This window comes from Elgaria multicarinata, chromosome 11 (assembly GCF_023053635.1).
Source record: "Elgaria multicarinata webbii isolate HBS135686 ecotype San Diego chromosome 11, rElgMul1.1.pri, whole genome shotgun sequence".
In the NCBI taxonomy this organism is placed as follows: domain Eukaryota; kingdom Metazoa; phylum Chordata; class Lepidosauria; order Squamata; family Anguidae; genus Elgaria; species Elgaria multicarinata.
The window spans coordinates 32,487,278-32,557,774 of NC_086181.1; the positions used below are offsets into that span (position 1 = coordinate 32,487,278).

Genomic DNA, 70,497 nt, shown 5'->3' on the forward strand with positions numbered 1-70,497 from the left:
GCAGGTGATGTCCACAGATGCCTTCTAGGACAACCATGAAGTAAGAGATTCAGTGGGATCACGGAACATGGGACCACCCTTACAAGTTGTGTTTGTGTGTGTTTTAGGAAGTTTTAACAATGTATACTATGTTTTTAATCAATATTTTATGTAATTTGTACTTATTGTTATTCTCCGCCTCGATCAGGATGGAGAGGCAGGTAAGTATTTTTTATTATTATTATTACCACCCGTTCTGCAACTTCATCTCTCTGCCCACTTCTAGTCTTGTCCCACTTCAGGTGAGAAAGGAGGGCAGGACAGGCCTGCCACAAATAACTGGAATGCCTGGGGTGGATGGGTAAAAAATAATAATTGTAGGCTAGTAACTTATTTGCAAGGCTGCAGTTACCATCTCCGGGCATTGACCAGGCAATCTTAACAGGGTCATCCGGAATCTGCAGCCACTCTCAAGCAACCTATCCATCATAGCACCTTCAGTCTGGACGGGGCATGCCCTATCCCATGAACACTCTTCCTTGCCCCCGATAGTGCAGCTAGGTCATTTTAGACCTGGAACTTAATGTTCTTACGGGATGGGTGCACTTAGACGACGGTGTGTATCGCTACAGGTGTGAAGCACTCAACTAACATTTCTCTTTTCATCCCCGCACCGCCATTCCATGCTTTAAAATGCATCCATGTTCCTGGTATGTTAGATCAAACCAACCAATCATGTACAGGTTCACCTCCACCCAACTAACATTTTTTAAAAATAATAATAAAGGAAGCTGCAGCAGCCAACATCAGTCCCAGTGGGCTTCTATATGCCCATGCCAGTCCAGGAGCTGTTGCCAGGCCTGTTTGCTGCTGCTCTCTGGGTGCTTGTTGGTGGGGGGGCCTGAGTTGGGGCCCTTGGGGGTCAGCTCCACAGTCCTGCCCCACTGCCTGCCCTTGCTTCTCCTCTGGCCATGCGTTCTGCCAGTTCCCAGATGGAAGCGGGCGAAACTCATCCAGGAGCCGCTTGGCAGCCTTTACCTGCTGAGGCACAGATGTGAGCGTCTGATGAAATGCTGTCCCCAAAAGGGCCGGCACTCCAGGGCAAAGCATCCCATGTGCCTTACGGGTGAGCCGGCGCCGCCTGTGAAGTAGGGTCTTCAGTCAGCATTCGAAACCTTGGGAGAGGGTAAGGGGATGGCTGACAGGGAGGGAGGACGGAAAGGCCCCAGGGGAACACAGCAAGAGCTGGGCGAATGCCAGACAGGTGGACCGGGCCGGCAAACTGGGCTTCGCCAAAGGAGGGAGGGGGGAAATTACCGCTTGTAGCAATCCGCAATGGGCAGAAGCGGCTTGGGCGGTGTGGCAGGGGAGGGCAAAGGGGTGCCGGCAGCCGGGCCAGGAGAGTCCGTTTTCCGCTTGAAGCGATAAGTGATGGGCAGAAGAAGTTTGCTCTTCTTGAGGGCCTGGACCTTCTTGAGCGTCTCATCGTCCAGCGCCATGAAGCATCGGCGGGAGTACTCCAGCAGCCGCTCCTTGGATGGGTCGAACTCGCCCACCTCGGCCAGCTTTTCGGGAGCCACAATCAGGAGCTCGGCGATGGGCGTGGTCAGGGCCACGGTGTTCCGGTCCACCCGGTGGTGCTCAAAGGCCCGGCTCATGCTCTGCAGCTTCTGAAACGTGTACAGGATCTTCTTGTAGCGGCACAGCACCCCGTCCACATCTTTGACTAGGGAGCAGAGCCCGCAAACACAGGGAGCATGGGGAGAACAAGCCAAAGAATGGTTTGAGGAGGAAGAGGAGGAAGGGGGGCAACCCATGAATGCCCAGGGGTCGTGAAAGGCAGGATCAGGCACAGGAGAGAGAGAGACAAGCCATATACATATCCGGACCATGGGAGAAGTGATGAAGATAAAATAAGACATCAACAGACATGAAATGCACAGAGGGGAAGGATAAAAAATGAGCATGAAGAGGTGGAGAAGAGTCAAGTGGGAGATACACCATAATGAGCATGGCCAGACAGAAGGAACGAACGATGAGGTGAGGGTTTAGAATAGGGAAATAGGATGGCAGAGAGAAATTTGGGGATGGAACAAGGAAAAAAAAGAGGGGACAGAAAGAGAATATATTTAGTTACTATTATATTTCTATACCGCCCAATAGTTGAAGACCTCTGGACAGCTCACAACAATGAAAACCATGATAAAACATACTATAAAACTTTTCAAAGTTTAAAACTACAGTATAAAGCCAGCAGCAATGTCAAGATTTAAAAATACAGTAACAGATTATTTATTTGTTATTAATATGTATTATTATTGAAGTGATTTTAACGATTTGATGTTTTTGTGAAGGACGACCTCGAGGAATGGACAGGTGTGTGTGTGTGTGTGTGTGTGTTTTCAGCATTTATATTTCTCCGTTTCCTCCCCTGCCTTTTCCCAGGCAAAATAAATGAAAGCTCCTTTTTTTCAAGAATGTGAACAGAATTTCCATCCCCAGGTTCCCCCCTCAGTCATAGAGTAGTTGAGCTGGAAGGGCCCTGTATGGTCATCATGCGATTTTAGAATCATAGGATCATAGAATAGCAGAGTTGGAAGAAGCCTACAAGGCCATTGAGTCCAACCCCCTGCTCAATGCAGGAATCAAGCCTAAAGCACACCTGACAGGCGGTTGTCCAGCTGCCTCTTGAATGCCTCTACTGTGGGAGAGCCCACAACCTCCCTAGGTAACTGATTCCATTGTCGTACTGCTCTAACAGTCCCTCTTTCTCTCCTCTATCATAGTTCTTGAGAAAAAAAATCCCAAGTCTTAGAACTCCCACTGACTTTGAAGCCAAAATCAATTAGTGTATGGAGATTGATTTTATGCAAGCCACCATGGGAGCCTTTTAGGTTGAAGAGCAGGGTAAAAATTAAAAAAAATGCTTTAGGCTGGCTGGGGGATGCTGGGAGTTGTAGGGCTCCCCCCACCCCCATGCATAGGATTAAAAAAAATAGAAAATAAATGATGTAACGAAGATGATTATGGGATTACTGAGCTAATTAAAAATAGTGCTTTATTTTTAAATATATGTTTCCAATGAAGGAGATGACTTCGTTCACCCTGACAAAAAGAGAAGAATATTGCTAGGGAGCTCAGAAAGGAAAATTTTGATTTGCTATTTTTGCAAATGTATTTATTTAGCCAAAATGGACAAAATTAACCATGAAATGAAAATTGTAATGGATTATTGTGGAGTTGGATACTGCCTTATTATATATTATAGGGTGATCCTATGAAAAGGACAGGGCTCTTGTATCTTTAACAGTTGTATAGAAAACAGAATTTCAGCAGGTAGCATTTGTATGCACAAAAGGAACACAAAAGAAGGATCTCCACCCTGTGGTCAGAATATGATAGGAGAGTCAAAGGAAGGTTCTATTGTGGTGTAAATGCAACTCTAAGACTTTTACCTCTAGCAGTTTACCAATCCACATTGATGATATACAGGTGTTTAAGAGTGAATAACCTGAATACTGATACTTGGATTACCTTGTGGATTTGGCTCAGAGGCGCTTATATCGATTAACATACAATATATCATTTTATTGTCTGGGTTTACATGCATTATTCTGTCGTATTATGTTATGTGTGGTATTCATGCATTAGATCAGTACATGTAATGTGTGATTTTTGTTATATTGACGTATTCAACTTTATTACTATATATGCATGTTACAACTTGGATGTGTATTTGGGTATTAATTATAGAGTTATACTTAGTTACACCTTTGTTATGCTCACCTTGATTATTCCTTTAAAATAGATGTTTTGCAACAATACAGATGTGATTGCAGTGGCATTTACACCACAATAGAACTTTCGTTTGACTCGTCTTTCATATTCTGACCACAGGGTGGAGATCCTTCTTTTGTGTTCCTTTTGTGCTCTCACAGTAGGGTTTTCTCTCCTTTCTTTTTTATCATTTGTGTGCATGCAGCACCTGGTGAAATTCCCTCTTCATCACAACAGTTAAAGCTGCAGGAGCCATGCCTAGCATGACCAGATTTAAAAGAGGGCAGGGCACCTGCAGCTTTAACTGTTGTAATGAAGAGGGAATTTCACCAGATTCTGCATATACACAAATGACACCTGCTGAAATTCCGTCTTCTATACAACTGTTAAAGATACAGGAGCCCTGTCCTCCTTTCCATGGGGTCACCCTAATAGAATAACCACTTTACTGGTTGTCAGTAGATAGAACATCTTTTTTCTGTGTGGCAATCTATTAAGCATTAAAGAAAAGATCAAATTTACACTTGCCAATCTCTGCCCGGAAGACGGAGTTGAACGTCTTGCCATTTCTGCCCCTGAAGGGACAGCCGCCCATTGCTCTCTGCAGGCTCCAGAGGTGGAAACCGGAGGCCCTTGCCCTGAATCCTTCCTACTCACCCCTCTGCCTCTCACGGACTTTAGGTTTGACGAAGCGCCGCCGGTTTGCCCCGCCTTTCTGTTTCTTATGCTCCGCAGAGCCCCCTTCCTCAGGGCTGCCACTGAGCCAGGAGCCCATGCTGTCGTCGTCTGTCACATCCCCATTCCGGCTCTCAGACATCTCGGACCGCCGCGGGGGCTGCTTGCTGCGGCAGTGATCGTCTAGGGTGGAGGGGGGGAAGGGCAAGGCGATCACATAGAGAAGAAGACGGAGCCCCACCCGGCACAGTCTGCTTGGCTAGTAGGATCCATTTCACCAGAGAACTCCAGAGGCTTGGCCCTTTGCTCTAAACACGGGGCGGCAACCCGCGTCCCTCCAGATGTTCTCAGACTCCAACTCTCATCATGGCTATGGCCAATGGTCAAGGATGATGGGAGCTGTAGTCCCACAGCAATCTACAGCTTGCCTACTCCTGCTTGAGATTTGCTTTCTTCCCCCTGATGCACCACCCTCTTCTGGATTTAAACCCGTTTAAACCTGGCACTCTCCTCTCTGTAGCACCCAGGCCTCCTCATGCCCACTTTCTCCCTCAAGAACCAAGGTGTCTGGACGGCCCTTCGCATCTCCTCTTCTCTAGAACAGGGGTGGGCAGAAGGGAACTCTCCAGATGTTTTGGACTTCAACCCCCAGAAGCCCTTGCTAGCATGGGCAATGTTCAAGGATGCTGGGGGTTGAAGGCCAAAAAACACCTGGAGGTGGACTTTCTGCCCAGCCCTGCTCTAGAACATTCTGACTTCCAGGTGCATCCAGAAGACCTTGCTCTAACCCAGCACAACCACCCCCTTCAGCTTCCAGAGAGCTCACGAGGCCTCCTGTTACCAGCATCCAGGCGGGCGGAGGAGATGAATTTGTCCAGCTGGCAGCGCAGGAAATCCCGCTCCTCTTCCAGGTCTTCGATTCGCTTCTGCAACCAGGAATTCCTCTCCACAGCCATGTGCAGCTGTGTCCTCATACTGGTTACCAGGGTCAATGAAGGAGGTGGCATCTCTGGAGCTTCTGAGACAGGAGGGAAACCACACAGCTTTGTTTTATTTATGTATTTAATATGCTTATACCCTGCACCTTCCTCCAAAATGAGAAGAGCAGCCGACACTACTGATAAAACAAGCTCTAGTGAAAACAACAACAAAAATCCTACCATCAAAATACAGCAATTTAAAATGCTACAACAATAGAGCCAGAGTCGGCGTGGTGTAGTGGTTGGAGTGTTGGACTGGAACTTGGGAGATGGGGGTTCTAGTCCCCAATCGGCCATGAAGCTCTCTGGGTGATTTTGAGTCAGTCAAGACTCTCAGCCTAACCTACCTCACAGGGTTGTTGTTAAGATAAAATGGAGAGGAGGAGGGCCATGGGTTCTTGCAAGAGAAAAAATGGTGAGGTATAAATGTAAGAATGAATTAAATAATAATCTGAACTAAAAAAGAACTAGTCAGGAGCCAAATGGTTTTGTAAATGAAAAGGTTGTTAAATAATAAATAGAAGTGATTTGTGTATGTATGTATGCCCTATACTGCCCAATGGCCAGAGCTCTCTGGGCAGTGCACAAAAATTACAAAATATAATATAAAAACTTTAACATACAAAATTGAAAAACAATTTAAACAGCTAAAACAGTTACAATGAGATACTGGGACCTGATAAAATGGGTGACCTGATAAAAGACCCATCCTATGTCGTGAAATTATTATTATTATTATTATTATTATTATTATTATTATTATTATTATTAATCACATTTTGTATACAGCCCCATAGCCGAGGCTCTCTGGGCGGTTTACATAGGATCAAAACACTTAAAAAACGATATACAACAATTTAAAATCACAAAAACATACAATTTAAAACCACAAAAACATACAAAAACAAACCCAGGCTAATTACATATTGCTAAATGCCTGGAACTAGAGGACAGTCTTAACCTGGTGTCAAAAAGATGACAGTGTTTGCACCAGGTGGCCCCTCAATGGGGAGAGTATTCCACCAGTCAGGGAGCCGCCACCAAGAAGGCCTCTCTCTCCTGTTGCCACCCTCCAAGCCTCCCTCATTGACAGTAACTTACGTTTAAACGTATTCACAGGTTGCGGGTCAATGGAAGTTGGCTCCCACAGAGTCACAACATTTCTACTTCTCATCGAACCTCTTCAAGTCTGACTTTCACCTTGCCTCCTAAATCTCCTTGACAAGCCCGTGAGAGAGGCAAGGAGACCATCCTGCCCAAACAGTCATAGAAACATAGAATAGCAGAGTTGGAAGGGGCCTACAAGGCCATCGAGTCCAACCCCCTGCTCAATGCAGGAATGACTCAATGCAGTCATTTCCCCCTCACCTAACGCCTGCCCCACGGCCATTCTCCCACTGTTCTTGCTAAAGCACCTCTGTGTGGTTTCATTTAAGCTCCATCTCATTAAGTAATTCAAAACCTTTGACTACAGAAAACTCAACCACTGACACTTGCAATTGGGGTAAAAAAAATCAGTAGGGAAAACACCAATTTTTGCAAGCTTGTCTGTTTTGCTTCTTTAAAAATAAATAAAATCCTTTCTTTTCCCAGCTGCCCAAACACCCCCCTTCCGTATTCTAGGGAAATATATAAATTCCTAGAGGACATTCACACAACAAGCCCACATGCAATTATCTCCTGGCCATTTCCAGATACAAGCAACATAGAAAGCTTTCTCAAACCAGGGTCAGGCTATCAGTCCTTGCAGCTCAGTGGGTTGCATTCAATGTTAGCCTAATTTAACTTCCATTAATTTCAGTGAGCCTACTTTAAGCAGGACTGCCATTTGATACAACTCAGTCTGTTTATTCTGAGTGGCATTGCCTGTCCAAGGTCTCAGGAAGAGGACTTTCACATAAGAAGGGCTGTGCTATAAGGGAAAGGTTATACTTTTCTTTTTACCCCTTCCTCAGGTATTTAAGTGGTGGTGCTTAGCCTGAGGGAGGTGTGCACGTCAAAGCCTTGTGTGTGAGGTGGTGGCGTTGCACCAAGGTTCAAACTTGGGGCATTTTGCATACAAAGCCTGTGCTCTACCATTGAGCTGTGGTCCTTCTCTCTCCAGGGATTGCAAAGAAGAAGATGCTACTGCTGTGATTTCTGCAGAGAAGGAGTCACCGCCCCAGTCACGGAAAAAACAGCACTGGCATACTCATCCCCTGGATGGCCGCAAAAGATTGCTCTGATGCCATTCACCTAAGGCAGGGACGGGGAACTTGCGATCCTCCAGATGATGCTGAACAACAACTCCCATCATCCCCAAACATTGGCCATGCTGGGTGGGGCTGATGAGAGTTGGGGTCCACAGGTTCCCTAGTCCAGACCGACAGGATCCAGTTTGTAGTTAGAGGATGTTCAAATATTACCGACGGAAGATGCAGGTGGGATGTTGTTTCTCACCATCAAAATTCTGTGGGGGGCTCAGGCCATAATATAACTGTTGATGAGTTTGCGTCTGAGACTCCATCTGGTGTGGCTCGTCTAAAGGTATGGGTATTTCATATGCTTCATTGTTTTCCTTCACTGAAAACATAAACAGCAAGAAATGGGAAGGGAAAGTGATAAAAGAGCCTAAGGATTTTTAAAAAAAAAAATGGTAAAAGAACAGCAGCAGTGTCAATGTACATAAATTTGGGGAGTGTCCAGAAAACAACAACACCGCCATGCCCTTCCTCAACTCTCAGTCCAACCCTGATAGAAAACCTGAGGGCCACTAACCACGACCTTAGAAAACATGGCTGCGTAAGTGTGAGGGAAGCATGCACACCGCATGTAGAGCGATGGCTCACTCGCACATCTATTTTAACCTGTATGACGTTTAAAAGAAATTAAAAACACACACCAAAGCAGCACTCCGAATCTGAAGCTTGTAACTTTGCTAGCAGGTAACAACTACAATTAAGAGCGAGATTTCGTGTGACACACATTCATGGCATTATCAAATGGGATTTCAAAGTTGGAGGACAATGTGAGTGTGAGCAAGTGAGAGGGAGAAAGACCGAAAGAAATCGAGAGACTATTTCAAGATGTCCTTAGAATATTTTTTATCAGGAACTACTTTATCAAGACTACAAAACCGTAGTCTTCCTCTGCTTGCCCACATTCCCTCAGTACCATTTATATTTTCTATATATAAAAGAAGGGGATGTATTTACATCTCTAGAGCCCTCTAAAGGCATTCTGTTGAGGAGTTTTTCAGATGATGCATTTTTAGGTCCTCGATTCGTCTTGAGGTTGAGTGTTTAAAACCATTTTAAACAGATCTTGTCTGTGTATGCGTTGCCTGTTCATATGATTTCATGTAAATGGTTTTTACACTCTGTATAATGTAATTTAATGGTTTTTAATTTTTGTAAACAGTCCAGAGGGCTTTGGCTATGGGCAGTGTAGAAATGTAATTAATAATAAGAACAATATCATCAAGAACAATAATTCTCTTAGTGGAGACAGCAAACATGCAAGGAGACGGAGCGCTCCAGCACCATTTCCCTCTGTTGTCACTTCCATTGCTTTTGGAAAGTGACTATATCAAGACGGGAGTCTCCTGTATCCGTCTGCAAGCCAGGGCGCAGTTTCCCCAGCTCATGTGAAGAACCTCCATAGATCCAGGAGGATCTCCTCTTCAGCCATCCTCCATGAGTATAGGGCGACAAATGCGTCGATGAGGGAGATGGGGCTGGAACACTCCCTCTCTTTCCTTGTGTCCTGTTTCTCAAAACCTTCTACCTTCTTGGGAGACAATAAGGAGGCCTACTAAGTAATCCACAAAGCTTTATTTAAACAATAAACATCTCTTCCCACCTGAAGAGAGTCTAATCTCTTGGAACTTTCCCCTAGGCAAAACTATGCAAACTAAGCGAGACAACTGTCCTTTCAAGAAGAATGGAAATCCTTTTAACTTCAGAGAGACTAGTTCTGAGGCAGCCAGGACGCCAGCTGGGCTGACTTTCTCTCGCCTTCCTTTAGCTCCGCCCATTTTAGTCTGCGAGTACCCTAGGATCAGCTAACCTGTCCGTGCTCTCTCCTTCGGAAGAATGTTGGCTTCCCACTGACTGTGTATGATTTGCCCTTGACAAGATAAACACTGGAGAGAGTTCACCACAAGCTGGTGGAAAGCCAGTGAGAGCTTTCTCCCCCACTGGTACAGGCTGGCCTGTTTCTGGCACCGACTCCTCTACTTCAGAGTCTGATTCTGATTGTTCACCTGAAACACCTTCTTCCAACCCAGGGGGATCAGGACTAGACATGTCACCTCGCGTGTTTGCTGTACCAGCAAAAGAACCCCTGAATAGGATTCTAGAGATACAAATGCATGCCCTTGTTTTACTTTTGGAAAATATAAATGGTAAATAGAGAGTGGCTGAGTAGGGCTTAGGTGGAATGGTGCTCTTGAGATTCTACCACATTGGCAAAGGGTTAGCAGTCCACTGCAGCCATTTCAAGGATCTATAGGCTGAAGGATCCTCCTCCATAGACACGTTTTGGAGCTCTTGCCAAGAGGCAAGGGTGGGACGCAGAACAAGTTAGCTACAATTAAATTCTGTCCTTACTCACTTCGTTCCCACTATAAGCTCTTCACACTGACTTCAGTTACTCCAAATAATTTATGTCTGGATGCAGCCCATCATTAGGAGGACGGCGGTGGTCACCCAGGCAGTCTGTAACCAACCCTTTTCCCAACCGATACCCACTAACCTTGCTTTGCTCCACGGCGTCCTCTGCCCATACTTGCCCGTTGTGGTTGCTGATGGTGGTTACTTTCATTCATCGTCCTCCCACCCCGGGTGGGGCGGATACTACCGACCTGAAGAACAGGAGAGGTGTTAAAACTGGGCAGGGGGATTGTAAGCCTGCCTTTTATTCTGTCCCTAGAAACCCCTCGCTGAGATCTTCAAAGCTGCCTCCCTTAAGATGCTGTGGTTCTTTCAGAGGACGCCAGGTAACATCCGCTGCTCCCTTTCTAAATGTATAAGACGAGTTCTGCACATTTTCTTGTGGGTGGGTGGGTGGAATCACATGGTGCAGCCCTTCATGGGAAAGGCAGGAAACTGTTTGAAATGACTGAAAACAAAGAAGGTTCCTGCTTTCTTCTGTGTGAAGGAATCCTATTCTTCTGTGTGGAGGTAAAAGGAAGTACTTCTTCACACACTGCATATCTAAACTAGGGAATTTGTTACCACAATCCTCACAGCAACCCTGTGAAGCAGGATTGGACTACAAAGAGACAGTGAACTTCATAGCGGCGTGGGGATTTGAACCCAGGAGCTCATGTACACCAAGCAGGATATTCCACTATGAAAGCGGTATATAAAAGGCACGATCCACACTACTGCTTTATAGTGGTACTGAAGTGCACTGACAACTGTTGGGGGCCATCAACACATTCCATATACCACTTTCATAGTGTTATATCCTGCTTGGTGTAGATGTGTCATGGGCCCCAACAGTTGTCAGTGCACTTCAGTACCACTATAAAGGAGTAGTGTAGATCCTGCAGTGCACTTCAATACTGCTATAAAGCAGTAGTGTGGCTCCTGCCTTTTATATACCACTTACATACCACTTTCATAGTGGAATATCCTGTTTGGTGTAGACGAGCCCCAGGTCTCTTCCCCCCCACCCCACCCCAATCCATCATAACACTGTACCATAATCCTAACTCTGTACCACTTTTCTTCAACTGGTCCAGTCCTGAGACCCACCTCAGACTCCCAACCTGCAACACGGGACCCACTTTCACAATTTTCTCCATCCGCAACATGGAGGCAAAAGCTTTGCCATGACCCATCTGGACTGATCTTGCGACCCACTTTTGGGTCGTGACCCACCAGTCGAAGACCTAGGAGATCCTAGTTTCCTAAGTACCCCCTTCTTCACCTGCATGCAAGAGGATATCTACCTGAGCCAGGATGACACTCAGGGGTCCAGCGTCCTCCACAAAAAAACCCGGTCCCCTTGGAAATAGCGCCAAGCCCCTCAACAAAGTCAAGAAGAAGAAACTAGTCGGTCACAGAATCCTAAAGAAACGAACACAGACAAGATAATCAAAGAGGAGGAAAACAATTATATCACAAATTCCCCCTCACATCTCACATGCAGTGGGCAGGTCTCCAGATTCTCTCTGTCTAAGGGGCATCTCTCTTGTAAATGGGAGATGTGTCAGGCTAGCTTTCTCCCTCAGGGAAGTTTATTTTCTTCAACCCGACCCAGGGTAAGAGATTCCAGTTCACACACGTACACACATCACCTCCCTCGATTCCGTGAACACCAAATCACTCGCCATTCTGGGGGCGAACAGACTGCTTAGAAGTTGCAGCATCAGAGGTGGCACGAAAGTCCCATCTCTGGTGACACCTGACCTGCGACAGCTCATTCACATATGCAAGGTACCACTTGAGGTTTCCAGGCCGCGAGTGAGATGCGTGCATGTATGAACCGACACTCACGAGGCCCCAAATTCTCTGGAAACAGAGTAGAATGAACAGACACAGCTGAGGGACACAGTTGCTTCCCCTTTCTGAGTTCTAAGATTGCTGGAGGGAACCCCAGCATATGCCTCTATTTTAGGTCTAAAGCAGGGCCAGGCAGCATGGTACCAAGGTGCCCTATCCCTCCCACTTTAAAAAAAATTAATACATCTTCTTACTGGCAGCTTTGAAATAGGTTTCTGTTGGTGCTGAAAACTGGCTTCAAATGAGTTGTTTAGTGGACCGGGGCTCAGACCCCACCTCTGCCTTGTACCCATTGTTTTGGGGCAGGTTACTTGTCCTTTGCCACACCTCCTACGGCAACCATTTTGTAGTGGTGCCCACGACAATTTCTCAAATTGACCAGACTGCCCTTGGCCCATTAAGGTGGCCTTCCCCTGGTCTAAAGGAAGAGACTCATGTCACAATCCTTAAAAGGGGGATATGGTGGAGAGAGAGAGAGAGAATGCATCTTAAAGAGGGAAGAACATGTGTACACACTAATTTGAGCTTGGAAACAAAAAAAGGTAAAATTATTACCAGATTTTCCTGCAGAACAGCTATGTCTACAAAGATAATGACTTTTGCAGAGGTGGGGAAGGGGAAACTCAGAGCCCTTTGACAGTGGAGGCTGGTGACTCGGATGTCAGTAGGGGCATTGAATCCACTCTGGGTTTTAGTCAGAACTCTGGTGGCATCACAGGTCAGATGCCACCAGAGACAGAACCTTCACACCACCTCAGACATGCAACGTTTAAGCAGTCCATTCATGTCTGAAGAGCTCCTTTAGAGTTCTGACTGAAACCCGGAGCGGATTCACTTCCCCACTGACATCGGACCCACCAGCCTCCGCTGCCCCTTGCTTCACTTTGAGGAGCTATGAGCTACTTGTCCTCAATCTGGTGTCCTCCAACTGTGCTGGACCAGTTAAGGGATGCTAGGAGTTGTAGCCCAACACCAAGTTGGGGAAGACTGCTATAAGCCTATTCAGTCCAATACCCATCCCATTATTCATGGGATGGGTATTACGCAGATGCAGACACACAGACGCACACACACACACCTTGTCCTGGCTCCATCGACAGAGGCCAGTTTGACACTATTCACAACAAACCAATTTCTTTTTCTATCTACCCATTACATTCCAGACCGAGTGTCAACTTTGAAACGAACAAATAAAGGACTCCCACCCCCTCTCCCCAATGGAAGCAACTCCTTATTCATGCCTCTCCCCTGCCTATAAATCAGGGGCGCTGAGCTATTTCAGCTCAAGGGCTGAATCCTACTTCCTGGAAGCTCTCATGAGAAGCTCTCTCCAGGGCCCAGACACCAATAAATGTCAGCACATTTTAACTCAAAAGCTCTTACTGCCGGTAACTAAGCCTTAGGGGAGGAATGTGAACCTTTTAGAATTGGAGTGTGAGGGAGGGAAATTATCCCCAAAGTAAAAAAAAAACCAGCAATCAGTTTTGGGGAGCAAGAGTGAGAGACCTGGGGAAGGGCCCTTCAGGAAAGCCCAGAGGGCTGTATTGGGGCTGAAGGTGGTCCAGAATAGGCCCACAGGCCTTAGGTTTTGCTTTAACTAATGGTCCACGTATTGCTCTCTCCCATCTCTAATTTCCTTACAAGTGGGAAGAAGAGGGCAGAAAGAAGCCATTCATTACCACAACCTCAAGATCCCACACCTTTCTCACTCACTCCCCTCAAAGGTATTTCATACCAGAAAACCCAGGGAGGGCAAGGTCGGTTGTTATTTTTAATAATTGCAGTGTGCTGCAGACGTGGGACCCCGCTGTTCCTGTCCTGCCGTTCCAGGGTTCTGTCACCAAACATCTCAAGAAAGCCGGTCCAGCAGCCTATACCTGCTGCCTACTAAATATCCCAACATGCCCCCGCGTAATTTCGCTGGATTAAAAAATGTTAAAAATATTGTTTTAGAAAAAACACATACAATAGATATCAATAGATAATGGATTATCAAGGTTTTTCCCACAGGGTGTTGATGGTAGAAGGCCCTGTGGCTGCAGGGGACAGAGTCCAGGTGGAGCACTTGTGGACTTCTTCTTCATCACTAGCTTCCCTCTCTGTCCTTATGGAGAAGTCAAATTCTACCACCACCCACTCCCACACCTCACATAGACTGGGTTCGCGCAATACACTAATTTACACTCGGTGGTTGAGTGTGGGTTGTTTTGGAACCATGGGTGGTTTGTTGAAACATAAGTTAGCGTATTGTTTGAATCAAGGATGTCTGGTTAACCATGCAGTGTAGCTTATGTCCCAAGCCACCTTGAGAACCCATGGTTTGTTGTTGTTGGGTTGGGTGGTTCAGACAACGCGCTAACCCACAGTTTAACAAACAACACACAGTTCACAAACAACACACACTCAACCACTGAGTGTGGCTTAGTGTGTTGTGCGAACAGCCCTATAGTTTTATTCAACCCATTCACCAATTCTCCCAGGTCTTGCTCTGAGCTCCAGAAGGCTTGGGTTGGGGGTGAGGAATTCCAATCGCCTGAGTGCTCAAGCATCTAAAAATCTGACACTGGTGCAAAACAATTTGAATCCCACACCCCCAGTTCTGTCTCTGGGTTTTAGCTGCTCCACAATCCCATCATCTTTCTTTGCACAATGCTCAGCTGGACGGCACTGCCATCCCTATATCCCACTCCTGCCTATCCTCATCTTCAAGCGATATCGGTCCTCTTTGGTCCCTCTGCTGCTGCATCCCATCTCCATCATCCTGATATCATCCATACACCATACTGAACTTACCTGCGGCCCATTTATTCCTATATCCTCTCCCACAACAGCCATCCAAGGCAAGTCACTATCCTCTGGGTCAATCCCCCACCTGTAACACATATGACATTAATACTAGGCTCTTGTACCAGGTTGTTGCGAGGAGGGAATTGCAAAACAGTGTGCATGAAGGGTTTTTTTTTTTTTTTTTTTAATAATTTTTATTCATTTTCAACACTATATAAACATAAATGAACATTTCCAAAATATAATTGAAACAAACACAATAAGAAAAAGAAATACATCAAATATCTGCTTCATACATATTGAATAATTGTTGAGTACAAATATCAAAAACTATTACATATGCCTTATCACACTACAACATTTTCATTCTTAACATAAAAGTGCACCCCCCACCTCGGGATCATTCTTGAGTCCAAAATCTAATCGTTTCTTCTGATGGTGGTTTCCCATTTCCCTTAGTAAACACGAACACTAGGAACTGTTTCCAAATTCCTTCGAACTCATTTATTTTAGTTACGCCTTTTCTCCACTTAATATTACATGTCAGTTTATCATTAATGGCTATATCCCATACTACTTTATACCACTCCTCAATAGAATATTCCCCTTGGATCTTCCAGTTCCTAGCTATCATCAATCGTGCTGCAACCAACAAACTCGATATCAGCTCTATAGTTCCTTTTCCACACTTTATATCTTCAAATAGTGACAGCAATGCTATTTTTGGTGTTTGTTCTATTTTCATTCCCACTATTTCTTCAATTTCTGAGAACACCATCTTCCATAATCTTTGTACATATTTGCATTGCCACCACATATGTAAATACGTTCCTTTTTCCCCACATCCTCTCCAACAATTTGCTGAATGTTGATCACTTATCTTGTTCAATCTAACCGGGGTTAGGTACCACCTCCATAAAATTTTAAAATAATTCTCCTTTATTCTTACTGATAAACTTCTCAACACTCTTTGTTTCCATAGTCCCTCCCAGCTCTGTCGCCCTATTTGTATCTTCAAATCTGATTCCCAAATCACTTTCTCTGTATTCTCTCTAAACTCCTTCTCTAACAATATTTTATATATTTCACTCATTAATCCTTTTGAAACTATACTACCTCCTTTTCCTTTCTCCTTACTTACTACTAATTCTTCAAACCTCGTCATCTTTCTGCACATTCTATTATCTTTAATCCACTTTTTATTCCATTGTTCTAATTGACCATATTCTAGCCAAGATAGCTTCTTCTCCTTTAACAAATTTTCCATATCTTCTCTTGTTTTAATATCTCTTACCCAATCCTTTAATTTTATTTTATTTTTCTCTTTTAATATTTTACATAATCTACCCTTTAGATCCTCTGGGAAATTCTTTAACATTATTATCGGTGCTAAGGGAGAGTTGCTCGGAAGCAGCTTCCCTTTAAATTTGCTCCAAATTTCCCATTGAGTCCTCAGGAGTGGATTATCTATACTTCCAACCCATTTTCTTCCTCCATCTTTAAAAAAAACATTCTCCAGATTCATCTCTACCTTACTTATGATTTTTTCTTCCATCCAGTATAAATCTCCTACTCCCATAATTGCTTCTACTACATGTCTTAATCTATTTGCTACGTAGTATAATTTTATGTTTGGGAGACCCATTCCCCCTTTTTTTTGGCTTAGGTACCAATTATTTTTATTCACTCTTGCTCTCTTTTCTCCATTACAATATTTATTAATAATATTTTGCCAACTTTTTATCTCGGTTTCTGATATTTTTATAGGTAGCATCCTAAATACGAAATTAATTTTAGCTAGTATCTTCATTTTTATCAAAGCTATTCTCCCAAACCAAGATAAATTTAATCTTTTATATTTCTCCAATTTCTCTAATACCTCCTTCTTTAACCTCGTTAAATTTTCCCTTTCTAAATTCTCTAGATTTTTTGTAATTTTAATTCCCAAGTATTTAATCTCATTCTTAACTTTCAATTCCATCCCCTTAAATTCCCAATCCTTTTCTTCCTTCTTAGTATAGTTAAACAACATCATCTCTGATTTAGACCAATTTATTTTTAACCCTGTAATTTCCTCAAATTCCCTCAACTGATATTTAATTCTTTCTAATTTTCTTAATGGATTCTTAATGGTCAATAAAGTATCATCCGCAAACATGTTTAGCTTTATCTCCCTTACCTCTCCAATTCCTTCTAATTCTTTATCCTCCCTTAGTGCCTTCGCCAAAACTTCCATAACCATTACAAAAAGGACCGGCGAGAGCGGACATCCTTGTCTTGTTCCTCTGGCTAGTCGTATCTTTTCAGTAAGTCCGTCATTTACCACCACTACCGCCGTATTTTGGGAATATAACTGTTCTATTACATTTTTAAATTTATTTCCAAATCCCAATTTATCTATAATACTCTTTAGTGCCTGCCAGCTCACACAATCAAAAGCTTTAAAAATATCTAATGCCATAATACCTGCCTTAATATTTGCTTTTTTTATTACATTTATTACATTTAAAACTCTACCCACTAAATTATGCATATGTCTTCCTACCACAAACCCACATTGATCTGCTCCTATATATTCTGCCAAAAATTTATTTAATCGTTTGGCCATAATAGATGTAAAAATTTTAGCATCCTGATTTATTAAAGAAATAGGTCTATAAGAATCAGGATTAGTCAAATCTTTATCTGGTTTTGGGATCAGAATTATCACTGAATGTTCCCATGATTCAGGTATCTTCTCTCCTGATAATATCCTATTATAAAGTTCCATTAATTTTGGAACTAAACAATCTTTGAAGACCTTATAATATTCTGGACCCAAACCATCTGCTCCTGGTGATTTACCCACTTTTAACTTATCAATAACTTCTTCAACTTCTCTTTGAGTTATTACTGACTCCATTAACTCCTTATATTCTGATTTTATTTCCTTCTTTATAAACCTTCCAATATACTCCTCCACCTTTTCTTGTTGAATTTCTTTACCCTTGTACAATTCCTGATAAAATTCCTGAAAAATTTTTATTTTAGCTTTCATTGCATGACAATAATTCCCTCGACTATCTTTCAACGTTTCTATCCCATTCCTCCCTTTTTCTTTTTGTGTGAGCTTGGCAAGCAACCTCGAGTTCTTATCACTGTTTTCAAAATATTCCCTTTTCATATACATTAAATTCTTTTGAATCTCTTCTATATTTAAGTTTTCTAATTGTTTCTTCTTAGCTTGTATTTCCACTAATTTATATTTATCTTTACTTCGCCAATATCTTTCCTCCAAGTTTTTAATTTCTATCTCTAACTTTTCCTGTTCTGCACGTTGTTGTCTTTTTAAACTACATGTTTCTCTAATACAGATTCCTCTTGCTACAGCCTTCATGGTGTCCCAAATGACTGACCCAGCTGTTCCTCCTTTTTCATTAATTTCCCATGCCTCCGACAGTTCCTTCCGAATTTTATCTACTATTTTATTGTATTTCAATATCTTTGTGTTCAACTTCCATCTATATGCCTCTTTATAATCTTTCTTAACTGTAAATTCTAAACTTAACAAGGCATGATCGGTTACTTTTATTACCCCCATTTCCATTTTACAAATCCTCGTTGCAAAGTCTTTTGAAACAAATATATAATCTATCCTGGAGTATGTATGATGAACTGGGGAAAAGTATGAAAATCCAGGCCTATTCCCGTAAAGTAAGCGCCACGAATCTAAATAATCATTTTCTTTTACTAATTTATTCAATATAGTCATATTGTTCCTCTTTTCAGCATTAGTGGGATTTGACCTGTCCCTTTTATTATCCATAACCATATTAAAATCCCCAGCTAATAATGCATACCCCTCCTTAAATTCTTCTATTTCTTTGAACAGCTTTATAAAAAATTCTCTATGCCTCTCATTTGGGGCATAAACATTAATCAAAGTATAAACCTTTCCCTCAATTTTACCTTTTAACATAAGATATCTACCCTTATCATCCTTTTTTACCTCTTCTAATATAAACCCACTTTTTTTTGAAATCAAAGTGGCCACTCCATTTTTTTTTGATGTCCCTAATGATTTTTCATAATAGGCTAACCACTTTAATTTTATCATATTCGAATTCTCGGAGCCTTGGTGTGTCTCTTGGATCATTATAATATCTGATCCCTCTTTATTTAGCATTTGTTCTATTCTCTTCCTTTTCACGACTGCCCCTAAACCTTTAACATTGAGTGTTGATACCTTTATCTTTTTATCCATAATCACCCTTTTGGAATCTCTTCCGATCCCTTGTGCTCAGCAATTCAAACTTGCTTACATAAAAACACAAACTCCATACATAAAACCCACACCCTCCTACCCCGATCCCTCCTCCCCTACCTTCCCCCCCTCCCCACCCCCCCACTCTAATCCCCCCCCCATATCCCCGTGAGTCTAATACTCCAGCCATCTACTTTAAAGGGGGAGGGGGGAGGCAGTGCTGTGCCTGGCCGGCAGGTCTCTATATTAGCATTTTTATTTGCAATTATCTCCAACATAATTAACAATTCTCTTACTCTCCAGATGTCCCAGCCTCATTCCCTCCCCCACCCACTCCAGCCCCATCTGCTTCCCCATCCAGACCCAGCCTCTTCAGCAAATCTTTACCTTGATCCAATGAGGTTACTCTGTATTCCCTCCTCCCATATGTAAATCTTAAGAAAACCGGGTAACCCCATGCATAAGGAATTTTATTCTTCATTAATGTTTCCGTTATTGGTTTAAGACTACGTCTCCAATTTAATGTGCGTTGAGAGAGATCATTGTAAATTTGCACTGGTTTGCCTTTACACTGTATCTGAACCTTAGATCTCAATTCTTTCATAATTTGCTCTTTTTTGTAATAGTTGCCAAATTTCACCAATATGTCTCTAGTCCCTTTGTAGTTTTTCCCCCCCACACGGTGGACTCGGTCCAGATCCGATCCATCTATTGGAATGTCAGGCGTCAGCTCCTTGAACCAGTTCACGATAATTTCTCTAAGATCTTCTCCTTGCGTCTCCTTCAACTGCTTTATTCGAAGCGAAGATCTACGAGATTGATCTTCCAAGGCGATCAAACGCAATTCCCATTCTTTAAATTGTATATTAGTTGATTTTTCGAAAGCCTCTTGTTTCTTCTGGTCCAGATCCACTTTAGCCTCTATCTTTTTGATCTTATCCGAATTTTCCATCGTTTTATCCATAATAGTACGCATTTGTTTTCTGAATTCACTCATTTGCTGATCCATTTTTTTAAAAATAATCATGTTATTTTCTGCTATAATAGCCTTGATTTCCATTAAAGAGGGAGGGTTACTACCACTTTCTTTCCCCCCTTCTGCCATGTTTCCTTCTTTATTTGGTATTGTATCCAAAGAGACTGGGTCTATATCTTCCTCTTCCTGTTCAACTCCAGGGGCTGTACTTCCCAGGAAGGAGAGGTAAGCCAAATTATGATTTGAAGGTTTCTTTTTTTGTTTATTAAGCTTTTCCCAACTTTTGATCTTTTTTTTAACGTTGGGCATGGGTCCCTTCTGGGTAGGGCATAAATCTTAGAGTCCAACTCTCTTCCTTAGCAACTTATGCTGGCTTCTCTATTATATAGCACTCACAGCTCCTTCTTCACGAGGAGGGGGGAAAAATCCAGTTCACAACAGCATTCACTAGAGGGGATCAGATTTAATCACTCAAAGTCTCTCACATCCCACATCTCCCTCACCGAATGCCAAATGCAGCTTTTTTCACCCCTTCACCCCCCTTCTCGCCACGCCAATAAATCCAGTCAACCACTTTAACCTTAGAAAGCCAGCATTCCAATCGTTCCCATGTGAGATAAAGATGAGAGGTTATATCACAGATCAATGTCCAGCAAACATAAATTCCTTCTTTTTAAACTGCGTCAGTCAATCAGTCAGCGTTTACTTTCACTTTTCATAGAGTTGCCGTTTAGACAGACATTGCATTAATCATAGTTCATCTCACCTCCCTTCTCCAAATCTCTCCACTTTCCCGGCTCCTGTTGGTTTTATAATCATTTTCTGTCAGTTGCTCAAAGATTCATGCCCATTAAAAGAGAGATAATTGCCTTTTCCGGCAAGCGCCGTTCAGAGCCTCAGAAGAAACCCGCCATCGCTCAGGCTGCCAAGCTCCGCCCCCCGTGCATGAAGGGTTTGAACACTCAGGAAAAAGTACGTTTAAGTAGTTAAACTCCAGCTAAAATCCTGCAAGTGCCCTCCACCCCAGCCATCAAAATCCCACCACCCCACCATCAATCACCTGCCTGGGACCTATTTCAAGCCCATGCTCAGCTATTCCCATCTGCTCAAAGCAGGACTCTCTTATATGATACAAAACTGAATATTTCAGTGGCTAGACAACTGTCCTGCAACACCCCACAATTCATTCTTTATATACCTTTCCGATGAAGCCTCCAAGATTTAAGTCACAACTGGGTAACTCCTTACCAATATACGAACTGGATGCAATAAACCATATATGGGTGTATTATTTAGTTGGCTATAGCATCTTCCAAAATGGAATGTAAAATACTAATACAATCAGTTGTGTAACATTTTTAAAAAAAAATGTTGTCAGGTGCTTCAAGTTTTGTTTTTATAAGTGGAAAGGAGTGCTATAAATACACTTAATAAATAAAATAGACGCACTGCTGCCTCTAGATTAGCCAGTACTCATCTTCCTAACCAGCCCCCTCCTGATCATAAACTATTCTCAGTCCAGCATGCCCAAAACCCCAAAAGAAACATTTCGGCCTATGGAAATAAAATCTGACTGCACAAGTGTCTTGCACAAATGCAATGTCTTGTGGGGACAGCGCTTTTAGAGGTACAAGTAAGGCAGAGTGCAGCCAGAACCAGGGAGTGGTGTCCCAGCATCATCTGGGACGTTGCATTGGGTCTTGGAGGACACTTCTGCGATCCTGAGGTGCAGCTGATTTGGGGCAGCAAAATGTCTAGGTTTGGGCCACCTCTCCAAAGCACCACAGGGAGCTTGCTTGTCCAGCCGAAGTCCACTCTTAGCATCAACACACCACTTGCCTTCCTTCCCCGCAAATCCATCCTCCGTCCCCGGCAACCTGTTATTATCTCTTGGTCTCAAACTGACCCACAACCCTTTCTCTTCCGCCCAACTCGCATCCAAAAGGGCCATAGCAAGCCCCCCCCCGCCTTGTAGCCCCCTCCTCAACGCCCCCTCCCGGCTCGGCATCCCACGCGATACAAGCTTCTCCCACGCAAACTCCTTCTCTGCCAGACCGACTTGACGTCGACAGTAAATAGTCCGAGGTGGGAGCGGGGGTCTGTCATGCAAGCCGGTCCCCTCCCAATCCAAACGGGCCTTTGGCAAAGAAAATCACAGCCCATTACCACCACTCCAAAATGGCCTCGGCTGCTGATGCCCTATAATGAAGGATTCCTCCCTTTTCCCCCCTCCTCCCCTCCCCAAATTTCGGTGGCGACGCGCGCCCCGGCACTTTGGAGACGCCAAAGGGGGACCTTCCGTGCGCCTTGGGCGCAGCGTCCGGACCCTCGCAGCATGGGATGTTTGTGGGGGGGGGAGGAGCGCCTGTACCCCTTCCTCAAACGGAGGTGGGGGTGGGCAGCGGGTAGGCAAGGACCGAGGGAAGTCGTAGGGGTGGGGGCTGAGCCCGTCCCCGCGACCCCGTGCTCCAGCCAGGCGGCCCTCCTCCTACCTTGCTCCCGTGGCTACATCCACCGCGGCGCGTCTTAACTAGCAGCTCCGGGCAGCGAGCGAGCGAAGAGCGCAGAGGAGAGCTCCTGCAAAGTGCGGCGGGAGGCGGAGGCGGGGCAGGAGACGGAGGAGGAGCAAGACGGCCTTGAGGTGGGAAGGGTGGGTGACAGAACCTGGGCAAGGAACGGGGACGTCTCCGGCTGGAGACGAAACCCAGGGCCTCCTTCACGCAAAGCCCGTTTATCTCCACGAGGGAGGGACGCGTGCGACACAGAGTTACACGTGTGAACGAGCCATGAGGGCCAAAACAGGACGGACGCAGTTTTCATATCATCCCATGCATTCTTTCACTTCATTACGCAGGAGTCAGTTCATACATTCAGTCTGCCAGAAATGAAGTGGTGCGTGTATGAGTGAAGAAGCTGCAGGCAGAATGTATTGAGGTCAAACAGAGTGGATGCTCTCTGCAAGGGCATCCACATCCAGAACAGGCCTGCTACTGTTCTGGCCATCCAACCACCTTTCCGCACAACCTCCCCACCCACCCCCACCCCGGCTTTTTAACTGAACTTCTGAGATACAGTATTTCATGTAAAGCAGGGGAAGGTTCAGCCCCAAAGGCTGCTTTGTTTGGAATTATGCCATGGCCCAGCCTTTATGTATGTTAAGTAACTAGAATGAGAGTGCCTCTGAGTGTATGTAGAGTGCCTTCCCCTCACAACCAGCTCTGGCACATATTAATAACCTTCTGTTAGGGGCAGGGTTTTGCAGACAACGGATGTGACTTGAAGGTGCGTTAGCTAGGCCCAATGCTCAGGACCTGTGACATGGGAGCTAAAGGGCAAGGCCTAGCAGATCAGGGGGTGACATCTGGTGGGCTGGCGCAGGGCCTTAATGGTATTGGGGACACAGGATGGCATCTACTCAGGGCCAGTCCAAGACATTTTGCTGCCTGAGGCAAAGGACAAGATGGGGTCTCCTCCCCAGTTCATGTACAGAAGCCAGCTGTATTAGCAGTTGAATCTTACTTCAACACTGGCAATGAAATCACATCCTCTACCACACCTGAGGGCAGGTGATGGATAGGTGTGCATGTACACAGCTCTGCCCTTCAACAGAAAGGAAGAGCCGGGGAGTTCAGGAGGAATAGCCAAGAGACTGCCACTGCCAGCCCCCAGCATATGCTGCCTGAGGCGATTGTCTCACTCTGCCTAATAGTAGAGCCGGCCTCACACTGATGAATGGAGTGTGAATGGGGGGAACTATTATGTGAATAGAGAGGTCTAACAAATTGTAGACTATGACCAGGTTTGCACGATCACAGAGGGAAAATAAGCCATAGCGGTTTATCCCTCACATGCTGTTTGTAAGTGCCTAATTAGCATAATTACCCTTGCCAGCCACAGATTGTCATAACATCCAAACCTGGCAAGGGTGTGGTGGCTGGGATGGTTTAGCCATGGTTTTCAGGGTGGTTTCTAAACCACCCCAGACATCCCCCCTCGCTGGGTTCAGATGTCACTACAACCTACAGCTGGCAAGGGTCATTATGCTAATTAGGCTTCATGCAACCCCCCCTTCCATATATCTCTTGCAACTGGAAATATTTCTCCCTCCCCCCTCTTTTTATTTCTTCCATTATTTTGCTATACATTGCAATCTTTTCTGCACAGGGCAAAAACACCCTCAACTACCCAGCATGTTAATCTGTGCAAATCCTAGTTTGTTTTTAAGTTATTTTTCTTGGCACTTTTATTATTGTTAGATTGTACTATGGTATTAATTTTTTGGCTTACACCACTTTGAAGTCCAAATAGGAAGAAGGACGGTATATACATATCCATTTATTTTTTAAAGCAACATCACCACTGCAACCTTAATTAGAATTCAATAAGGCAGTCCAGTCCTGTGTCTCCACTTGTCCATCTCTGCTATACTCCCACCATTCGACTTTCTCTGAATATTTTCTCCCATGAACATCTGCTTACAACTCGTCTCTTCACCACGGCCAAGGCCAGCGCTGCACTCTGCCCAATGATAGGGCCACCCTGGTGCTGACCAAAACCATGACAAACTGTCTGACTTTGAGTGCGAGTATAATTCACTCTCTCCCTTGCACAAAGGAAGCCATTTAGGGTGGAAATGTACCTGCCATCCTGCCTTGGGTTGTGACAGAGTCAGATGCCCCAGAAGGACAGGGTGGAAAAGCCAGCTGGTTGGGTAGGCTGGAGTCATGACAAGGAGGGAGGGGGGATTTCCATCTTCCACGTAAAAGTGGGGTTTCAAGGTAGGCTGAAGAGAAATTTGGCAAACAAACAAAAGCAGAACCCCTGCGATAGCTGGAGGCATAGATGGTTGTGGAAGAATGCAGGGGAGTTTGTAAAGATGCCAAAATACAGCCTAGAGTGTGCAAGTAAAGACATGATTTTAATGCCAAAACCCATAATTAAGATTAAAAATAGGCTCCCATTGCCTGGTCATTATCCTAGCAGGTGGGAGAAGCCAGGAGGCTCCAAGGAAGGCCTTACCCTAAACATATCACGTATCCTCCACCTATCATCTCTGTGTGGATGTGAAAGGGAAGAATGGATGGAAGGAGTGAGGGGGAGTGCACTTGATGTGGAAGTTGTGAAGTGCGCATGGTTAGAGTCTTAAGATGGAAAGAAGGAAGCACAGACTTACGGTGCAATCTTATGCATGTCTAGACAGAAAAAAGTCCTACAATTCTGAGCATTGCTGGAAGTTGTAGGATCCCCCCCCCCATCTAGACATGCATAAAATTCCACTCTTAAATGGATTCTCAAGACAGGTGTGAAAGGGCTTTCTCCTGCATTGCCCCCAGACTATGGGATGCATGTCCTCAAGAACTACAGCTGACCTCTAGAAAGGATGTAAAGACACATCTTTTCAATGCAGCTTTTTAAAATGTGTAGTTTTACGTCATACTTGAATTCTTGATTATGAAGGAGACAAAAGTTGAGTGTAGCCATACACGTACTCTGGATTTCAGGAAAGCTGATTATAATAAACTCAGAACTATGATAAGTAAGGTCCCGTGGCAAGTGAGCCTAATGAGAAAAGGAGTGCAGGATGGGTGGGAGTATTTAAAAAAGGAAATTTTAAAGGCACAGTTACAAACAATGCCAACAAGGAGAAAAGAACGAAGACAACAAAGGAAACCAATGTGGCTCCACAAAAAGCTTAGAGATGACCTGAAAACAAAAAAGGATACATATAGGAAGTGGAAGGAAGGCCAGGCTACAAAAGAAGAGTACAGACAGGTGGCACAGAAGTGCCGAAATGGCATCAGGAAGGCTAAAGCTGTGAATGAGCTGAGATTAGCGAGGGATGCTAAAAGCAATAAAAATTCAGATACGTGAGTAGTAAAAGACAGAGGAAAGAAATGGTGGTTCAACTGCTTAATGAGGATGGCAAATTGATAACAGATGACAAAGAAAAGGCTGAAGTGCTCAATTCCTACTTTGCCTCAGTCTTCTCCCAAAAGCGGGTCTATGACCCCCCTGGAAAAAGTGAAGCAGAAGTTGAGGGGGCAGGATTGCAGTTTGAGATTGATAAACAAATGGCCAAAGAACACCTAATTTCCTTGAACGAGTTCAAATCTCCAGGGCCCGATGAACTGCATCCTAGAGTAATGAAGGAGCTAGCGGAAGAACTCTCAGAACCTTTGTCTATTATCTTTGCAAAATCATGGAAGACGGGTGAGGTGCCGGATGACTGGAGGAGGGCTAATGTTGTCCCTGTCTTCAAAAAGGGCAAAAAGGAGGAAGCTGGGAACTACAGACCAGTCAGTCTGACATCCATCCCTGGGAAAATTCTGGAGCAGATTATAAAGAAGTCAATCTGTAAACACCTTGAAATCAATGCAGTGATTACTAGAAGCCAACATGGATTTGTCGGGAACAAATCCTGTCAGACTAATTCGAACTCATTTTTTGATAGGATAACCTCCCTTGTGGACTGTGGGAATGCTGTGGATGTCATATATCTTGACTTCAGCAAAGCTTTTGACAAAGTGCCTCATGATATTCTGATTAACAAACTAGCTAAAAGTGGGCTAGATGGAACAACTATGAGGTGGATTCACAGTTGGCTACAGAATCGGACTCAAAGAGTACTTCTCAATGGAACCTTCTCAAACTGGGGAGAGGTACCGCAGGGCTCAGTCCTGGGCCCAGTGCTCTTCAACATTTTTATTAATGATTTGGACGAGGAGGTGCAGGGAACGCTGATCAAATTTGCAGATGACACAAAATTGGGTTGGATAGCTAGTACCCTGGAAGACAGAAACAAACTTCAAAGTGATCTTGATAGGCTGGAGTGCTGGGCTGAAAACAACAGAATGAAATTTAATAGGGATAAATACAAAGTTCTACATTTAGGAAATAGAAACCAAATGCACAGTTACAAGATGGGGGATACTTGGCTCAGCAATACTACAAACGAGAAGGCTCTTGGAATTGTTGTAGATCGCAAGCTGAATATGAGCCAACAGTGCGATAGGGCTGCAAGAAAGGCAAATGCTATTTTGGGCTGCATTAATAGAAGTATAGCCTCCAAATCACGTGAGGTACTGGTTCGTCTCAATTCGGCCCTGGTTAGGCCTCATCTAGAGTATTGCGTCCAGTTCTGGGCTCCACAATTCAAGTAGGATGCAGACAAGCTGGAGCATGTTCAGAGGAGGGCAACCAGGATGATCAGGGGTCTGGAAACAAAGCCCTATGAAGAGAGACTGAAAGAACTGGGCATGTTTAGCCTGGAGAAGAGAAGATTGAGGGGAGACATGATAGCACTCTTCAAATACTTAAAAGGTTGTCACACAGAGGAGGGCCAGGATCTCTTCTCAATCCTCCCAGAGTGCAGGACACGGAATAATGGGCTCAAGTTAAAGGAAGCCAGATTCCGGCTGGACATCAGGAAAAGCTTCCTGACTGTTAGAGTAGTACGACAATGGAATCAGTTACGTAGGGAGGTTGTGGGCTCTCCCACACTAGAGTCATTCAAGAGGCAGCAGGACAACTATCTGTCAGGGATGCTTTAGGGTGGATTCCTGCATTGAGCAGGGGGTTGGACTCGATGGCCTTGTAGGCCCCTTCCAACTCTGCTATTCTATGATTCTATGAATGTTTTTACTATTCTTTTTATTGTTTTAAGGTTTTCTGGAGAAAGAACAAAAGTGAACAGAAATACAGCAGTTTTTATATTAGCAAAGCTGGAGATTCTGGGTGGTGCACTATGTAAAAAACAGTCATTAGAAGCCAAATTAGGTGGTGGACAGCTTGGTACAAGCTGGCAACTCACCCACCCACCCCATGCATTCACGCATGCATGCACACACCATATTCTAATATTTTCCCATGGTTAGAATAAAATTTCACAGGTTGAGGCCATCCAAGGAAGGAGGAGGGAAATTAAAGAGGAGGGCTAGGAGGAGGGCTTTCTCCGCTGTGGCACCCCGGTTGTGGAACGAGCTCCCCAGAGAGGTCCGCCTGGCGCCTACACTGTACTGCTTTCGTCACCAGCAGAAGACCTTTTTATTCACTCAGTATTTTAACACTTAATTTTAACTTAAATTTAAATTATACTGTTTTAACTCTGTATTTTAATCTTATATCAACTTTGCTGTGTGGTTTTATCCTGGTTGCGCTTTTTATACTGTATTTCGTAATTGTGTTTTAAACTGTTGGGTGTTTTACTGTGGTTTTAATTTTTGTGAACCGCCCAGAGAGCTTCGGCTATTGGGCGGTATAAAAATGTAATAAATAAATAAATAAATAAAGAAAGAAAGAAAGAAAGAAAGAAAGAAAGAGATTAAAAAATGCCAATGTGTTCCAGCTTAGAGATCCTGCCATTTTAACAGTTTCTAGGAGTCCTCTGGGCTCGCATTCCTCTCTATTAGACAGGATGCCAAACTCAACACTCTTCCTGGCTTCGCTAATAAGACATCCTTCCCTGCCAGAGGACTTGATTAGAAGTCCTCTGAATTTCCATCTCACCTTAGCCATCATCAAGGATTTGGCATAATTCATTTCACGAGTTGGGAAGATTGCATTTCCTAGGTCCCTCTTGCACACAATCCTTCCCAAAACGTGATGGTCTAAACAAGCTAGCAGAAATCCCTCCTCCCACATCACTATATTCCTGTCTGATACCCAGTATTGGGTGTTCTGCTCCTGCTCCGTTCACCCTCCTGTTCATGGCTAGAAAAGCTATCCAACAGGAAACCTTATTCCAGTCTCCATTTCACCCCCATCTTGGAGTCTCTGATTTGCTCACTTACATCTGGTACCCTTCCCTCCCAATCACCCACCCCAGACTCCCTGTGCCTTTATTAGCTGCATGACTACTATAAATGCAACATGTGCATTGTATTTATGATATATATATATATATATATATATATATATATATATATATATATGTATGTGCGTGTGTGTGTGTGTGTGTGTGTGTCAGAGTTGGACACAGTGTGCCTGCCCTCTCTGTGTGATGCCATGCCCACTGGTACACCTAGGTACAGTCCCTGCCATGGTGCACCCCCTATAGCCCCCTGAGGAAGGGGTCTGTCTGCTCAATTCCCTTGAGATGTGGACTGCCCCACAGCAGGGGGGATGGGGAAGCCGTATAACTCTGTCCCTTGTACTGTTTCACCTTGGCCCTGCTCCCCCCATGTCAAAATGTATCGACCACAAAGCTAAGTGTTGGTTAGGGAAGTCTTCCATCTAATGACTGAAGATGGTACTGTAAGCTTCAAATACATGGGCACATTAAACTTAATTAAAAATAATGAATACTTAAAAAAACAGCTGGGGAATGCACATCCCTAGGGCCCCATGGAATGCATGCCAAGTTTCAGGTGTCTAAGTTTCACGGTGCTATGGCACCGAGAGATGGACAGACAGACAGATATTATTATTATGGCTGGATCTACACTACTGCTTTAAAACGGTTTATAAGAGTATTGACAACTGTTGGGGCCCAGGACACACTCTATATACAGTTTTCAAAACGTTTGCAAAATGTCATATCCTGCTTGGTATAGATCTGGCCTCTCTCTCTCTCTCTCTCTCTCTCTCTCTCTCACACACACACACACACACAGAGAGAGAGAGAGAGAGAGAGAGAGAGAGAGAGAGAGAGAGAGAGAGAGAGAGAGAGTTTGACAGCGGCTGGACTTGACGTTCTTCTACCTACATTTAAAGCAGAAAACAAAACTTGGGTGGCAGGTGCGTGCACTTGAGGAGGGATGGAGTTAGCTCTTCCTCGGCTAGGTGAATGATTAGGGGGATCTAGTGGGTTTTGCATTGAGCAGGGGGTTGAACTCGATGGCCCCTTCCAACTCTACTATTCTATGATTCTATGATTTCTGCAGAAGCGGAATCCAGAACTCCTGGATTCCCTATGTTGCGGGAAGAGAACAAGAAGCCCTGCTGGATCAGACCGAGGTTCCTTATACTATAGCATAGTATACACATAGTGTGTATGTTCGCATAGTGGCCAGCCAGTTGTCTGCGAGAGAGGTGTGGCGTCTAAATGAGGCGGGTGGTGAAGTCACTAGCAGCCGGGACACCTGGATTCTTGGCCGAGTTTTACTCCTAGTAGCTTAATCCTCCTATGCCTCTTTCCCTCTAAGTGGAGCCCCACGGATGTGGGCGGGCGGCCCTTCGCCCCAGATCAGCGCGCGGAGGATTTCAGCCTAGAAAGAGAGGTTCCGGGACTCAGGCCACACAGCCTCCCCCCACCCCCGCTGGCCTGGAAAGCCCCCTAGCCACCTTCTCCCTTTCCTCCCTTGGCGAGACCTCGACGGTAAAGGGAAGGCAATGCCATTTGCGCCCTGGGGTGATGACAGCGAGCGCTTCCTCCTCTAACGTTTCGCAGGCGGCGCGGGAGCAGATTCCGGGGCTGCGCAGACCCGGTGTCCTAATTCTGGAACGGAGGTGGAGCAAAGGGAAGGAGGGTCTAAGCGGGTTGCGAATGGCGGGGGGCTGAGGGGAGGGTGCAGGCGGTGGGATAAATTCCTCCCTGCCCCCATTTCAGTCTTTAGAGAGAGGAGGAATGTTTACCCGGGAACCTCTTTAGCATGAGCCGGTGGGAGAAGCTGCTGCGTTTCCGTCAGGACTCTTTTCGCAGTGACACCCACTCCTCCTCCTCCTCCTCCTCTTTCTCCTCCTCCTCCTCCACTACCTCCAACCTCCCCCACCGCCCCCAGGAAGAGCTAGGTAGAAGCCCCCCCCACCCCCAAAGCCCACCCTCTACAGAGCTCTGCTTCCCCTACGCCCATATACCCCCCTCTAACCCCCTCCCCTCTAATCCTCAGTTTTCCCTTCTCCTTCTTTAGGACACTGGAGCTGCTAATGAGCAACTGACACCCTGACCTGGATTGGCGGGGAGCTAGGTGGAACCTGGCGCCTTGGGAGGCCGATCTCTCACTCATCATAGGAACCCCTTTGCTAGCCATAAAGGGGGTGAGCCGGTTGGGTGGAGGCTGCTTCTAAGCTGGTGTTTGGAGCCCGATGCCAACTCCAGCAGACCTTAAGGCAATTCACCAGCTTGGATCTTTCTCCGTTGCCAGGATGGGTTGGCATTCCTTGCTGCCAGCTGTGCCCGCTGGATAGGTGCCGTTTCTCTCGTGCCGCGTCTTCAGGATCACTGCTGCTGCTTGTGCCTTGGGCAACTTTGCTGCTTTTGGGATTGGCACTTCTAGATCCGCTTGCTGCGGTGCCTTGGGTGCCAAAGTTGGCATTGCTCAATCCTTTCCTCCATCTTCATGGTAACTTTGGACTGGGGCCTCGTTCTGCCAGTTGCACCCCAACATGCGCCCTGGATCGGTACCGCTAACGGCTTCGCTTCGATCAGTGCCGCCTGCTGTCAACTGATCCTACCACCTTGGATTGGTGGCCGCCGGAGGACCTTACTCTTCGCCTGGACATTACGGTTTACTTCTCCCCAGGATGGTAGCAAAGGGCACATTCAGGTTCCGGCCTCACCTTGGCATGAGACTTTGGTGCAGAAATGAGAGCTGAGACGGAGGCTTTGGCACACCACCCAAGCCAGGTAAGTTTGGGAGCAGGGTGTTGATTTAACTGATTCTCGATATGGGGTGTGTGTGTGATGTTAATTGTGAGAGAAAATTACATGAGCATCAGCCAAGGTCTTCCTGGAGAATTTTGAGGCCAGTCCTCAGGTTGTGTGTGAATCCCCCAAGACTAGGAATGTAGAAAAGCCCTTGCATAAGTTAAAGAGAGGGATGTCCTATTGACATGTTGCTGGTTTCCCCGTGTTCAAGTGGGAGAGCCACTGGGTGGTGGATGTGGGTCAGCTATTGCATTGAAGAAGTGTGGATGGTCACAAGTCCCACCACACCTTCCATCAGCCCCATCCACACAGCTCTTCCCATTTGCCCTACTGCCAACAGTGACCAGGCAAGGTGTCCCTCTGAATACCAAAAGCTGGGACAAACGACAGGGAAATTTACTTCCTACTGTGGAAGCTTCCCCCACCCCCAGTCATTTTTTTCTGGCTGCAGTTGGGAACAGGAAGTCAGACCAGATGAAGACAAAACTGCAAACTGAGGATAGCAGAGGAGGCAGCTGACTCCCAGCCCACCTTTGAAAACACATTTGCTGCTGTTGCTGCTGCTGCAACAGAAATAGCTTGGCACACTTGGGTATAGACTGGGGTGTTGGTAGTGGTGGTAATATTAGGAAAGCCCGCTCTCTTCCCTCCAAAGTAGTCTTAGGTCAGGGATTCTCACACATGTTGAACAAGCCACCCCCTAGGAGATAATACCAAACTTTTGGGTGTTTTTTTTGCCCTCTGAAGAGCTATATGTTCTTGGATTCCAGTATAAGGTTTTTACAGTTTTCTCAGTCCTTCCCACCCTTTCTTTAGATGTTCATGTTCCATGTAAGGCCTCTTGCCTCCTTCTCTAGAGCAGACGTGGGCAACTTGGGTTCCTCCCCATGTTGGACTACAACTCCCATCACACCTAGCCAGCATAGCCACTGGTGAGGGCTGATGGTTGTTGCAGCCCAACAAATTATCCATCTCTGCTCTAGAGGATAAAATCTTACCATGGCAGCCTGCCATGGCCTCTCTGCCAACATTTCTTCAGATCCTCAGCACTCTGTCTCTTCTTTTATTATTGGCTCGCATACATACCTGCTATGGACTGCAACTTCTACTTGGCAAAACTCAGTTATCATTCACACAGGTAGCAAGGACCATGGGATCAAAGACAATGAAGACTTTTGTGTGTATCTAAAGGGTGGGTTGCCAGGTGTCTTTAGTCGGGCTCCTAAACTTTTTGCTCTGCACTGATTTCCCATAGTTCTGCTGAATCACACTGCATTTGGAAGTGGAGAACACGACAAGACCGATTATTTTGGTACTTGCTAGAATATTTTGTTCTTATTTGGAACTCAGCATGTCTGAACTCTCCAAGTGTAGGAAAGGTACAGTCCAAACCAGTGTGTGTTGACTCAGATGTCAGCCACGCTACAACTCATGGTGGCCTATCCTTCATGGAGTGCAGCCCTCGTAGTGCTGTCTACAGGGGCTGCATGCTTTAGTGGCAATTTGTAAATGAAGCAACTGCAGTTTTGCAGCCCAATCCTCTGCTTGTTTACTCAGAGACAAGTCCCACCAGGTTCAGTTGAATTTACTGCCAAGTAGGATTGCAGCCTGAGATTGCAAATGTAGGCACACTTACCTGAGAGTAAACCACATTCAGCCGACTAGGGCTTATTTCCAAGTAAGCACGCATAGGATCAGGCTGTCCACCGATTAATCCATGGAGGCCAAATGGCATTGACAGGGCTGTAAGGTAAATATGCAGTTGTTCAATTTGTGAAGGTATTTTGACCCTGCTGAGTTAGTGTAATGAGGGAGGGAATAAGAAAATATTCCTACTAACAATAAGCGGTAGTCTTTCTTGTACTAAACTGCAAGTTATCTTAGGCTTCCCTTCAGCATCTCCAAAAGGCACCTATGTTGAGGGTCGGAAATGTGCTAATTGTATCTGAATTGTTTAACGGAATTGTTAAAAGACAGGTGATACATCGGCTACAACTCTTTAATTGCTTGGCCGCCTTATTTAACTGGAGCTCTAAAAGTTGTTTGGGTACACCCATACGAGACTTTATTTTCCCCTCCTTTTGGCCAATCCATGTGCTTGCTTTCTTATTGCAGACTTGGCATTCCACCCCGAGGGAATACTCATAAGGAGATCCTTATGGAGCTGCAGAGACATTCCAAGTCTATAGGAGATCCCCATCGACCACCAGAAGCCTTGGAACACCCCTATATGCAAGAGCCCACGGGCGATGTGGGGCAGCCCATCAAGCTGGAGATGGGGGACGAGGGAGGGGATGTCCAGACTTCGCCTCCGAAACTCTCTCGTCCACCAGTGCCTTCTCCCGGGGGAGCCCTTCTTCAGGGTTTGAATGGGCTTCCGGGAGCAGGCAGGCGGCCACACGGTCCTGGGCCCCCCGCTGGCACGGAACAAGGAGAACCCTCTCGACTGGGCCGCTACTTGTTGATTGACAGTCAGGGGCTGCCGTACACGGTGCTGGTGGAAGAAGGGGTGGGGACGGCGGGGGGCACCGAAGGGGACGGGAGCGGGGGGCCCTTGCGCAAAGTGTACAGCTGTCCCGTGTGCTCGCGGACATTCGAGTACCTGTCTTACCTGCAGCGCCACAGCATCACCCACTCGGAGAGCAAGCCCCACGTCTGCCGAGCGTGCGGCAAGGCCTTCAAGCGCACGTCCCACCTGGAGCGCCACAAGTACACCCACTCGGGCCGGAAGCCACACCAGTGCCCCATCTGCCAGCGCAGCTTCCGCGACTCTGGGGAGCTCTCGCATCACCAGCGGGTGCACACGGGCGAGCGGCCTTACCAGTGCGAGGCCTGCCACATGCGCTTCGGCGAGCGCAACACCCTCCAGAGGCACATCCGCCGGAAGCACCGGCTGCAGCTCCTCCCTACCCCATAGAGTAGACTGGACTTAACTTGGGCCACGGAGAATTGGCACAACGACGACGAGCTAGGCTGTAGCAATCTGCCATCCAGGCCCTGCTAGCATCCACGCATGCTGTGGTGATCCTAGCCTGCAAATATCTGCCCACGTATTATGGACCTGGTATTTCCCACACCTGTCAGTCCAATGACTAGCTGTTCCATTGGGTGGAAAACGGGAAGGGTCAGAGTGCTAAGCCCTAGCATGGACACCTCTTGCCCAAACATGCTGGCCTGTTACCTTTTATAGAAGCTCTAGCCTGTCATGCCTGTCCCCATAACCTGGCAGGGAGGTCATTTCCCTCCTGTTACCATGTGCCCTGTAGGCCTCAGGCATCTAGCCTCAAAACACTGGCCTGATGTTGCCCATCTCGGCAACACAGAGCATAGCCTCCCAGCATCTAGCTCTTCCACAATGTCCCAGGGATGAGTCCTTGTCTCATGCCGTGGCTACCTGGCAGGGAGAATCCAGCACGGCCCAGACACTGTCACCCCAGGACATGGTATCATGCCAGCTGGCAATGCATGCCTGTTAATAACCCTCCTGCTCATTTGAAGATTTGGCCTTGAAGCCTACCAAGTGCTAACCTAGAAAGAGACGTCCATTCCATGTACACAGTGACCGCCCCCCCACCCCCAAACACAGTGTGGAGACCTTGGCCTGACAGAAAACCAGGGCAGATCTCTTTCGCAGATATTGCAAATGTAGGCTCAGGAGTAGAGATTAGATGGGGCAGCTGTGATGATAGCTCTCCTCTTAAATTGAATGTAGCAAGGGGTTCAAACTGAATTAGACTGCTTTGAGTCTCCTGCTACAGTCTCTTTGGGTAGAGCTGGGTGCCAGCCTGCGGTAAGTTCCAGCTTTAAATCCTGAGATCCTATCTCAACAACATCTGTGCCCCTCTGCCCCCATCGCCTCCACTGCCCACCCCTACCATAATAATGTGAAAGAGCCTTTTGAAAGAGATGTGGTAGGAAGCTAGAAAAGGTTGGGTGAAACAGCTAAATCCCATGGAGCAGGGAGGAAAAAGTACCCACACTCTCTTTAAGGCAGAGCTGAAAGCCCCCTTTGCCACTGCTTTTAGAAGGCTGCAGGAGACTGATTTGGCTGAAATTTGGAGGAGCCAAGGGCTGGGGTTTGTGGGTATAATTAAATCTGCCCCCCCCCCCCAAAAAAAAGTTCAAATACAGGTTTATGGGATCCTGGTTTTGACTGAAAAGGCATAAAAGGTCCAAGTGGGGAATGCAGGTAATGAAGGTTGGAATATAGGCTATCCACACACACACACTCCATTCAGAAACTTTCGGGCTATACCATTCTTATTTCCAAACCCACCAGATTTTCCCACTGAAAAGGTGTTGCTGATTCCGCATTCCTTCCCAAACCAGCTCTACTGCTAGTCCAGTTTCCCAATTAGATCTATGTGCAGACCCACCACCCAGTTACCAGGCCTTGCTTCCTTTTGCCCTCAAATTGGACACTTAGACCCATTGTGAACAGTTTCTCCAATAGTTGTGGGCCAGGGCCTGTGTGCTTCTGGGCGTGGATTTAAGCCGCAGTTCTGCAGCAAAAGAAAATGGCTTCAGCACAGACTTCCAGCCTGTATTATGAGACTGCTATGGTGTCATGATATTTAACAAACGTAAGATCTCCCGGTTTCCTTGATTGTGGTAGGTGGGTGGGGAATAAGCCGGAGAGACTGATATACAGGCATGTGTTCCAAGGTGCCGGACGGACCGGCACCTCCAAAGCTTGCCAGGGAGATCCCTGGATCATGTTCCCTCAACTTCATATTTAGTGTGAATCTATGTGTGTCCTCTTTTTTTATTATTATTAATTAAAAATAATTCTCTGGGGTTTCGGTTCGTCTTTGTGCGTGCGACGTAAATAAAGTGATGCTGTGCTTACTTCTATCTTGTAGATCCGTTGACCGGGAGTGAGCCTTCTGTTGGCCTTGAGAAGAGTGCCTTTCAACTACGTAGCTTTAAAACATGCAAGCGGGGCTGTTGGCAAGGTCTTGGAGATCGGTTGATCGCCTTGACCATAGCGAGGAGGGTCTGAGAGGTTAGGGGATGGGCTGAAGCTCAGTGGTAGAGAACACACTTGGCGTGTATAAGGCCGCAGGTTCAATTCCTGACACCTCCAGGTAGGATTGGGAAAGACCCCTGCCTGAAATGTTGGAGAGCAAAGTCACATGGACCAATGGTCTAACTTTGTTTAAGGCAACCAGGAGCAGCACTAGACTAGCGGCCAGCAACTGGCGTCCTAGCGAACCATGCAATAGGCATCCCCCAAGGGCAGACGCTGACTGGAGCCAGGAAATCAGAAGACGTTTACTTCTTGGGAGGAGAGCAATGACAAATCTTGATAAAATAGTTAAGAGCAGAGACACCACACTGACAACAAAGGTCCGCATAGTTAAAGCAATGGTATTCCCCGTAGTAACCTATGGCTGCGAGAGCTGGACCATAAGGAAAGCTGAGCGAAGGAAGAGAGATGCTTTTGAACTGTGGTGTTGGAGGAAAATTCTGAGAGTGCCTTGGACTGCAAGAAGATCAAACCAGTCCATACTCCAGGAAATAAAGCCAGACTGCTCACTTGAGGGAATGGTATTAAAGGCAAAACTGAAGTACTTTGGCCATGTAATGAGAAGACAGGATACCCTGGAGAAGAGGCTGATGCTAGGGAAAGTGGAAGGCAAAAGGAAGAGGGGCCGACCAAGGGCAAGATGGATGGATGATATTCTGGAGGTGACAGACTTGACCTTGGGGAAGCTAGGGGTGGCAACAGCCGACAGAAAGCTCTGGCGTGGGCTGGTCCATGAAGTCACGAAGAGTCGGAAACGACTGAACGAATAAACAACAACAAGGGCAAATCTAGGCTGAGATTTTTGGTAAACTGAGAAACATTTTGCCCCTATTTTGCATTTAATGTTTTCTTTTAAAGTGTATTTTTTAAAACAGAGTCATAACTATGTGTGTGTGTGGGGGGGGGGGGGTTGGTCCAAAGATGTTTCTGAGATCAGATAAAATAGACAAGAAATTTTCATTTTTGTTTGTCAGGTTTTTTTTTTGTATCCCCTCCTCTCCCCCCCCCCCCTTGAATGTGGCGCCTCATTGAACATGGCGGCCTAGGTGACCATGTAGTTTGCCTGTATGGATGGGCTGCCCTTGAAGGCAACTTCCTCTAAAGAGGTTTCATTGCTGGAAGAGGGAGATGTACACTGAACGTGTTCTTTTAGGTACCAGAAATAAAAGAAAATCCAAGTAAATGTCAAGAATCTGGCTTAATATTCAAAACAAGCAAATCAATAACATGATGCATGAACTTCCTCAGTCACATCAAAAAAAATTCCTGAACTCAACATTTGTATTTTTAGAAAACTTAGAATGTTTATTATTTTGTGTTATTTTTAAAGCAGGTTATAATTGTTTGCTGTCATGCAGAGGTACTGGAATATAAAGCATCGAGGGAGGCATAGGTTTGAACATGGAAAATCTTTGCTAACATGGCCTATACATCTCATTGAAATCTTAACCAGAATCTTGATTTTTCTCCCTTGATTTTCTCTTGATATTCCACCCTCACTCCAGGTGAGGGTGGAATAAAAGCTGACATGTTTGGAAGTTCATATTCTGCCTTTTGAAAAACTGAGCGCAAAATGGTGCACAGCAAATAAACACCAATATAGAATAATCATTTGGATGAATATACTAGCTATGGCTGATCAGAAGATATCATGCTTCCCAATCTAGAGTGGAAAGACAAATCTTACAGGCTAAGATTCTGGCTTGACAGTAGTTGTTGCAGATTGTTAAATCTACTCTAGCAGGGGTGTGGGGGTGTGGACTGAACTAGATGATGGCATGTTTACAGGTGTTCAAGGATGTACAGCTGTTGTTCAAAATTTGCTTTTGCTGCATAACACATGGAGCTGTCCTTGAGTGTCCAATATATAATGTATTTGCTGGTACTTCTCATGCAAGCTGACTGAAGATGGCATCTCTGACCATATGCAAAAAGCTTTCCTTCTAATCACTAACCCACACTAAGGCCCTATGCATTTGGTGTTGAAGGGGAGCATTTTCCAGGAAGCTAAGGTAAGGATCACAGCAGCCACACTTCATTTTACCAGCTAGACTGATACTATTTCTTGTGGGAAGGAGTCCCTCTGATCAAATTCTTATTGTTGAAAATCCCACATCTGTTTTGAACTGCTAATTTCAATAGCCAACCTTGAATTTTACTATTGCTATATGTTTTTTTCCTAGTTAAAGTTTTATAAAATAAAACCTCTCAGCATTTGATAAAAGCTCATGAGGAATATTTTAATAATAATAATAATAATAATAATAATAATAATAATAATAATAATAATAATAATAATTTACATTTATATACCACCCCATAGCCGAAGCTCTCTGGGCAGTTTACAAAAGTTAAAAACAGTGAACATTAAAAAGAAACATACAAAATTTAAAATCATAAAAAGCATAACATTCAAACAAAAACAGACATCCATTTAAAAACAACTATAACAACCAAGGCATTCTACAATTTTTGCCCCCATCTCCACCCAGTTTTTAGACATAATGGACATTTTAAATGTTCACGATGAAATTGTTTAAATGTAAACTTTTTCCGGAACCTTAGCATATATTATTCTTATTTTTACAATATGTATTTTCCCAACTCACATTTTGCAGTGTAAAACTTGCAGCTTTATTCTGCCCATTCAGGGAATGGAACCCTATAATGCAATATTTCTACTACTACTACTACTACTACTACTACTACTACTACTACTACTAATAATAATAATAATACAAAAATAAATATTTTGACTGTCGTGATAAATTCCATCCCATTGCCAAGTCTTCCTCAACCTGGCACCATTGGCCCTGCTGGCTGGGACTAATGGGACTTGTAGTCCAATACACCTGGAAGGTGCCAGATTGCAGAAAGACCTGTAAGATTTAGATTTTTGGGGATGTTGAAACCATTATTATTATTATTATTATTATTATTATTATTATTATTATTATAATATATCCTATGCGGCAGGGTCTTGCTATTTACTGTTTTACTCTGTACAGCACCATGTACATTGATGGTGCTATATAAATAAATAATAATAATAATAATAATAATAATTTCTTGTAGCGCTTTTAATAGTACAATGCGTTTAACGATCCTGATTTAATTTATCATGGTTTATTGGTCCACTAATTTCTATTTGAACTAAACTGAATGATAGCATCAACATCTGTTGGGGAGCACGGCAGACTTTCTCCTCCGACTTCACAAGAGTGGCTGTGTCTTTAAATTGTAGAAGAAGAAGTTGTCGTTTAGCTTGTCTTTTTGACGGCAGACAAAAAAAGAGGAAACAACCTCGCAGTTCCCTTTAATTGTCCTTTGGGTTGCATTTAAAGGGGAGGCGCACATTAGGGAAGAAGAGAATGGGCAGAAAGAGGAGACGGAGATCGAGGCGGGGGAAGGGAGGGGAGTTTTTCCGAACTGCTGCTTCCCCGGCTGAAGGAAGCTAAAAGTTGGAAAGGAACCGGGGGGGCAGAAATCTTCCGGACTGGATGGAACAGGTACAGCTGAGGCTCCACACTGCAGAAGGGGCGGAAAGGAGCGGTGCAAAGCCCGGGGAGGGATGAGCCGGGGCTCGCATGCCAGTGCGGGGACAAAGAGCCCAAAGTGGATCGGAAGAAGCGGGGCGGGCTTGCCGAAGGCACGCAAGAGGAGGGATGGAGCCGCCCCGATCCAGCCTGGCCGCCAGCCGGTCTCCTGCTGCTCCGCGCCGATTGCTGTACTCGCCCAGCTCCGGGCTTTTGTTCTCCGGACTCTCTCCGGTCTAAGGAGCACGGCTTCAGGGAGGACGAGAGGGCATCGGGGGTGGTGGGGGAACGGGGCCGGGACGCCTGGGTTCACTCTGGAAGTGGGGAGGATTGGGGGATACAGAGCTGGGAGCCGAGGTAGCGAGATCAGACTTCCCCAACTGGGTGCCCTCCAGGTGTGTTGGACTACGTATCTGGAGGGCACCTGGTTGGGGAAGGCTGGCCTAGACCTGGTGGCATAAGCGACTGGGTAGAGCACTTGAGGGGGCCAAGGCACCTTTTGGGGTTGGTAGAATGGGGCTACAAAACTGGTTCGGGGAGTTAGAGCAGGATTTGTATGTGGGGGGACAGGGAAAGGTTTAGGGGGCACAGATTAAAAATCTCTTTGCTAGGTCAGAGAGAAATTCCCTATAGTCTACCGGCTAGCTGGATTTACCTGGGTGCTCATAAGCAGGGCCTGGTAAAGTTGATGGCCAGTTGGACCTGTTCTTGGCTTCCAAGCATCTCCTATTCAGGTATACTGCCTCTTTACCTGGAGGTTCCATTTAGCTGCCTTGGGTTATCAGGGAAGGAAGCAAGTAGTGTCTAACTGGCGATGTGGAGCAGGCATTTGGAGGTGGGGCGTGCCTGCCTGCCTAGGAGCACTGGGAACACAGTGAAGTCCAGAGAGCTAGGATTCCTGGGTCCCTTGGGAGGGGAATAAGACAGTCAGATGCTGCTGGTTTTATGTGTGTAAGGGTGGTGGTAGGGTCATTCTGAAGGAGAAGTTGTTTTAGAGAGCAGAGGTGGTCGGGTTCAGTGGTCCACAGCTCCTGAAAAAATTAGGGTAGAGCTGGGAGATAGTAGAGTTCCCTGGGAAGGTGGGACATCACCAGATGTAGGTACTAAGGATTCCTATATCCCTGGGCATAGAGGAGCCTTCTGCAACATGGTGTCCTCCTCCAGATGTTTTGGACTAGAACTCCCATCAGCCCCAGCTGGCTAAGAGATGCTGGGAGTTGTAGTCCAACACAGGTTGGAGAAGGCTGACTCAAACATGTTTAAATTATGATGGGGGAAGAAAAGAAATCACAAGCCAATTCCTTCAGATTTTAGCCAGATCATGTTTTGAGTCCTTCCACCTCAGTTAGCTTTCAAAACCAGTAAGAAAGGAGGCCAGCTCTCCCCTTCTCTCCCTATAACCTGAGCACTGGCTACTGGATTTTATTTCGTTTCATCTGACCTGCTCTCCACTGTTTACATTGTTTCATTTTCTGCTTTCTCCAGAGGCCGATGCTGTGAAGTTAGCACTTTGCTGGTGTGGACTTGCTGATGGAGATCCAACTGGTTACAGTGAAGGAAGAGACAGGACCAGTAACGCCCACCGTCTGCCCCCTATGCCAGAAAGACCTTGCTGGTCCCCAGGGGCAGGTCCCGCAATGCCAGGGGTGCAAAGGCTTCATTTTAGAGCCCCAGAGCTGGTTGCCTGGCAACACAGAGGCCCTGGCCCTCCCGTCCGAGAGGCCCTACAGCTGCTCCTTCTGCCCCAAGCGCTTCAAGAGGGCCTCGGACCGGCGCGATCATGAGCGGGTGCACACAGGAGAAAGGCCGTACGGATGTGGCATCTGTGGCAAGCGCTTTACGCAGAGCTCAGTGCTCTCTGGCCACATGCGCATTCATACTGGGGAGCGGCCCTTCCGCTGCGGGGTCTGCTTTAAGTCTTTCAACAATGGCTCTAACTTCCGAAAGCACCAGCGTATCCATGGCGAACCGTTTGATTACAGCGATAAAAGGGATGATGGGAAAGACTGTGGCCTTCTTCCTGGGCTGAAGTGGAGCCAACCGGCTGAAGGGCAAGATGGCTGCAATCTAAGCCACGGCCTCCTTTCAAGACAAAATGGCTGCCATATCATCAAAGAACTGAGGGAAGGTGAGAACAAGAGGGACCGAGACCCCAAAGGGAAGCAAAACAATCCTCACAATAGTAGGCTACAGCAAGATGGCAATTACAGTAATAGCCTAAGGCAAACTGGTGATGGTGTGGACCATTTTAAACGAATGGGACCAAGGCAAGATGATGCTAATTGGGGCGCTAACCTTGAAATGAGGCAAGGTAACCAAGGAGGTATTGGCATTAAGGGTATGAGGCAGGCAGGTGAAAGCAAAGGTCATGCTGATGGCCTTGGAGAAAATGGTGACTGTAGCCATGGCCAAGGGGTGACTCAAAATGGTCACAGCTTCAGGCGGCTGAAATATGTTAGCGGCGATAATCACGCTAAAGGCCTGAGGCAAAATAGAGCAGGGGGAAGCCACACTCAGGGAGAACAGAAGCAATGCACGGACAGCCACGGTGGGAGGTTACAGCCAGATGGCAGTGGCTGCAGAAAAGGCCTTTTGCTAGTCAGTGGCAACAGGGCCTATATTCACAAGCCGAGTCAAGAGAGCGGAGTCAGGGGCTATTTAGTAAGGAGGCCAAACGGAGGCTACCTCAAAGGATTGAAGCATAGCAGTGGGGAGAGTGTCGATGTGGATATGAGGCAGAAAGGGGGAAGCCATGTCGGTGGACTGAATCAAAGCAGGGACATCAGTGTCTCGGAGCTAAGACAAAATGGCAGGCACGGAGATGCTGCCAATGGCCTGAGACAAAATGGCACTGGCCACTTCAGAGAGCTGAGACAAGATGGTGGCAGCAACAAGGAGAAGCAGGTGGGCTTTCCGGTGTGCATCCCAGAAAAGATGAATGTTCTTGGAAGAAAAGTGTCTTCTTGGACCGGTCCTGACAGGGGCAATGCTCTGGCCTGGGAAGAGCCCAGTATGGGGCTGACAAGAGAAAGGGGTGAATTTGAAGGATGCTGTCCCATAGACAGTGTTTCTTCCTGGGAACTGGAGAGTCCTGAGCCATGTTCTCTGCCTTACAATATTTCTGCATCCCCCAGCAAGCACTCCTTACAAGACCAGTTAGGAAGCACCACTCAGCACTGGGAAGAAGAGGGCATCCCTACCCCTTGCTTCCCTTTCCAAGAACCTGAGCCCTACGATCAGCACTCCCAGTCATCATTCGATTCCAGGCCCTTCCTGTGCTTTGCGTGCCCCAAGCAGTTCCGTCGTGCCACAGATCTGAAGGAGCACCTGCGGGTACACACGGGTGAAAGGCCCTTTGGCTGCGGGGTCTGTGGCAAGCGGTTCACGCAGAGCTCGGCCCTAGCCACTCACCGGAGACTGCACACTGGGGAGAAGCCCTTTGAGTGCGCTGTCTGCTGCCGCCGTTTCAATAACTCTTCCAACTTTGCCAAGCACCGCCGGCTTCATGGGCAGGAGGGCACGAGACGTGGTGGTAAAGCAATGGAGAAAGAATTATGGAGTGCCAAGCCACAATGACTTTTTAGGAGGGAGTCCTCCATGGGGAGACGGAACACTGTAGCTATGGGCAGAACTGTGGATCCTACTCCACCACTGCTGTAGTGGGTGCTGAATTCAGTGTCCTAAGAATCTCATTGTTTACCTTTTTAGAAAACAGCAAGCTTCTAGTCCCTATGATGTGGTTTGATGTTTTATGAGCAAGCCTCAGGCTTCTCTCCTAGCACTTCCTGATTATCAACAAATACGAGACTGCCTGTAAACCAGACCTGGAGATTACAAATTGTTGTTTTTAATTTCAGTTTGTGGGATGAGTTGTGTTAACCAGGAATGGGCAGAAAGTAACTCTCTAGACATCAGCTCCCAGAAGCCACTGCCAGCCTGGCCAATGGTCAGAAATGCTGGGAGGTGAAGTCCAAAAGACCTGGAGAACTGCTTTCTGACCATTCCTGGGGTAAACCATAGTTTGCCAAGAACCAGGAATTGTGGAAGGAAACTGGAATATCTGGGGTGGATGAGAAAGTGTGCAAGTCTGAGGCACATTCATATAACACCAAACCATAGTTTGTTGTTTTATCTGAATTAAGCCTATTTTAGGGCTTCTTTTTGTTTGGAATTAACCTGTGAATAAAATAACTTCATTTTTGGTTTGGCGCTATATCTCAACAGAGCTAATGAAGAGAGATCTGAAAATATGTGGCTAATGACTGGTCAAAACCTTGAAATGGGGCAATGGGTGGAGGGGAACCTAGGCAAAATTTCTAGTAGCCACTGCCTTGTATAGGCGTCCCCTCCTTCCTACTAAGAGGGGGGAAATATATTATATGAAGTGCGCAAGTTATCTCCAAATTTCTTAATTTGTGTAGTTTTACACAATTGCTAGAATTTGTGTGGTTTGGGCCACTTATCTGGGCATAAGCCACATTGAACTCAATTGGACTTGCTTCTGACTAGACATATATAGGATTGTGCTGTTAGACACCAAAAATTGAACTATGTTGGCACAAAATTGGGTTTTCTTTAGCAGAATATGCATGGCCCTGTTTGTAGCAACCACCATCCATCCATTTTTCAGTGTGTCCCCACCCTCAAGAGGGTATATTTAAAATGATTTTTTTAAAAAACAAAACTGTATTTGGCAAATACTGTAAGTAAATAAAGAAAAAAATTAGAGATTTGTTTATGTTGTGCCACCACTGAAGCAAGTTGCATGGAAAGGATTTTAGGGAAAAGGTCTCAGAGTCTTGTAAATATTGTCAGCAAATACCCAAAGCGAGAAATAAAATATTTTCAAAAGTCATTGTTCACAAGCAAATAATGATTCATGACATTCTTCTTTGCAAACCGAAAGCAATTTTTTAAACAAACGTTTCATGCCAAACACTGGTGAATATTCATAATTCTCCTGGAAAACTTTAAAGGAAAAAAGTCTTGAGGCTCCTTGCTGTATCACCTAACAAATGTCCTCTAAAATCTGCCTTAGACATCCAGGCAGATCTACTTTTTATCAATTTAGATATCTCTATCTTGTGCTTTTTAATCAACTGTAAACTGCCGTTCACCATATCTGAGATAAGGTTATGAAACCACTGTATATTTTTAAAACAAAGCATTCTCGGTTCTGCATTTCTCATTGTACACTTGCGACATAAACCCTTTAAGATACTATCTGCAGTCTGGTGCCTTCCCAAATGCATTTGGCCTATAACTTTCATTCAGAGCCATCAAGCCAGTGGATGTGCTGGCTGGAAGATGATGGGAGTTGTAGTCCAACATATCTGGAGGGCGCTGGCATAGGGAAGGCTGCTCTGTGGCCTCTTCCAAGGGTAGATTCTCAAGGCCATTTTTCATACACAGCACAAATGGACTTCACTGGTTGAGCTGGGTGTATTGTACTAGTCTCACGATTCAAAACATGACCGCAATGCAATCAGCACTTCAAGCCTTTTTTCCCCCAGAGTACCTTGAGTTACCATCTGGACCTATGCACCATTTTTGAGGGCAGATAGACTTCTTTTTTTAAGGCAACTCCTTCGAAGTGGAACATCACAGAAGGTTCTGTGGTATGAAGGTTAGACAAATAGGATGTGCAAGAAGTGTAAAGGAACTCTCTGGCATTTTCCAGATGCCAATAATATTCTCCAAGCCCCTCTTGAATACGGGAGGTACTAGGAGCAAGTGAGAACCAAATGCAGTATTCTGCTGAGCCTGATGTCCTGCAGGTGAGCTGAAACGAACAGAATGGAAGGCAGCTTAGTGGTAGGGAACCTGATCTGCATGCACATGGTCCCAGATTCATTTCCAGGCACCTCTAAATAGAAGGAGCAGGTAGCACAGGGACAGGGAACCTTGACCCATGGAGGATCCCTCCTTAACCCCACCCCCTGGAGGCTAGTGGAGAAAGGAATCCTTGCTGCTGTTTCTGATCAGACAGGGGATATTTGGGGATGTTGCTTGTGACATATTAAGCCGGTGACTCGGATAGCCCCAGGGGGAGTCACTCTTCCAAGTACTGGGCAAGTCCTTTTCTCCATGGCTCTTTCTGCACAGGGAAAAGCAAAAAAGGGGGACACACTCCCAAGTTAGTAGGGAGAGGGTGCAAATCATCTGGGCTGCAGGATTGATCTGGCAGGGTGGAATCTTGGCCCCCTGGATTGAAAAACGCTCCCCACCCTAGAAGGAGCAGGTAGTGGAAAGTCCAGTAGACAACAGAAGACTACATGGACAAATACTCTGAACTGGTATAAAAGGCTTCCTATAGCTTTATGGGGAGGGGAAGATTTCCCCAAGCAAATTTCCCCAATTTGAATTTGTCTGCAAAACATTTATTTTATATGCTGAATTTAAATTACTTGAAAGTTATCCAATTTATGGATTGTATGCCACCACCACCCCTCCGAGGGACAAAATCCACACAAGTATGTCATTTGGCAAGTTGATTCTTGCCTCAAAATTTCAAGAGCAACTTCTGAATTTGTATGACAGTTCTGAGATTTCTGTTGCATTTTGGGCGTGTTTGCAAAACCTTGCTTCTCCCGGTTTCATCCTCCTCTTCCTCCTGCAATTCCAGGGACAAGGCTGGCAGAAAAGGGAGGTGGCTGGCCATCGCTCTCATTTCCTTCAGAAATGTGCTGTTGCTAAGGTTCAACTGAACATTTTTATTTTAAAAAATGGTAGTGAGCTTCCGCCACACGTCCTGCAACCTGCCCATTTCTGCTTACTGAGAGTGTCAGGCAGCTGTGCTCATGTTCACCAGAAACCTCTGAGCTGAACAGCGAAAGCCCAAGTGTTCAAGGTACCTCATATAACCTCTCTGTGTACAGAGGTGCTCCATCCCATGTCCTCTGATTGATTGAGGAAACTCTGAATGGGCAATAAAAGCCTTCTCCTCACTAGAGGACACTGTTCAAGATGGCTGACAGACATCCTTCTACACAGCCCAGCTTGACTCAGAAACTTGAACTGCAACAAGCCTACGTTGTCAATTGTGGTCATTTTCTGTTGTTATTGCTGGTTTTGCTCCAATTTTTTGAAGATCATGAGCCCTCCTGTTCTTAGGCTCGGCTTCTAACTCCGACAGCAAGCTCACATGGTCCTAATATCTCAGGAAGCCCTTTCCAATGGTCTAGCCATCTGGATTCTTAAAGGGAAGATCCCTTCACACCAACACTTGACAAAATAAGCAAACCTGGCCCCTGTCCAATGCATAGCACATACATTTTCCATTTTTTTTAATGTTTGTTTAGTCTGTACATCGTAAATCAAACACTTTTAAAACAATTGCTTGGTTTAAAACACAAACACGCTCCCGTCCCCCCACCCCTGACTGAGAAAAACACACGCTGTACAATTCCCAAGGGGTACAACGAGGGAGGAGGGGACGGGTTATCGGTCCAGGCCCATCAGCTGCATGGACAATGACAGGGTCCTATACATATTTTAGTACACGTTATCATAGGGACTCGTTATCATCTTGGCACCAAAAGAACTGCACTTCCTGCACTTTGTGGCCAATGGGAGAAAGGGGTAGTTAGAAAAGAAGTATTTATATATAAATGTATTTATATATCTGTATTAATATAAAAAGTCATCTGCTAACATGATCACGATGGGTTGGGTCCTATCAGTAGCACAACTCTACATTCGGAGTTTGCAACGGTTACTGGTCTGGGGATGTTTTGAGTCCAGTCTGGAGGTGTTTCGAGTCCAGTCTCAAAAATGTCCATCTCCCAGTTTGGGATGCGTGCGAGAGTGAGAGAAAACATCAGCCGCTGTCAGAAGCAAAAGAATCCATGTTCCCCAAAGAACAGGAGGGCTGATTAAGTTCTAAGATGGTTGCGTGGCATCTTAAAGAGTCAGGTCTGATGCTAGGAAAAGATAGGAGTACCTTCCCTGCCCTCTGCTTCACAAGTCCAGTACACAGCAGACAAGGCGTTGGGGGTTGATGGGGCTCTGCACGACACCAGCATCCTAGTGATGTACACCTTGGGGCTGAGCGTCCATCCAAGATTGTAAGGGGCAGAGCAGTGCATTGGGAAGGATGGCTGGCAACTTCTGATCACATACTCCAAACCAGCTGGGTCTTCAAAAAAACAACAACCCTCCATTTCCCAACCAGAATTAAAACCCAGAACCACCCATCTCTTCAACCCACTAGTCCTTAAGCACTTCCCACAGAACTCAAGCCAAAGAATGCTGCCTCCTGGGGCTCTTACTCTCAAATCTACTAGACACCCCCCTTCAACCCTTCCAGATAAACTGGGGGTCCTAGTTGGCTTCTTTTCTAGTATGTTTCCGAGGGTGCATGGTAATTTCACATTGCACCAGCTAGCAAAACCCAACCACAATGAAGGATAGAAAAGAACATTTGGACAAATCAAACAACTCTTAGAACAAAGAATGGGTGCAAACCTTATTTGCGGTAAGTATCAGCGGTCAGGTGAGCCCCTCCTAGGAAAGACTCTGTGCCTTCTCCCTGCCATTAAATATTTGGCTAGAAAAGGAGAGGCAGCTATTTTGCACGCAAATCCTTTTTATCTGTAAGAATAAGCTAAAAGGGTGTGGGGAGCAGGGGACCCCTTTTTTGCCACTTTCCAAATGTCCTGATTGTGAGTACAGAAAGGTAATTAAAGTGTGTTAAGGTTAACTAATTCCTCTTAAATGAGGTCAGAAAAGTTTTAGAACAAACTTAGGAGAGTCAGTCTACATTTTCTCATCTATAAGAAACAGGCCTCCATTCTTAAATAGTAATCAAGGCCTGGCTGAATATATCAGCATCAATTTTGTGTTTGAAACAGGCAGGTCAGTGTCGTAACCAATCCTGAAATTTGTTCCCGACATTTTAGGCCTGTAAATTGTTCTAAAAAACAACAACTCTGGAAATCCCTTATGTTTGTCTCCAAAAGCAGACAGTTAGGCTTCAATCTTATATTCGCTAACTGGGAAATAAGCCCCATTGAACTCAGTAGGGCTTATTTCTGAGTAGACGTGTATAGGACTGCACTGTTAGTGGTTTTAGAAAATAGTATGTTCTCTTAGGCCACCTGAGAGCGCCTAAAACTTATTTCTTCCGTCTGTTTTCCATCGTCCATTTAGGAAGCTACAGTTAAGCAGTTCAACAGACACATCATCTATCGGATTAGTTGTTGTGAACTCATTTTTTTTCAGGTTAAAAGGTGGATGACATAAACAAATAATGGCAGTTAGTGTGAGAACAGGTTATCAGTTCCAGGGCTACCACTTCTTTCAAAGGAAGCAATGCTCAACTAAATGTAGAAGCAGCTGACCCTACAAAGCGAGTATAGTATAAACAGGGTGTCCTGTATTCATAAATTTGGGGGTGGGGAGGGAAGAGAGAATCTAATATTAAAGTCAGCTCTACTTGCAAATTATGAAGTCAGGGAGGGGAAATTCTATATGGGAAAAAAAAACGGTTTCCATATAAGGCAGGCAGAAGTATAGCCACGACCATAGGAAGAATCCACTGAATTTCAGCTACAAGTTCAGGCCATTAAACTTTAGTATAAAGATAAAACAAGAAAAGGAACATCCAATATTAGCCACTTCTGGAGGCAGGACATTAGTCAGTAGTATTTCAGTCGGTCAGACATTAGTCTCACTGGGCCTGACTCAACAGGGACAAAAGAGTTGTCCTTGAGTCGACCCAACAAGGGAACTGTGGCGTAACGGAGGCCATCCCCCTTCTCTTCTTCACGCTCTTCGTCATGCTTCTAGCCTGTTTAAATAGTTTATTTCAACCACTAAATGCTGCAGGGCTTCCTTTAAGGAATATCCCCACCCAGTGGACTCTTGTTTCTATCATGGTTCTCTAACCTACAACCAACCCTGCAACTTTGGCAACGTCCCCCTTTCCCCTCTTGTTCCAGGCACTGGACAACCACGCGGAAATAATAATGCATCTTTGGGTCCGTATAGACTTGGGATTGCCACTCACCACGGTAGGAAACCAGGGATGTGGACATGGGGATGGTAGACCAGAAATGGCAAGGAGGCACCTTTGGCATTGCCACCTGAAAAGAAAAGTTGGCATCGTCTGACCTTGCCAGAATGGAAAAGCAAGAAGGTCTCCCCATCACAACTGTCTACTATATGTAGGCCAGCTTGGATCACAAAGGCAGCGGGGTGGAGAGGGGAATCACCTGCATGGTGTCCACTGTCCACAAGGGGGCATGCTTTTAGAACTCTTTGGTCGCACATAGTAAATGAGCTTCCCCTCCTGCCTGTCCAGATGTGCATCGTATCCTACGCCATTTACTGAAGGGCAGAAGAGGCAGAGAGAGGGCGTTGGGGAGGCACAGGGAGAAGCTGGAGAATTAGCAAGGGATTCCCGTTCCTGCTTCAGGGGTGGGAGAGGTCCATGATAAGACTGGGGATGACAATGCTACCATGGGGTATTCTACCTCCAGACTACTTAACCAGCACTTAATTTGATGTGGGGGCACGTCAAATTAAGTGCTGGTTAAGAAAGGGATGGGCACCGGCCGGGAACGCGGGTGAACCGTGGGATGTGCTGGGCAGCTGAAGAAGCATTTCAATACTGGGATGTAGAACTACCAGTTAAGTTTTCTTTCTTTTCTCTCAGCTTCATACCCAATCCTGAGGTTGGGGAGGGGAGATAATACAAACAAGGGGAACTAGCCTGTTATATGGGTGACGACCCGAGGACAGCTCATGTCCCAGGACTGCTCTATTCCTAGCTCAGGGGAAGGCATTACGCTCCGATGGCAGATAATCTACAGGCGGCTTATGAAAGAATTTTAGCATTCGGGGGCACAGAGGAAGAGGCACCAAGGACTAACTCAAGGGGGAAGGGGCCCATGCCACAGTTTTAACGGAGGCCAGCCAGTGTGCTGTTGTTCTTCCTGTCCACCTTCTGAGAGCCAATTCGAATACTAAGGAAGAGCACATAGTAGTCCACCCAGGACCGCACCACTTCAGGATGCATATGGGGGAACGACATGTCTGAATGCTCTTTCACATTCAACACTCTCTCTATGTGGAAAGCTAGCATGTCAGGGAGAAGGCTAGGCTAGAACCCTTCTTCCAGACTTGCTCGTTTTCTGTGAGCAGGGAGCTGTTGCTGTTTTTAATGTGAGAGAGCAGTAAGGTTCGTGATCCTCCCGAGGTATCATAAACTGGTTCTATACCGGAGGCAGGAAGGTAGGTAGGGAGTTCATGGTGCAGTGGCACCTTGGCCATATTGCACCATATTCGAGAACACAGTTCAAGCAGGCTTCTCTGATGTTCTATTCAGGTCCTGATTAAAACGGTCAGCAGCCACGTCCCACTAGTTCCCAAGGTCCTAAGAAGATGATAGCTAGCCTATTGTCCTTATAAATGTGAAGAAAGCAGGCAAATCCGCGACTTTCCTCAGAAAGGAAGAAGGGCCCGCCCGGCAGAGATCAGGCGGCTGCGTTCATAGAAAAGTCTGGCGCGCCCTCCTTGGAGACTGCACCACGTCCTGTCCTACCCTGTCCCCAAACGTATGAATTAGCTCTAATGTTCCATTCTAGGTAAAGGGGAATGGAAGCCCCATCTCTTCCTGAAAATGGGAAGTGAGGCGGGCGGCTGCTCCGTTTCAAGATGTAGGCTTCAAACAGAAACACTGTCATTCCACCAGCACCATTCCAGTCTTTTCTTCCCACTCACCAAGGAAAAGCAAGGAATGTCCATCCCCCTACCACTGCTTGGTAGGAAAGGGTCCCCTCACTGACAGACAGCTCCCCCAACCCATTTAAGCTAGGGAACCCAGGGTGGTCAGGACAATAGCCGTTTGTTTTGAGGACTAGAGATCCAGCAGGCTAGCCGGCAGCTGCCTCTTGCTACTTAAGCCCCTCCTGCTCTGCATCCCTAGTTCTGCATGGCTCGTCCCAACTCCCTTGCTCTTCTGAGTTGATGACTCTTCTTCCCAAATCCATCCCCCAAGTGTAGCAACTCGCTGCCGACAAGCACATCTTACCTACTATATATGGAACCCCCTGCCCTTCTGGCTCGCAACAGCCCGGAACTAGCCTCATTTCCCACCCAAGAGTACCAGCAAAAGGACGGCCCATCTATTCTGCCGCCACGCCAACCCTAGGGCTGATCCTTGTGGGCCCCCATGGCGGCGAAGCGCTCCATCTTGTGGATGTGGCGGTGCTTCTTGAGGCCGTAGGTGTTGGAGAAGGCTTCCCCGCAGGTGCTGCACTTGAAGGGCCGCCCGCCCTGGTGGGCCTGGAGGTGCTTGCTGAAATACTTCGGGTCTTTGAAGAGCTTGAGGCAGGCTCCGCATCGCAACTCGCGCTTTGCGTCGTGGGAGCGCTGGTGGCGCAGGATGGACGACAGGTAGAAGAAGCTCTTGGAGCAGCGGTCGCAGCGGTAGACCTTCTCGCCCAGGTGCACCCGCTGGTGCTCCAAGAGGTTGCTGCGGTAGCGGAAGGTCTTGCCACACGTCGGGCAGCGCTGGGGCCGGGCAACGACGTGAAGGCGCTGATGTTCGGCCAGGCTGGACGACTGGGCGAAGCGCTTGTTGCAGAGGGCGCACTTGTAGGCCCTCTCGCCAGTGTGCACCACTTTGTGTTGGCGGAGGTACCACGAGCGCAGGAACCCACGGCCGCAGACCGCGCAGCGGTACGGGCGCTCCTCGGTGTGGCAGCGCTGGTGGCGCATCAGCAGGGCGGCCTCCCAGAAGCGCTTGCCGCAGACTGGGCAGGAGAAGTGGCGCTTCTGCAGGTGGGTGCGGCGATGCAGCAGCAGGTCGTAGGCCCCCGCGAAGCTCTGCCCGCAGACGGTGCAGGCCAAGGTGCGGCGCACCAGGTGCACGTACTTGTGAGTCACGAGCCCCAGGAAATGCTTGAAGGTCTGGCCGCAGATGGAGCAGGAGAAGCGCTCCCCGCTCGGCAAGGTGGGGTGGTGGTCTTCGTAGGACGTCAGGTTGTCGCCGCCGGCCAGCCCGTTTTCCAGGGGGGCCACGGCAGCGGCCGTTTCATCCGGGGGCAGCAGCCGCTCCGGAGCCGCCTGGTGGACCAGCTTGTGCCACATGAGGTTCTCGATGAACCCAAAGCACTTCCCGCAGACGTCGCAAGGGTACGGCTTCTCAGCCACGTGGACCTCCTTGTGGCTCATGACGTGGAAGAGGTCGGGAAAGCGCTCTCCGCAGTCGGAGCAGCCGTAGGTCAGCCCCTCGGGGGGCGGAGGCAGCGAAGGCCCCATGGGCGTCAGCGAGGGCCCCATGGGGGGCAAAGAGCAAGGCAGCTGCAGCCGGTGGATCTGTTTGTGCCGGGTCAAGCTCTGCGGGTAGCCAAAAACCTTCCCGCAGATCTCACACTTGTAGGGCCTCTCCCGGGTGTGCACCACGTGGTGCTTGCTGAGGTGGAAAGATTCGCGGAAGCGCTTCCCGCACACGGCGCACTGGTGGGGCTTCTCGCCTGTGTGGATTCGTTCATGCCGCTTCAGCGTCTCCCGCCGCCCGAAGCCGCGGCCGCAGATTCCGCAGCAGAAATTCTTGCCTGCTGCTGTTCCCACCAGCAGCGGATGGGCGCCCAGGAGCCCGTACGAGGTGGGCTTGGTGTCTCCATCGGAGCTGGTAGCCTGCGGGTCTTGTGGCAGGAGATAAGCCCCCGGAGGCAAGTAGGACAAGGCACCAGTGCCATCCTTGGCCAACTGGGCTCCCTCATGCTGCAGCTGCCGATGGCGCAGCAGGTTCTGGGGGGCCACGTAGCCCTTGCCACAGATGTCGCACTTGTACTCGGGGCGCGGGGGCAAGGTGCCAGGAGGGGCGTGGGTGGCCTGGTGTTTGAGCAGATAGGAGGCATCCCGGAACTCCTTGCCGCAGACCCCACACTGCACCCGCAACAGGTCCGAGTGGGTCCGCACGTGTCGTTTCAGGCTCTCGCGGCGGTTGAAGCTCTTCTGACAGACGGAGCACGAGAAGGGCTTCTCGCCGGTATGGATGATCTGGTGCTGGTGCAGGTGGCTCGGCTTCTTGAACACTTTCCAGCAGAGGGAGCAGGTGAAAGGGCCTTCAGCTTGAGCTATGGCGGCACTGAGGGCCGCGGCAGCTGTCCCTGCAGTTGGCGGCGGCACCGCCTGAGGGTTGCCACTCTGGCTAGGAGGGTGGGCTGCTCCCTCAGCGCCCGTAGCAGCGCTCGCGTTGTTGGCGTTGGCAGCAGCCGCTGCAGCTGCGGCCGCCGCTGCAGCCGCGGCGTTGGCGGCCGCGGCGTTGGCGGCCGCTGTGGCATCCTCCGTGTCCTTGTGGCAGCGGCGGTGCCGGATGAGGCTGGAGATGTGGTTGTAGGTGCGCCCGCAGGTGGTGCACTCGTACGGCCGCTCGCCCGTGTGCACCAACATGTGTTGCACCAGGTGGGATGACTGCTTGAACGACTTCTGGCACACCCCGCACGGGAAGCGGCGGTCGATGAAGTACTTCAAGCGCCGGAAGTAGTTCTTGTCGTCCTTGCCTGCCTGGCTGTCGGCGGCGACGGCGGAAGCTGCCGGGGGCGGCGCCTGCCCGCGTTTGAGGCTGCTGAAGAGATGCTGGTGGCCGGAAAGGTCCACGATGCCCCACTGGGGAGTGTTATAGGCCGCGGCGGCAGCGGCAGCTGCTGCCGTGCTGTCAAAGAGAGGCTGGCCTGTCGCTGGCACCACTGCCGGAGTGCTGTAGGGTGGTTGCTGCTGCTGCTGCTGCTGCTGCTGCTGCGGTGGTGGTGCAGGGCCCCCTGGCTCTGCTTTCTTGACTTGAACGTTGGCGGCCGAGGCTGCCGAGGAAGAGGAGGAGGATGGGCCTTCGGCTTTGGGCTTCGAGGTACCGACGGCTGCGGAGACGCGGTCAAAGTGGGCCGGTGGGGCGGTGGTGGGTGGCTGGGTGTAGTCGTACTGCGGCTGTGGGCACGGAAGGGCGGCGACTGCTTTGGCGTGCTCGTGGTTGTAGGCCTCCATAGGTTCAAAGCGTTGGTGGTTCAGGAACTCCAGGAAGTCGAAGGGGTAGCTCTGGAAATGCACACCCTCGTCGCTTGCTGCATTGGCTTCCATCTCCGCCCGGGAGGGGGCACTGCCTAGAGAAAGGGGAGAAACAGGATTGCAATGTATTCACACACACCTCACATCTCAAGCGCATCAGCGCTCTCCACTATGCTAGCTTCGTGTTGTCGTTCCTTTAAAGGAACCACCAGTACATGCTATGCCCCCATGCATGTACTGGTGGGGGCAAATCAGGAATTTTGCTATTAAAAAAAAGAAAGATAACAATTGTTGCTATTACCGTATACAAGATTTCCCCAGTTTGCAGTCCCTGGATCAGACATAGACCCCCCCTTCCCCCTCAAGTCAATGTTTTAAGACAAAAATGAGACAGGAAGTCATTCTCCCTTTAGCCTAACCTACCTCACAGGGTCATTACATACAGAAAGAAAGGGCAGGATTGGTATATGAAGGAGCCCACCTTGGTTTCTCATCCCCTTTGGTCCTATGATTTCCTACTCGCCCTAATCTTACCTACAACCACATGTGCTTCAATAAAAGCTACATTATTCTGCATTCAAGATATTCTAATATTTTACACCCAGAAATGCTGAATTCTGCAACCCATAGCAGTTATGTAAATTAATCCCATTGCATATATTTTAATTGGCACGACGGAATTCTGTGTTGTTAGTCACAAGGAAGGAAAAGACCTATGCAGAGCTCTTTCACGGGAATTCCCACGGAGATCCTCTCTTTGGCCACTTGCATGTCTTATACTTTTTCTTACCAGGCTTCATAAGAAGCCTGGACCAGTGCAGGATCAGATCAAGCTTCACGCAGCTCCTTTCCCTACATTAGTGCAAGGACAGTAAGAGGAAGCCCAGTTCCCCACTATACTGTCAGGTAAAGCTGTCCTTAGTAATAAGGGATGTGACATGCTCTTGAGTCTCTCATATGGCTATTAACCATGGTAGCTAAAGATAGAACCTCTAAGTCCAGAGGCAGTATACCTCCAAGTCCCAGACTCTGGAGTAAAACAACGAGAGGTTGGCTATCTCCCACCTTGCCTTGCTTGCAAGCTTCTGGCTGGTTACTGTTGGAGAGTGTGTGTTGGGCTGGTCTGTTGTAGCAAGGTAACTGCTCACACTGAGAGGGGCATGTCTTTTTAATCATTTTCCAAGCCTCTTCTGGCTTTCAGGCAGGAATCTTTCCCACCCTACCTGGAGATGCCAGGGATCAAATCTGGGATCTTTTGCACCAAAGCAAACACTTCAGCGATGGCCTTTTTATTTTTGGGGTGTGTGTGTCTAAGGGGCTGCCTCACATATTAAGCTCCTCTCAACATGGAAAGCACTTCCATGTAGGAAGAAGCATGAAACTACACGTAAATCATCACACATGACAGTCACATGTGTGTTTTGTTTTGTGTACATAGACTAGGGAGCCATACCCTGCAGTATAATGATCACACCTACCTGTATTTTGCTTCATGGACACACTAGGATGCTGAATTTAGGTGACCATATGAAAAGGAGGACAGGGCTCCTGTATCTTTAACAGTGGCATAGAAAAGGGCATTTCAGCAGGTGTCATTTGTATGCATGTCGCACCTGGTGAAATTTCCTCTTCATCACAACAGTTAAAGCTGCAGGAGCTATACTAGAGTGACTAGATTTAAAAGAAGGCAGGGCACCTGCAGCTTTAACTGTGGTGATGAAGAGGAAATTTCAACAGGTTCTCCATATATACAAATGACACCTGCTGAAATTCCCTTTTCAATACAACTGTTAAAGATACAGGAGCCCTGTCCTCCTTTTCATATGGTCACCCTAACTATGGCCTTCTGGTGTGCATACACCCAACAACAAGCCTATAAGTGCAATTTTAAGATGCTGTGGTTGTTATTTTAATATTGTATTGGTTTTATATGCTCTTTTAACTAATTTTATGTATTACATTTTATTTAGTATTGTTCCCAGCCTTGATTTAGAGGGAGAGGCAGTTAATAAATATATTATTATTATCATCATCATCTGCAATGATTACATGTGGATTTCATGGTTTCTCCTACATAGAAGTTCTTGAGCAGCTAGTATGTAGCCCATTGAAGACTGACAAAAGCTTTTCTTGTGGATTCTTCAGTTTACCTTCCTAGCTGAAGTCACTTTCAACTCTTCTACACCAACCTTGTGCATACACGAGTACATGCACACCTGCCCCTCCCCACTTAATGAGGTCTTGGAAGCCCAAGCTATTACCCCAGCTTTTCATTTTGAATTTTTGTAAGCATCAGGGTGGATAAGATTCCGAAACCACAGCCCATCCCCTGACACCATGCCATGCAAGACAAAGATAAGACGCTGTACTATAGAACAGTGTTATCACTACGCACTTGCACCACCATGGTCAAACTGCCCAAGATTTAAAAGAAAAATGCCCTCATGCAGAAAACAGAATTGTGCTGGGTTATAATGCAGTAGATGAAGGCTTGTGAACCAGGTCTCTGGGACTCTCAGACAGAGGAGAAAGGTAGAATGCATTACAGCAAGGAAAGATAGAATCCAGATTCTCTGAAAGTGGGAGTAGTCTTCTATTACAACCTTTATTTAATACTAATATGTGCCAGAAGCAGTGCTGGGCACAGAAGTGACCCAATGCCTAACACTGGAGCTACATTTTAAAAACGACAGATATTAGTAATAGTATAGTGGCTTCCTGGAATAATTGAAGTCTATATTATTATGTACACTGATGGTGCTTAATAATAATAATAATAATAATAATAATAATAATAATAATAATAATAATAATAGATGGGCCCAATGAAGATGGAGGTTAGGGCCATCAATGGCAATTCCATTACATCCACTATCAGAGGCAGTATGCCTCTTTATATTGGGGGACATGAGCAGGAGGGTGCTGTTGCACTCGTGTCCTGCTTCTGCATTCCCAGAGGAATCTGGATGGCCACTGTGGGAATAGAAAGCTGGAGTAGATGGGCCTTTGTTCTGATCCCTCACGGTTCTTCTTTTGTTCTTAAGATAAGACAAAAGGTCAGGGAACAACAGAGTAGCAGGGACAAGAAAGGTAGTAATGGATGTGCCAACAAGGTTACATCATGGTGGTCTAGAAAAGGGCTGAGGGACCTTAGGGGGGTTAAGCTGGGTGGACAGGACTAGGAGGAGGCAGATGGAAGTGGGACGGAGCAGCAGGACAAGGCACCAAAGAGAGTATTATTCAGGGTGGAAGAGCTGTGAACTAGAGCCAGTATGGTGTAGTGGCTAGAGGGTTGGACTGGGAGTCAGGGGATCTGGGTTCTAGTTTCCACTCAGCCATGGAAACCCACTGGGTCACTTTGGGCCAGTCACAGACTCTCCGCCCAACTTACCTCACAGGGTGGTTGTTGTGAGGATAAAATGAAGAAGGACTATGTACGCCACCTTGGGTTCCTTGGAGGAAAAAAGGTGGGATATAAATGGAATAAATAAATGAATAAATAAATAAACTAGGGATTTTCAGCTCCTGAAAAGGGCAACAGGTTCTATCACATTAATCCAAACATACCGTGATAGGAGAGTCCCTGCTTTGCACACAGAAGGTCTCAGGTTCAATCCCCACTTTCTCCAGGTAGGGCTAGGAAAGAATCCTGCCTGAAATCCTGGGGAACGGCTGCCAGTCAGTGTTGGCAATTCTGAGCTAGATGGACTTATGGTTTGACTCAGTATAATGCAGCTTCCTATGTTCCTAATCCTTGGTTCTATCCACAAACTTAATCCCAGCCAAACTAAGAGCCAAGTAACTTGCTTCATTGCTGGTTTCTCCCGGTATGTCTGAAAAAGTCATAGATTTATCTTTCTCCCTCTCTCTCTCTCTCTGTCTCAATGTTGGAACTTTTCCATTAAACTACATACGTAGAAGGACCTTTTAAGAGGCACCATGATGCCTAGAGACACCCCCCCTTTTTTTTTTTAAAAAAAAAGTACATATTTTCAAGTTAGGAACTGCTCATTAATTCTCAACTAAGAATCAATTCAAACAGGCATAACTCTGAGGCAATGCAGTTGTGTTGCAGGGGCAGTCACCTGAGAGTTTTGTAGGTTGGGGAGGAAAGAATACTTTGATTGGCAGCACTCCTACGTGAAAACTGCACCCTCCATGAAAATTCTACATATCAGGGAGGAGACTGATGTAGTCCAGCGTGGGTAATGCTACTCAAGTATCAGTAGCCAGAGAGAGGATGGAACAAAATTTCCAACGGGCAAGGCTGAAATGCAATGTGCAGCTCCTTATCACCCCTCCTCCACCTCACTAGCAGAACAGAATAAACCAAAAAGAAATGCAAGCATAAGCATTTTTGCTCAATTCCTGCACAAGATGTAGCTCTTTGTGGAACAAAAAGGGGGGAAATGTACTGTTTGGGGGAGGGGAAGAGAGTTTTAGTATGAAATTACAACATCTTGCATTATAGAAGCAGAAGGTAGCAGTGCTGAGAACGACCTCTGCTTGACAGCGTGCAGCGCCACTGCCTGTAATACTGAGCAAGATGGACCAACTGACCAGCTGGCTGTACTCGGGCATAAAATGGGCATAAAATGGGAGCAAACAAGAAAGGGCATTTTGGATACTTTGGCTAGTCCATGAGAAAAAGACATTAAGGGTGACAGAGTTGGGGTACACAGTTTGCAGAAAAAGTCAGGAGATGGTGTAATGTGGAAATATGGACATTCCTCACACTGATAAGGAGGGCTACAAGAGAGCTATGTATCTGGGATCTGTTGTGCAGTGAGAAGGAGATAAATTGCCTTCATGAGTTGGCAGTATGTAAGATTAGAGGGGAAATGAAGACTAAAATGAGAGGAGACTAGACTGCAAGGCAACGTCTTACAGGCTGGCAGTGAGGGATACACTTCTGCTATCTTTAGGGGTGGGCAGAATGAAATGTCTGGCTGGGGAGGTTGATGTCCGTGGGATTTGAGTGATGCTTCCTTGATATAAGTTCTCTCAAACATTTGAAGAGGAAAAGGGGAAAGGTGGAAGGTCCAAGTTCAAACTCTGTTATCTCCAGGTAGGCCTGGATAGTGATACCAAGCTAGATGGACCAATGGTCCAACTTGACATGAGGCAGCTTCCTATGATCCTAGAAATTAATGAAACAGTATGAGGGAAGAGCCAATGTGGAGATGGGGGAAGGGAGGACTGAGGAGAGGGATTTGTGGGGAAATAGAGTGCCTCAGCTTTAGGGTATGATATAGGCTGGGATAGGGGGCTGGGCTGGGTTTATAAAAGAATGTGGCAAGTGTCTGCAAGTGTGAAATGGAGGGAGAGGAAGAGTAATTACTGGGCTATGGTGGAGCGGAGAACCCACAGGCTAATGGTTTGGAGTTAGTTTGGGTAAACAGTCATCTCTGCTATGGTAGAAGTCAAAATATGGGGTCATAACACAAGCTTAGTGTAGCATATATAGATTAAATTGGTGAGGGGCGGGAGAGAAGGAAAATGACCTCATCCAGGTTTCTGGCAGGGGTCAGATGTTAGGAAGTGGGATGGGGAAGAGGCAGAAGGAGTTAATCTTGTCGGCGAGAGGATATGGAGGAGGAGTATAAGGAAAACGCAGGTGGGGGGGGATGGGGGTGAAACGGTTTTGAGAGTGACCAGGGTGGGGCTATTCAAGAAAGGGAGCGGAAGTTAATAAAAATGTGTGGGGTGCGTGGGTGGGGGGCTCAGCTTCTTAAGAAGGAATGGGGGGGATCTAGGGGATAGGGTTGGCTCTAGGGTGGCACTCACCGGTGTGTGGCGCTGCCCCAGCCTCCTCCGCGCCCCAGGCAGGGGCTGGTCCTTGAGTAGCAAGATTGGTGTGGGGGGAAAGCCCCCTGGCCCTTCCTTTACCCCCAGGGTACGCGGGGGGCGCGTTTCTGGTCCCTCTGGGGTGGGGGCAGGGGGCACTGCCAGGCTGCAACTCACCCAGGCCCGGCCGGAACCGGAAGCCTCCCTCCCCAAGCAAGAGCACCGTTTCCTGCCCTCCCCTCGTACCCATCAGCCTCTGCGAATTCTGCCGCCCCCCCTCCTCCCGGCTTCGGTTCCCAGAGCCCTCTGCGCGTGCCCACTTGGCCTCCCCCTTACCCATGAATCGTTGCGCGAGCTGGTATTTCTCCTCCTCCGTCTTCCCGCTTTCTATCTTTTTCATGTTGCAATTCGATGCCATGAAAAAATAGTGCACAGTAAGGCACGTCAATGCAAGACGCGACCACGCTTGCAGAGCACTAAGCATTGCAGCTCAGCGAGGGTTGTCAGCTTGCGTGTGTTTTTCTGACAGCGCTTCTGTGCCTTTAATAGGTTGTTTGACAGGCAGAACTTCAGCAGGTAAAGCTTTTTCTTGGCATGGAGATGAAGCGATAGGAAATAATGTATTTGCTGGGTATCTGCCTGTCAGGCAACTGTTAAGGGCACAAGAATTGTTAAGGGCACAAGAATTGGGGTGAGCAATAGGAAAGAAGGTTATGTGGTGGGCTCAGGATTATGGAATTTGGGGGCTGTGTTATGGATATTAATAGGAGAAAGACTTCAGGCTCACCAAGCAAGTAGAAAATTATGGGATGCTGAGGCACTATTGGCTCTAAAGTAAATATCCTTGTGTGCCTGACGTGTGCCTTCCTAATAGTGCCACCTTCACATTCTTACTATATTAGTAACATCATTTCATGAGTAATAGCATTCCACAATGCACCACCATGGTACAACATTGTAAAGCAGTAATATACCACAGTGCACTTATGTCCCACGATGTCCCACAAAAGCAGCATAATACATGTATACCAGGAATATCAAATCGGTTACTTCTGAAATGTATCTCCCACCCTTCAATGACCAAACTGAAATGAATGGCTAATGGGACAGTTTTCATTCTGAAATACCAACTCTATCTGAATTTGATAAACATCAATTCCCCAAGTGCCTAATCGTGATGCCCACGATGTGCTGCTAAGCATAGGTTGCAAATGTGCAAAGAACAGCACAGGACCACAGAGATGTAAATTCCCTCCCCCCAAACAAAAGCACAGGTTGGGGACACAGACTTCAGTCACATATAACTGAACATTTTATTCTGTTTTATACATGTGTCCATACTCGCCACTCTGCTGCAAACTGAAAAGCAATGGGAGGGACTAACACAGGCAGGCATTTTGTCCTACTAAGTGGATTGGCATCCTGGCCCTGGTAGTGATTAAATTCTTTAGAACAAGGCAAGGATGCCATGAGCTACAATGGTCATTCCAAAGGCTTGGTAAGACCCCCCAGGGGCTCATATTTCACACACCGCACTAAACAATGTGTTGCACATTAATAATGGCCCACTAATATAATCTATTAGTCTCAAAGTGGGAAGTCACTGTCCCTTATATCATGCTAGAATTACTCCTTCAGTTGTTACCATTATCTGGGTTTAGGAGGAACAGTTAACGTTTGTGTTTAAAAAAAATCCCACTCCACTGGCAGGGAGCTTTTGAGTATATGGAAATTGACAAGGTGCCTTTAAAAGGAGGGGGGAAACATCTAATGCATGGGCTAAGAGTGTGCTTTTTCTGAAATAATATCTTTTTAAAAAATAAAATAGGAGGAAAGACACAGATTCTATATTTATATTCTCCATTTGTCATAATAAACCATGCAGATGTAATTCTGGCTGCTCCAGTGAAATTTTGGTTCCTTGTAATGGTTATGTCCAGGAAAGGACCCTGGCACCTCTCCTTTTAGAAATTAGAACACTCATTTTATTGACATTCATTCTGTATCCAGAAACCATAAACCTAAGGGGGATTTTATTTTGTTTATTTTGGGTTTTTTTTTAATAATCCCAAAATTGGGCCCTCAAGGCAGTTTATATAATTCCATAAATAATAGAGTTATAAAAACAGTAAATGTATACTAAAGCTACTGATCAGAGCCTTTAGATTGCATGCTTTTCCTTGGGTTTTAAGTGGGGCTAGATAGGACTAATGGGTCACCTCACTACTAGCTCTGGACACCTCTGTCCTTGTATTACACCTGCATGTTTTTCTCTTCATGATGGCAGCATCAATTTTTCATCCATCATTGACCAAACGCCACGGACAAAGTTTTCATATCACCCCACTTCAAACACAAGGCTATCAAAGAATAGATAGCAGCCTGAAGTGCTTCGTTCATGAACAAACTTCCCAACTATCCCCTCCAGTCTGCTCCAATAAGCATTCCAGCTGACCATTTCAAGCGGCAAATTTGCAGGGATACTGGTCCTTGTGGAGTCAGTTCCAACAATGCAAGGAACACTCTAGAGACAAAACCAAAAAAGAACCCAAATCAGGAGCTGTCGCTCAGGACGAGGTGTGGATTGGACTGGCTGGTTAACAGATATCCTGGGCCATATCACACCGGGGTGGGTGGGGGAGGGAACCAGCTGGCATAAACATAACACTTAACAGAGTACTACACTAACAGTCTCAGAATACAGCTTCCATAATTTGTTTTCCTGCTTTTTAGAGGTTCATATCCCTCTGGCTAAAAGAAAAACAGAGAGGCGATAGCATGTTTTCATTTAATCCTACTGCAGCCTTCACTACAGCCAAGGCCTTGAGGCCCTTCTTAACAAAGATTCTGCTTGTAACAACCCAACTGTGCGCTCAAGGTGGTCTCCATGGCAACAAAGATAACTTGGAGGCCTGGGCATACAAGAGCACCCTGGAGGTAGTTCAAGGCAAAAGCCTGGTTCCATTCCTCCCACTCGCTTGCAGTTTGCTGAGGGAGGGAGGAAGCCTCTTTGATGGAAAGAAAGGCAATATTACAGTGCCATGGAAATGTGCCAGTGTGGACAACATGGCTTAAATGAAACAGGGCGCCATGTTTTACAATGCTAGTCAGGATTCAGTACTGTAGCACACTATTTTCATCTCTAGTGGGGGGGCGGGGGTGTCAGCAGGGGAGTGGCTTGATGGGATATACTTTGAGGGAAATGTAAAAACGTTTGCTTGCTTATTCGCCACCAGCTGCAAAATAAGCTGTCTGCCAATGCCAGCTATAGTACTCCACCAGTGGAAAGGATAAGGGTTGATTAATTTTTCGGAGAGGGCATTTCCACACTCAGCCCCATCCCTTGCAGTTCTGTCTACAGAGAATAGAAATGGTCTAGATAACAGCACTTTCCTTTTGGAAACAAAAAAGCCCTTATGACTAACAGAGTAGGGATGGGAGATAAGTGTTTATGTAGACGCCACGTAGCCAATTTTTATCTTGTCAATCTGATGAACATAGATGCGCTCTCAAACTCACTTGGATACATTCATACAAACACAAACCCACACACTGCATTTTTTCTGTCCCATAAACAAAAGGCACACCTGCAATGATGCCTTCTAGGCTCTCTAGTTGGCAATTTAGGCTTTTGATTAAAGTAAAAAGTTGTTAGATTCCAAGGGCAATTTGAGGGTCAGGGAGAGAAGTACTTCCTACAAAAAGGTTTCAAGGATCTTCCCATAGTTCCTTGCCCCATACAGACTGTATGACCCATCCGTCCTCACATAATAGTTTGTTTAGAAAGTTGGGCGATCCTTGCACTTTTTTGCTTAATATCGTGACCTGCTGCACAGAATGAGTGCAACCAATCCTCCCCTCTCAACACAATAAAGCTTTTATAAAAGCTTTTCATTAACATCTTCTTCAGCCCACTTCAGATAAACGACTTAAACTGAATCCACGTGGCAGCTGCTCCATGAGTAGTACCTCATCGCTAGGAGTAGTACCTCACCTTGCAGATCAGACCGCCATCTTGTTTTCTCTAAGCTGATGATTCTAAGCTGCTGCAAATCTTTGGCTCAAATGTTTTGCTGTGTCATGGAGAAAACCACTGGATAGCGGCAGGTCCATGAGGAGAGCCACTGCACACAAATGGCTTGCAAGAGCAAGTCGCCACTACACAGGTTCAGTTTCAAGCCGTTTTCACACTGCTTGCTGCTTAGGTAAGGACAACCTCGGTTAGAAAAAGAACAGCAGGGAACTAACATATTCAACATGCATTCAACAAATTCAGTCTACAATGAAGTTTGTGAGAAACGAAGCAAGGGAATTTTAGCCATTTCAGATTAACTAACATGGAGTGCACCTTGTACACAGGTCATTGAATGTTTGCTGTGTACCTGTGCACCCAGGCAGATTTGAGCTCATATCAAGTGCAAGAGGAAAAAGGGATGAGAAGAACATATCCAAGTCATTATATGCAGATCGTATTTATGATCTGCTAAATATAAGCAAACTAATTAGATAAGTCTGGCTTGCAGTATATTCCGGTGTGGTCTCAATTCTGCAGATATTACCCTTCTTGGACTCTGAACAATTTCTTTTATCAAAAGCCTAACCATTTTTTAAACAGAAGTGATGGGAAAACCCAACAACCCCTTTTGCCTTCCATTTCAGCAAGACCCAACTCCAAACTCAGAATCACAATGCTGATCTCTCTCCAGCTGCAACACACGCCTGCCTCTCTCTCTCTCTCTCTCTCTCTCTCTCTCTCTCTCTCTCTCTCTCACACACACACACACACACACACACACACACACACACACACACACACACACACTCAGATAATTTGGTCTGGGAAGTAGCCTTCAAACTGAGACAAGTCTCTGTAAGCAGACACTGGCAAGGTTAAAGTTCCCCCTTTATGTCCCTCCCAATACATCTTGATTGGGCCAGGAATAAGAGTGACAACATTTCTGCATCAGCAGAGATCATGCAAAACAGCCATGTTATTTTCAAAAGCTTTGGGCTCTTAATCTGAGGATAATGCTGTGGGCCCATGCAGACCCACCACCGCCCACTTTGTAATTTGCTTGGTTTTAAAGTCAGAGAAAGAATGTAGATTAGAAGTTGACTTCTTTGTTGGTCTGACATTAAGGGGAGGATTGGACAATTATTTGCTTGGCTTGGCAAGACTAACCATTACAAATTTTGAGTATTTCCCAACTAATGGTAGTTTTATTCTACAAACATAACCCAGATTAATTGAGATGGTGCCCTCCTCCACTGCAAGGAACCCTGGGAACTGTAGTTCTGTGGAGGATCTAAGGGCTTCTAAGTGAATTTGCAGCACTCTCCCAAAACAATACATTTCCAGGCTTCCTTTGGAGAAGCCGTGATAGTTAACGCTTGCATAGCTGCTGTACTGTTGGTGCATCTGCCCTGCTCATTTTCGTCACAGTCTTGTTTCACAGCACATGTGGCACTCTGGATCAGGTGATAACTTAACACCTCAGCCCTTAGCACATTTATTTAAAAGTAATTCTGACTGATTTGAATGGAATTTACTTGTAAGTCTATGTACTTAGGACTGAGGTGTCAACCTCACCTCATCTTCAACTGCTGTGGAGACGCTTCATTTTCTTACATGCATATATCGAAATTGGATCTCAGCCTCCTCATTAGGACTTTGGCTCGCTGCCCTAACACTTATGAAGAAGCACCAAACAAAAAGTGCGCACCCATTGCCATTCCCCCCCCCCCCCCACTCCTCTTCTCCTTAAAGCTCTGGGCACAAGCATTATAAGCTATGGGGAGGGTGTATATGTGTCTCCAAACTTTAGATCACCTTTCCCAGGAAGAGCGGAGGGAAAGAAAAAAAAGAAGAGACCACTGCTCTTTTGCATATGTTGATTCATTGAAATGTATGCAAACGGAAAATGCCCCATGGCATGGAGGCTGATTTTTAAAAGGAAAGGGAAAAAGCAACTCGTAAGAGGGCAAATAATCATACAAAGGACCACCATGTTTCAACGTTTTGGTTTGGTACAATTGTGAGAGGAACACAAGTCTCCCAGCAACCATTCCTCTGGGAAACCACAAGATACTCAGAGAACAAAATTCCCAGTGTTATTTGGTCCACCCTGTTACAGAGTTTTACACATGACGACGCTCCTCCAATCCCTCCACAGCTCTGAATATCATGATGCGGTTGTTGAAAAGAAGGGACAGCCATGATTCCCAGTCCACCAATAGCATCCCCAGTCTTTGGCGATATCCATGCATTGATATTTCAAGGGCCATAACATTCTAGCAGTTTTCGGAGCAGGTCCCATCTTTAAGTCTTGTGCCCTTCCTTGAGAGAAAAAGTCTCAATGCAATTAGATAGGTTTAAGTTCCCTACAGATAATTGCAAGGCAAAGTTCGTTTTCCAGTCCTCTTCTGCCCTGGGTTTCCCCCAGCTTTTGCATATTTATGGGGGTTGGATCCCAGGTTTGTCTGTGTCCTTGATGTGTTCTGTCTCTGCTATGTGTGACATGGTTACAGGAGTGCTTCCTGTCCCACCTTCTGCTGCTTCCCCCCAGTGGCTGCCGTCCCCAACCCAGTCCTCCACTGCTTCATTGGCCCAGCCACTTCGAAGCTCCTCGGTCCCCCAGTCACCGCTTCCCGCCACCACTTCAGATTCCCAGTCCCCTGCTGTAGTCCAGCTGCCGCCACCCTCCTCAACGGAGCGCTGGTAGTAGGTCTCGCGGGCATGCTTGCGCTTGGCGTGCCGACGGAGGGTGTTGCGTTCCGTGAAGCGCAGCCGGCAAATCTGGCACTGGTAGGGCTTCTCCCCTGTGTGGACTCGCTGGTGGCGCAAGAGCTCGCCGGATTCCCGGAAGCCCTTGTGGCAGACCGGGCAGCTGAAGGGCCGTTCGCCAGTATGGATGTGCTTGTGCCGCTGAAGGTGCGAGGAGCGTTTGAAGGCCTTGCCGCACTCCCGGCACACGTACGGCTTGCTCTCCGAGTGGGTGATGCTGTGGCGCTCCAGGTCCGACTGGTACAGGAATGTCCGTAGGCAAATGGGGCAGAAGTATAGCTGCCGTGGTGGTGGGGCGGAAGCTAAGAGCTCCGGCTCAGAGGATTGCATCTGCCCAGCCAGCTCCACCTCTTGCTGCGACACCGTGTGGGGCACTCCTTCAGCATCGATCAACACCAGGGAGCCCTCGTCGGTGGCATCGCCCTCTCCAGGTTGTCCAAGATGCTTGGAATTAGGAGCTGAGGCCTGCGCATTGGACCTCCCCCCTCTGTGTCTGGTCAGTGCTGAATGCAGTTTTGGCCCCCATAGGGCAATGCTGTAGATTTCAGGGTGGGAAGGCCTGTCGTCTAGAGCCATATGGTTCTGGGGGGTGTCATTGCTGACAGGGGTCGGCATATAGTGAGCCCAAGGGACTGGGGGGGAGGTTTCTATCACCTGGTTCTCAAGCCCGATGCCGCCATGGTTTTCTGCTCTTGACCAACTACTCCCGCCTGGCACCAGTACCCGAGCCTTTGCCTGCAGCTCCGCCGGATGCCCATCACCCCTGTCGACATGCCACCTGTGAGATGGCTCCATTGGGCACCAGGAACAAGAGTGCGTTCAGCTACAAGGACATCGCTGCGGAGACGGGAGAACAGTGAGAACCACAGAGAAGTCCACCAGGAAGCATCCCCACCCCAGAAATGTATAAAAACTACGATTGTTGCATTTCAGACCATGAGAGTACATGAAAAATATTTGTTCCAGAAGGGTATAAATTCCTTGAGTTATTGAAACAAAAAGCACCTTAGAGGCCAGGGATGCAGAATTTACTTGGAAGTAACTCCTGTTGAACTCAATGGGGCGTACTTTCAAGTAAACATGCACAGGATTGGGCTGTAAATAGTGCCTTATTACACTATGAATGAACTCTAATTTCTCAGCATTTTTACTAGCTAATACTTGCTCCAAAGGGAGTTAAAATCTAAAACAAATAAATAAGAGCACACACACCTCTGAATTTCTCACTGTATGTACACTTATTTTAACTGTGCTTACAGTTATTTTAAAACATAGAGTGGATTTTTGTGTGGCTTCATTCAAGTATAGATGTGCAGTACGTGTGTATGTACATATGTATGCAATTTCAATTGGTCTTTGAGATTCTGGAATATAGCATCTTCCATTGTGGGTGCAAAATCATTTGTTCATATGTCTGCAATGTATTTGTGAGCAGAAACATATGCATTGCACGTCTGGGAATAAGAGTGCAAGCAATGTACTCATGGCATTTTCACATGAGTGCAACCTAACTAAATAAGTAAATGTGCATTATGTCCACAACAGGGTATATATTTATGGGACTCCTACCTAACATTTATAATATATATTAACTCCTTTTAACCATCCTATGATGCTCAGAAATCATGTTGGTTAAGAATGTAGCTTTTCTCCAGCTTTTGATGTGTGTTTACCGGTGGAGTGAGGATTCTAAACTGCATTAGCAGTTGTGAGAAAGGAAGCAGAGCTGGTAGTTTTTCCAAATTAATTGAGAGGAAATGCAAGCTTGGTCATGCATGTGTATGTAGTTTTGATGTTGGGACTGACTCAGAGGCAGTGGTGGAAGAAAGGAGAATGTAATCATGTTGTGTGTATGCCTCTGACTTGTGTGCACATTGCATTCCTGCAACATTTATCACACTTTTGTAAGTAGAACAGAATGGTTTATGGAGGTTAAGTAGGGGCGATTAGGACATCGAATATGTACCCTAAAAATAATTCTCAAAAAGTGATAATTCCCAGGGTTCTTTGGAGGTTGCCATTGATTTCTAAGATACAGTGGATGTCAGTTGCAGAAACTCACTTGCTTATCCGTTGGGAATTATCTCTTGCCATTACTTAGAGGTAGATCTGAATCTACCTAGAGACAAATATAGTAGGTACCTCTTGGTAGAACAACCAAGGACTAAAATATAGGGCTTAGATTTGGACTCTGTTCTGCTCTGGAGCTCATTTTCAAATAGCCCTAGAAAATGCCAAACAGAATATTTAATAAATGTTTACTATTACCCAGCCCCTCCAAGTATCCTCTCCAGATGCTGCTATTTCAGTTCTACTGAAATTTGCTGAAGTACAGAATAGGACCAACTAAAGCTACTATTACATTTTACATAAATTTGAAATTTGGTACTATGTCAGAGGTTTACGTGTGAATTTTGAACATTTTCAAATTTTACTGTTGAATCTTGACTTTAAGAAATTCTTTAAAAACCATTAACCTTAGTTAATTCATTTTAATGCAATCATGCTATAAAATCAAATTGCCAAATCCATCTCTTTGGCACTTTTCTAAACAAGCAAGCAAACCAACAAATGCTAAAGTCCAAGAGCATCCAGTACTGGAAATGTTGAAGGAAATGAACAGAGGATACATTAAAAATGCTGGAGGTAATTTTAATTAGGAAAAGAAATCCTCTCCAACCCCCTGCCAGCCTCATCAAATTCATTTTAGTCCCACAATCGTTCAATCTCAACAGGTTTTTTAACACTGGAAATCCATGCACAACCTCCAGCTAAATTCATGTGATCCAGTCCCTGTCACAGCGACAGCAGAATAACCAGCTTCATGTGAACCAAGACTTTGGCAATGTTGGACTAC

The 70,497-nt window shown here is 46.3% G+C and overlaps 5 protein-coding genes across 6 annotated transcripts in view; 2 read left to right on the forward strand and 3 right to left on the reverse strand.

Moving 5' to 3' along the window:
* Positions 1-1,243: 1,243 nt before the first annotated feature.
* CCDC106 (coiled-coil domain containing 106) lies at positions 1,244-11,393 on the reverse strand. Of its 2 annotated transcripts, none has more exons than XM_063138227.1 (6): positions 11,350-11,393; positions 10,146-10,254; positions 7,851-7,973; positions 5,273-5,446; positions 4,414-4,614; positions 1,244-1,705 (listed from the first exon to the last, which is right to left on the reverse strand). In XM_063138227.1, the coding sequence occupies exons 2-6, from the start codon at positions 10,216-10,218 to the stop codon at positions 1,293-1,295; spliced, it is 984 nt and encodes a 327-aa protein (XP_062994297.1). In that variant the 5' UTR covers positions 10,219-10,254; positions 11,350-11,393; the 3' UTR covers positions 1,244-1,292. The 2 variants fall into 2 exon arrangements, with proteins under 2 accessions (XP_062994297.1, XP_062994296.1); XM_063138226.1 differs by having other exon boundaries at positions 5,273-5,449.
* Positions 11,394-30,597: 19,204 nt separating this feature from the next.
* Positions 30,598-35,599, forward strand: LOC134406465 (zinc finger protein 581-like). Its single transcript, XM_063137905.1, has 3 exons — positions 30,598-30,636; positions 30,756-31,471; positions 33,608-35,599. The coding sequence occupies exon 3, from the start codon at positions 33,651-33,653 to the stop codon at positions 34,407-34,409; it is 759 nt and encodes a 252-aa protein (XP_062993975.1). The 5' UTR covers positions 30,598-30,636; positions 30,756-31,471; positions 33,608-33,650; the 3' UTR covers positions 34,410-35,599.
* Positions 35,600-39,965: 4,366 nt separating this feature from the next.
* On the forward strand, positions 39,966-44,726 carry LOC134406524 (zinc finger protein 91-like). The gene is made up of 2 exons (XM_063137989.1): positions 39,966-40,030; positions 41,543-44,726. Exon 2 carries the CDS (start codon positions 41,588-41,590, stop codon positions 43,631-43,633), a length of 2,046 nt encoding a protein of 681 aa, XP_062994059.1. The 5' UTR covers positions 39,966-40,030; positions 41,543-41,587; the 3' UTR covers positions 43,634-44,726.
* Positions 44,727-47,326: 2,600 nt separating this feature from the next.
* On the reverse strand, positions 47,327-61,047 carry ZNF865 (zinc finger protein 865). Its single transcript, XM_063138814.1, has 2 exons — positions 60,857-61,047; positions 47,327-55,164 (listed from the first exon to the last, which is right to left on the reverse strand). Exon 2 carries the CDS (start codon positions 55,139-55,141, stop codon positions 52,208-52,210), a length of 2,934 nt encoding a protein of 977 aa, XP_062994884.1. The 5' UTR covers positions 55,142-55,164; positions 60,857-61,047; the 3' UTR covers positions 47,327-52,207.
* A 5,816-nt stretch (positions 61,048-66,863) lies between these two features.
* Positions 66,864-70,497, reverse strand: part of LOC134406286 (zinc finger protein 524-like) — a 4,344-nt gene continuing 710 nt past the window's right edge. The window contains exon 2 of the mRNA XM_063137634.1: positions 66,864-68,477. Within this exon, the coding sequence (XP_062993704.1) occupies positions 67,311-68,435 (1,125 nt within the window). The 5' untranslated portion in view covers positions 68,436-68,477 and the 3' untranslated portion in view covers positions 66,864-67,310. The remainder of the gene's footprint in view (positions 68,478-70,497) is intronic.

Bases quoted from the DNA above. Each gene is read 5' to 3' on its own strand.
- CCDC106 (XM_063138226.1), bottom strand. From the start codon at position 10,218: ATGAATGAAAGTAACCACCATCAGCAACCACAACGGGCAAGTATGGGC. The intron at 5,450-7,850 runs GTGAGAAACAAC...CTCCTGTCTCAG, and splicing joins CCCCCCACAGAATTTTGATG to AAGCTCCAGAGATGCCACCT. The intron at 1,706-4,413 runs GTGAGTAGGAAG...TCTGCTCCCTAG, and splicing joins AGTCCGTGAGAGGCAGAGGG to TCAAAGATGTGGACGGGGTG.
- LOC134406465 (XM_063137905.1), top strand. From the start codon at position 33,651: ATGGAGCTGCAGAGACATTCCAAGTCTATAGGAGATCCCCATCGACCA.
- LOC134406524 (XM_063137989.1), top strand. From the start codon at position 41,588: ATGGAGATCCAACTGGTTACAGTGAAGGAAGAGACAGGACCAGTAACG.
- ZNF865 (XM_063138814.1), bottom strand. From the start codon at position 55,141: ATGGAAGCCAATGCAGCAAGCGACGAGGGTGTGCATTTCCAGAGCTAC.